The 72,089-nt window shown below is 41.1% G+C and overlaps 1 long non-coding RNA gene across 1 annotated transcript; it reads left to right on the forward strand.

The window, feature by feature from the left end:
• Positions 1–14,511: 14,511 nt before the first annotated feature.
• On the forward strand, positions 14,512–33,063 carry LOC117552086. The gene is made up of 3 exons (XR_004569896.1): positions 14,512–14,553; positions 14,715–14,863; positions 32,713–33,063. It is a non-coding gene; the product is annotated as an uncharacterized LOC117552086 (long non-coding RNA).
• The last annotated feature ends 39,026 nt before the right edge of the window (positions 33,064–72,089 follow it).

Consider the following 72,089-nt stretch of genomic DNA (forward strand, 5'->3'; position numbering starts at 1 on the left):
TGGTGGTCGACCTGGGTGGCAAGGCCGAGCACGTCTCGGTGGACCGGGTGAAGGCTGCTCACCTGGACTTGGACCAGCCTGTGGTGCTGGCTTGTGTGGTGACAAGTTATTGGACATAATTCACCTTGCTTGTTGTGTTGCCACACAGACTCTTTAGTGGGGAACACCTGTAGCTTTAGCTGCCATTCCTGCTAGCTCATCAGGCAGAGCAGTGCATGTGTTAGCCTCTCTGATAGTAATGGATAATAAAGATTGGAACTCCATTCTTAATACACCGCCTCCGACTCTCTTTTCACGGCACTACAACATTCAGTATAAAATCACAGACACACATATACATAGGCTACATCTGATTACAAAGTCTCATCTGTACAGGACGGTAAAATAATAACAGGCATAAATAAATAAATAAATAAATCTATGACAAAGTCTCATCTGTACAGAACAGTATGATAAAATAATCGATGGCAAAAACATGTCACTGTAAATGTCTCCGTTGTGGGACGAATACATACATGATTAATTTAATCATCTATGTAATCTCACTTTTACACACCAAAATAACGTTAACACAGAGTAAACGTTTGCTAATGGAGAGTCTATTTTGTCCCAATAAAAAGTTCATGACTATCGATAAAAAAATATATATCAATAAAGCTATTGTTCATTTTCGCGGTATTCCCCACACATTGCCAGTACACTATTACTGTAATATTTACACTTACCCATGTCCAAATGGATCCTTGTTGTTGTCTTTGTATTCTTCTTCTTCAGAAGAGTCGAAGACTTCAGGTTCTGAGGCTCTATCTTCACTGCTGCTAGCGAAATAAATCTCTAGCGAAGTCGTCGGCAACTGTAACGTTTTTTTTTAGCCATTTTCTCTTTCTCTCTCTCTCTCCTCACAGACGTAAACTGATGGGAGACACGTGGTTTATGTTTTTTTTACTTGGTGGGTAGGTCCTTAGTGATTTCTCGATGTCCATTGGTCATTTCAGACGATGATGGCTGCCGGCCAAGATTTCCTTGACGGACACACGAATCCACCAATCCCACACAGTGTAAAGTCAAGCTGGTTTGAGCGGCCATATTGGCTGCTCTGCCCTGGTTACAGTCTCACAGGAGATACCGCTGGAAAGCTACTCTTCCAGCGATTCTGCGGATATCTGAATCATGTTTCTACTCCTTATAATCGAAAATATATGATTAATTATGTAAAATTATGCGTCCACCGACTCCAGAGGGTTAAACACTAGATAAACAGGCAAAGTATAAAAGAAGACAAATGCAAAGCAAGCTAACAAACAGCAGCAGGTGAACCTTAAAACAATGGTACAATAAGGTTAAAAATTGCCTACCATGAGGCAGAGTCCTGCATCGGGTCGGGTACCCGCAAAAAAGGTGATTCGCGGGTTGTATTTTTTCAAACACTTTTTTCCGGGTTCGGTTCTGGGTAAAACAAAGATGATGCGGGTCGGGTCGCGGGTATTGCATAATAAATATATTAAAATAATGATAATTTAGTTGAATGTTTAAATCCTCAGACCTCTCCCCCGCGGGACCGCGCATAATCATAACCTCTGCAGCGCATCAATCTGCTTCTGAGCGCGCCACATTCAAAATGGCTGAGGTGAAGCTCTCTAGCGGAGAATACAGCATTTTCAATAACACTTCCTCAAGAGCGAAATCCAACGTCTGGGAGGCTTTTGGTTCCTAGATGGAGAAAATAACCAACATCCCACGCTTTTTGAGATAAATATGCAACTGCATGTGTTAATAATTGCACGTTTTCACTGCTCATATATAGGCTATGCGGGTTCGGGTCGGGTTGCGGATCTTGTGCCGACGGGTCGGGTCGGGTTGCGGAACTAATTGGCAATATGTGCGGGTAGCGGGGCGGGTTCGGTATTGCACGTAGCGGGTGCGGGGCGGGAGCGGGTCTTGAAAATCAGACCCGTGCAGGACTCTGCCATGAGGCATACAAACAATTTAGGATCTGGCTCTACACTCTACGATTCATGGGGTTAGTAGATTCCACTTTTAAAAAAAATACTTTTTCAACATAAAACATTTCCTTTGTTTTTCTTTCTCAACATTCAAATGTTCTCCTTTTAAGGATGATTCGGTGGAAAGAATAAAAGAGGTTGCTATCCGGTGCTTGGTGGTGTGTCTTCCTGAAAAGAAGGATCTCTTCAAGGAAAGCTTGGTAAGTAAAGACGATGCTTAAAACTAGGGCCGGGACTTTAACGCGTTAATTAAGATTAATTAATTACACAAAAATTAACGCGTTAAAAAAATTAACGCATTTTAATCGCACTTATTTTTGCACCGCAGAACGTTTCTCACTGGATGAGTTTCAGGCGTACCGATTATACTGGAGCACCAACTAACGTTCATGACTTCAGACAACAACAAACCACAGTGAACAACAGTGGGAAATGTTGTTTTAAAAAACGGACGGATGGAAGCGTCGATAAGAGCACGGTTGTGTGCAAATTATGCAAAAAGGAATTTGCATATCACCGCAGCACATCAAGCCTCAAGTATCACCTCAATGCAAAACATATAGCAGCTAGCGTGGAAGCTAGCGTGGACGTTAGCCTCTTTTATCGCGTTCACACCAAAAAGAGCCGGTACTAAAATTAGTTCACCCCACGAAAGTCCCTGCTAGAGAGCAGGGACTTTCGTACGGCTCTCTTGTGAGAAGAGAGCTATATGTCTGATTGGCTGGGCGGATTGCAAACCACGCCCCGTAAAACTCCCAAAAAGTTTTGTGAAGCCGCCATTGTCGCCATATCCTCGCATTAGCATTATTAGCATTAGCCCAGCGCAGAAACGCAGAGAGACTAACTTATGGCAACACAAAATAAAACATGGGAGCGGTGGAGATGAGGAGGTGTCGGCGTTCTGGCGATTTACTCGGAAGGCTTCAGTAGAAGCTGCTGGGACTCCCAGCAGCTTCTACTGAAGCCAGTCCCCAACTCCGGGGACTTCCGGCCGGGGACTTTGGGCGGCAGTATACGCCGTGAAGTGGTTTGCGGCCTGCCAGTAAACCCAAAGCAGAAGAAGAAGAAGTGACGTCAGCGGCTTCATTTGCCTAATCTACCCCCAGGTTCAAAGAGTTCTCATGAACCTTTGTGGGAAAAGTACTGCGGTGTGAATGCGCCTAATGGTATACTAAAATCCATGTGAAAAAAATTGCTTCTCACTGTTCTCAGGTCAAATATTTATATGTGATTAAAAATGCGATTAATTTCGATTAATTAATTACAAAGCCTCTAATTAATTAGATTAATTTTTTTAATCGAGTCCCGGCCCTACTTAAAACATACTGTAACTTGTGTTAACCTGAAACACAATGCAATGTTTTCTAATCTGATTGCACCAATAATACTGAAATGTATTTTCTGATCTACTTATTCCAGGATGGTGAAGTGGAAGTTAGCAATGAGTTGCTGAAGATTGTCTTGACCAGGGGTGCGGATGCAAGAATAGTGATTGAAGAACAGAAGTCCTTCAAATCTCGGATGCGACAAGAGCCTGTGCCATGCTGATGGGGCTAATACGCACTCAACCTGAAGAGATGTTAAAAACGTTGGAAGCAGGTTCATGCCTTTATTTTAATGTTTGCATTTACTTTTATTTCATATTTGTTATTAAAACAGTCATTGTGTAGCGAACATTTTAAAATAAACTGTTAACAAGTGGAACTTAAATGTGTATGTTATTTTTGACTCAAAGACATTTGTTTCAAATACTCAAACAAATTAAGTTAACAATTTGCATGGACATTTTTGAGTGGTATTGACTTAAATACGTAAATTACAATAGCTTAAATCAAACAAAATGCAACTTAATATCACTCCATCTTTACGATTAAAATTAAGTTGGTTCAACTTAAATTTAGTTTTTAAAGGTGAAAGCAAATTAAGTTTGTAGTACTGAACTAATTGAGATAATCAGATTATAAATGGGTACTCGGATTAATTTAATAATCGATTAAGTTGGACATACTTAAAAAGATCAACGCAAATTGTTACCTCAATTTATTTAATTAGAGCCGGCGTATTTTTTTTTAGAGTGTACTCATCACAAGAAGAGGTTTTGCCACTTATGTGCAGGAAAATAGAAAGCAGGACAAACTGCAAGGAAACAGCAAGTGAGCAACACATGCTAGCAGAAACTGAGACCAATTTATGTATGTTTAAAGATAGACAGCCTACCTGTACCAGCGACCATGACAGCAAAGCCGATAGAACAAGGGCCACCAGGTGATTTTTATACTTTTCTCTAATGAGGGGCGTGGCTGGGGGAGGAGTCAGACCTTGAGCTGCATTCAAGAGCACTACTGTCTACATATGTCAGTGAAGTAAAGTTTGAGATACATTTATTTCCATCATGCATTTAAGATGTCTTGTATCAAACACCTACGTATAGCCATGAAGATACAATTGCAATGCGTTCAGTCAGACTGGATTGCTAAAAATGAGGCAAAAAATAGTAAACATTTTGCCTTGAGGACCAAGACAGAAAAATCTGTAAAGGTGCCTTTTGAGTACATGTTTTAAATTATAACAATTTGGGTCTTAATTTCACAATTTCTAGTGATAACATTGTACTCATCTAAGTAAGTAACATCGATTACCAAAAACGATTAAAAATAAATATGACTCCGACTGTCTAAATCTGATCCGTCCCCTTACTCTGCAAGCATATAGGACTTTGTATACAAAAATGAGTGAATGTTAAGCCCCAGAAATGTCCAAATGAAATCAGGCTTTTTTGACGCCGCTACAGTTGCTGTGAGACCAGACACCAGAGCCAGTATGCTCACAGGTTGGTTATAACTTTCACAATGGCTCCTTTTACCTTTATTACTTTTCTCAGCTTCAACCCTCCTAGGTAAATGTGGTCTCAAAGCAAACAATGCACATACATTTCACAGGAGAGCTCTGCCTGAGAAGACTGAAATAAACTACCAACAGACTCATGTCAGTTTCAGCTGACCTTTGTCCATCAAAATGAGACATGCTATGCAATTATAAAATCGCTGCGTGGTCCAAGGCAGAGTTATGAGGTTTTATGTCAGTTCAATGGCTATACTGCCATATAGAACTTACAGTCAGTATAGGTTGTATATTTATTTATCATTCTCTTTTTTGTTCGCATCTTTGTTTATTTTGAGGTGAGGAGTTTTTATATCTCCCTTGGGTTATTTTGTATTTCTCATGCATAATATGTACTTTTTTCTTTCTGTTTCATCTTTTCCCACATATATAAAAGCTCACCATACTGCACAACTGGTAGTGTTGGTAGTGTTGTAACTAAGGTTGGCCGTGACTCTGAAAAAAGGTAAATTCTCTGAAAACTGGAACTTGGAAAATAAATGTCATTCCTTTTAGAAAAAGCTTAATTGCTATACATGCAACTATGATGTCCTTACTGTTTATATGTTCAGTATGAGTTGGGCTCACAACACAAACTCAACTTTATCTGCATCATGCTGAGTGACAAGCCAAGTTTGTACAGAACCTTGTTCTCAGAGCCAGAAAATAGTACAAGCTCACACAAACATGCACAATCTGCTGCTATTTTAAAATCCTGTCTTCCAAGTTGCAAAGCAGTCTGTGTGCACCCAATGTGTCTCAGTGATTGACATGTGATATGGTGCAAACAACTACAAAATATTTTTTTGATTGTTATTTGATTTTTATTGAGGGATCCTTGCTTCTGTTCATAATCAGAAAGTGTATGCCTGCTTGCTTATATTTATTTAGATGTTCATCTTTCTACAATACATGGACCAAATTAAAGCATGGATATAATTGCTGGAATAAAAACATGTTATTAAAAATAGTATTGACATGGTCAAAAAAAGAATCACTGCATATTCAATTCCAAACAGATACATATGAGTCACACAACATGCTTGCAGTGATTATACATCCATTTACAGTCGTCTGTATGTTCCTCCATCCCCTCTCGCTGCTGTATTCTAATATCTCATGTGTCCACTGTTCCTGTCTCTTCTGCACCAGTCTTGTCAGTGAAAGGTCACTCTGGCCCTCCAAGCAGACTGCACAGTTTCTCCAGGGAAATTAATGGTTTGAGCCTTCAATAGCTGCCTCTCTCTTTCTTTGTAATTTGCCAGCATTGACTTGGAGGATGCACCCTTGGCCATGTATAGGGACTGAAAACAGATGGGCGCTCCTGTTGTGTTGATGTGTTCCCAAATTGGAGGGTGCTTCTTGCATTTTTGACTTCTTTTTAAGAAACTGGACAGGAGCAGTTGGAGCAGATGGAGCTTACCCAAATTCTGTTTTTGTCTGTGTACATATTACAATATTACATTTTGTATGAGAGAGACTGTGTGTGCACCAGCATCAGGGGCAAAGTGATTTCTTTTTGATTCAATTCCATTTCACTGCATCACGCAAAGGTGTCAGTGGGAGGTTTCTGTAGCCATTGCGACAGCCACCCACCCGCTTTCTATCGGTGCGTTATTGATGATGTTCTCATCCTCCCAGACAATCACCAGGGATACATGGACAGACGAGGGAAATATGTCTTCATTCTCTTGTCAGGAATGTTTACGGGCTGTTGATGTTCAAACGCCCAGCACTGCCTCCAGAATGGATGATCAGAAGAGTGGTGCAGAGTAAGAGATGATGTCTGTCCAACCTTCATAGAAGCATACATTTGGTTAATTATGTTGATAAGCATGTGATAGATTGGCACACAAAATGTCAAGATTACACAAAACATTGATCACATGGGATTGTTGACATTAAAGAGCCCCTTTTCATGAAGAACATTTCTTGTTCTTTTGTATTTTAATCTGGCTTTTCAGCAAATTCTTGTCTGCTGTTCATCGTGGTTATCCATTATATCAGGGCTAAATACGGCCTTGACTGTCCAGTTGTTACATTACACCTCAGCGGAAGTCTCCCCGGACCCAATAAATCACACATGCAGATACTAATGGAGGTTTTCAGACCATTTATAAGCCATCCACTGGCAGGAGGAAAAAAGGAAAATGATGGTGTCTGTAGAGAAAGACTTGTTTTCAGACCCAAAAAAAGACATTTGAATACAATTGTGAGCAAAGTGGTCAATTAGGTATTGCTCTTGGAGAACTGGGTTTCTGCCAACAACTACTTTTGGGAACGAATAATTCATTCCTAGAAAGGCTTTTATTTTCCTTGCAGTGCTAAAAGGGAACCATTGCATGGCGTTGTGTAAATATGCTGAGAGAATTTGGTTTGACTGAATATTATCCAAAGCAATACTAATTAGTCAATTTTTATATTCATGTTTCATTTCAGCAAATATTTTATAGCTTATTTAATTGTTGAGTTCAAAGGTCACTTTCACAAGACACTGTGGCCTTTGTTCCATTTAAGACATGCTGCATTATGGTCTGTGATTGTTAAATACAGTTTGCAAAGTTTGAAGAGCTATTTCAGGTGCTCATGGTCAAAGTCCCATTCAGTCTTCCCACCGACAATGTACATTTAGCGTATGTTTAAGTCAGGGTTTTAATTTCTGTGTGGTTTAGATGTTATGAAGACAAGTCAATAAAAAGCTTCAGAACTTTAACATATTGGAGACTACAGTATACAGTATTTTATTTGTTTATAATAAGCCAGTTAAAGGATGAAACATAGAGGAAAAGAAGTAAATAAATAAAGCATGCCTCGGGTCTGAGAGTGACCTTAAACCTTTCAATTACCCACCACAATTCAATATGTCAGTTGTCTACAGTTAAAACAAATTATTTAGGAATTTCATTTTAGTACTTCTAATTCAGTGAACTCCAAAAGCTTGCCTTAGAAGTTGAGGCAGTATCTTGTTCAAGCTCCAGCATTGATAAACATCTCCTCAGATTTGACATGTTGCAAAACCATGCTTTTTGTGGTGTCATGTTATCTTTTTTTCCCACACATGGCTTAAATGGGCCGTTCAATACTTGGGATGTGTGCAGCAAATGCAACTTTGTGTTGGATGGAGGGAGTCTTTGTGGCTGCAGGCAAGATATGATAGATTGGAGACCTAACCGCAAGCCCTCTCAGGTCTCAAGTCCACGACATTTGAAGAAGACACATCACTGATGACTGAGAGGTTATCTAATGCGTGTGAAAGAATCCATGGGGGATTGGGAATGGAAAGGTGAGGAGGTATGGAAGGATTAAGATAAGGAAAGGGAAAGTTCATGTGTCTGTTAGATAGTAGACTGAAAGAAAGCCATAAAGCAAAAAGCAGGGTGAGTGAGTATGTACCACATCGACCGTTTATACAGTAGGAAGTGGCCATATTCACTGTGAAGTTACCATTTTGGAGTCCCAGGTGGGCAATTGGCAGCTGCCATCTTGGTTTTTGGTTGTCACTGTTTTCAGTCTTTTGCAACCAGAAGCAAACGAGGAGGGTAGAGCAAAAATACATCCAAACGCTGAACAAGACATTTTTGGCAAACTTAATATTACAATTAACTTTCAAAACCTGAAAACAACAACAATTAGAAAGAGTTCAAACAAAACACAAACCCTACGAACCTAACCCTAACCCTAATCGGAAGGTAGCCTTGCCCTAAGGCTACACCTCTTTGTCTTCCATTTACTCTAAATGGTACAGTCATTTTCAAAATGAACATTCATGCTGTGTTGAATAGTACTTAATTCAGACCAAATTTTTTTGAGAATTAGAATATTTTTCTCTGTGTGACAAATGTTGCGTTTACACAACATGTACAGTACACTTGAGAGAACATGGAGCCTGTGGGATTACAGTTTGCTGTGCTGTGATTATATGGTGGAGAATTCTGCTAAAGTGTCCCACATCTGGGGTTAGGGATTAGGGATTTGTAAATAGGAAAATGTGAGTGAAAGCTGTTGGTCGGCTGCAAAACAGTGGACAGTGGAGTAGAGCGCTGTGTACATCAGAGCTTTGCACTGGTGTTGATCTGCTCCTAAGGGGATTAAGTACACAAACCTTACCATCCCAACCTGCCACTCTGCACACACCAACATGAACATGAACGCATTTAATGCATAGGTCGTGTTGCATGCACTACTAACTTTTAACCCCTTTCCTGACGAACAGTTCCATGGACCTGGCTGTAATCTCAGTTTCTCTAATCTGCCTCTTTGCAGGTTTTTGAAACTGCTACCAGTTATTACCAATATGCTCCTGTGATCTTGATCTCTTTTTGCAACCAGGAAACTGTTATATCATTAAGTCATGTGGTTCTCTTTCTGTGACTTTTCCCTTCTCTGTATTTTGTGGAATGTATAGGTCTCTCTTACTCACGACAACCTCAAATGGTCTGTCTGTATCATGTCAGTGTTTGTATCATGCACTGAGTGAGAGCCACTAAGCTTATAATCTAACATGCAGCAGCAAATCCTATTTTAGTCATGCCATTGTAAGGGACACAAGTGAATATGCGTTGAAAAGTGACCTCTGTGTTCTGTGTTTTGATAGTCATGGGGCAGCAGTGATCAATAGCAGGCTAATCGTGAGTGTGGTGCCTGTCTTTGGTATTGACTGTGTAATGGAAAAAGTCCAGACAAAAAGAATGCTCTTGACCTCATTTTGGTGCACTGCAGTACATGTTGATAGCTGAAGTTGAAATTGAAAGTTTATATTTAGATACAGAATGTTGTGCAACATCTTTCTACAGGAGAGGACATTTACCTCACCTCTGAAACAAATACAAGTCGATGCTTGTATCAGCATGATCCATTTTCTACAGTATATTGTTTAGGACAAGGAAACAGCACACTGCATTTGTCACTTGTGTATAAAAAGCTATGAGAGCTGAAATCCCCCCTGCTTCTATGTTGGTTTAAACCTGTTACATACTTGTCACCTTGTAAACAACAACTCTAATCTCTTTGAATAGAATTGCCTGACATATTTCCGTTAAAAAAAAGTATTTGCTTTTTTTCTATCTCTGAGTCTTTTGCTGTTGTTGGCAAGAGTGTGAAGCACTGAAGATTGTGCAGACATTTGTTATTCTTTTGTTAAATATAATTTAGTAGAAAAGAGAAGGTGCACTGGCGATCAATATCAGGTCAGCCAATGATGGATGGCGGCGCGATTACTAATTTCACTGTGAGACAAATAACTGTGCGCTGGGCCCTCAGTGCTGAGAAATGGAGAGAGAAAATGGCAGACCACGCTACACGGGGAGCTTTGGCTCCCCAATCCACTTCCCTATTCACACGACCATTCATCTCCATTGCTTCTAGACTCCAGGCTTTCAGTCTCACTCTCTAAAGGATCATAATGACTGCTCGGGTAATCACATAAGGGAACCTTTTGTCTACTATCACTATCCTGACTTTACCACGAATTACGCAGCTCTAACTTTAGTAGCAGTGGGAAATCAGGTCAGCCCAATAGCATTCCATCTTCACTGCGTTATGTGTTATTGATGCACAGTAGTAGGAATGGTTAACATTGAGGTACCCGCATTACTTTTGACACTGAGACAGCTACAGGACCCAAAAGTGGAAACCAATAATCAATTTTAGGTTATTACACTGTTTATACATTTCAAATGTTATTATTTACCTTTTCAATAGAGCTTAAAAGCCAGGGCCACAGTTCCACATTCATCCACTATATTAATGTATCAGAAAATCCTTATACAAGAGACTTTAAGCTACTAAGCCAACCAATTACAAAATGAATCTTAGCCATGAAACATTGGAATTGAAGACTTAGTAAATATTGTTTTTAAAATGAAAGGACTCCTATCCCGTAAACCATATAGTAACTCGACGACTTTTGAAACTTCCCAAAATGTTTAAACAAACTGTTGTTGATTTAAAATGAGAATAGATTTAGACACTGTGTGTCACATCCTGGCCCTGGCTGATCGCCTCACTCCCTCACCTGTGTATTTTCGCTCCCTGTTAATCACCTGCCTGGTCTCAATGAGCCTCAGCTGTCCCTAATGATCACTCCTCACCTGTGTATTTAGTCTGTGCTGTTTCCTTGGTCAGTGCCAGTTCGTCTTGTCTGTATAGCAGAAGGTGCTCCATGTTTCTCTTCTGACGTAAGCTATTGTTCTAGCTGCTTAGCATTTGTACCAACCTAGTTGGTTGTTTTTTTGTTGCTTCTCTAGTAGTTTTCCGCCAACTTAGTTGGTTGTTTTTCGTTACTTCAAGTCAGTACATTTTTTGATCATTGCCTGTTTTATTTTTACCTTTTGGATTAAACGCTTGACTAAAGACCTTATTGCCCGGTGTGTGCTCGGAACAAAGTTTCTCGTCGGCCTTCCCCTGGTCTCCTACGTCCCCTTCCTGTACCTACTCGCCCTTGGTCGGACGTCTCTCTGGACTTTGTAACGGATCTTCCCCTGTCCCAATGTAACACAACCATTTTGACCATTGACGACAGATTCTCAAAGTTGGTGCATTTTGTTCCTCTGCCCAAGTTACCCTCTGCCAAGCAAACGGCGGAGGTTGTCCTGTCCAATGTTTTCCGGTTACATGGCTTCCCTAAAGATGTTGTGTCGGATCGGGGTCCCCAGTTTGTCTCCAAGTTTTGGAAGGAGTTCTGCATTCTCCTGGGTGCCACCGTTAGCCTCTCCTCCGGCCATCACCCTCAGTCCAACGGACAGACCGAGCGGCTCAACCAGGAGTTAGAGACCGGTCTGTGCTGTCTCGTCTCTCAGAACCCCACTACTTGGAGTAAGAATCTTATCTGGGTTGAGTATGCGCACAACACATTGCCTTGCTCTTCTACTGGTCTTTCCCCATTTCAGTGTGCTTATGGCTACCAACCGCCCCTGTTTCCGTCCCTGGAGGGAGAGGTCAGGGTTCCTTCTGCCTTGGCACTGATTCGGAGGTGCCGTCGCATCTGGACTGGGGCTAGACAAGTGCTGCTTAGGACGTCTGCTCGGTACAAGAGGGCAGCAGACCGCCGACGGATCCCTGCTCCCACCTATCGTGTCGGCCAGAGAGTATGGCTCTCCACTCAGGATCTTCCTCTTCGAGTCGAGTCCCGTAAATTGGCGCCTCGCTTTGTTGGTCCCTTCCCTGTGTCAAAGATTATGAATCCTGTTGCTGTGAGACTCAAGCTTCCCAGGTTCATGAGGTCACACCCAACGTTCCATGTGGCTCGGATCAAGCCGGTCAAAGAGAGCCTGATGGATTGGGAGGGCTATGGTCTTGAGGAGAGGGAATGGGTATCTTCAAAGAACATTGTCGACCCAGACCTCATCCGGGATTTCCACAGGCATCATCCAAACGAGCCTGGACCGTCCGGTGCCGGTCGTTGAGGGGGGGGTACTGTGACATCCTGGCCCTGGCTGATCGCCTCACTCCCTCACCTGTGTATTTTTGCTCCCTGTTAATCACCTGCCTGGTCTCAATGAGCCTCAGCTGTCCCTAATGATCACTCCTCACCTGTGTATTTAGTCTGTGCTGTTTCCTTGGTCAGTGCCAGTTCGTCTTGTTTGTATAGCAGAAGGTGCTCCATGTTTCTCTTCTGACGTAAGCTATTGTTCTAGCTGCTTAGCATTTGTACCAACCTAGTTGGTTGTTTTTTTGTTGCTTCTCTAGTAGTTTTCCGCCAACTTAGTTCGTTGTTTTTCGTTACTTCAAGTCAGTACATTTTTTGATCATTGCCTGTTTAATTTTTACCTTTTGGATTAAACGCTTGACTAAAGACCTTATTGCCTGGTTATGCTCTTGAGTCCTATTTTTGCCCGTACTTGTGCTTGATACTGTGAGGCCTATAAACATTTTCAGAAACACATTTAGAACCCTTCAAAAATCAGCCGCCATGTTGGTTCTGTTGAAAATCACAGAGAAGACCATGAAGCAGACACTGTAGCCTATGTAATTCGACAGTTAATCGGTGTGATAAACATTGGATTGCTGGTAATGTGGTAATTTTCCATGACATTGCAAATACAAGTTTTTTGTTTTGTTCTTAACACTGTTAATATTATACAAATGTGTGATTTCTACAGGAGCAGACACCATGGATTTTAAACCCTGACATATTGTGGTAAATTTACCTTGGATAGTCACAAAACGATTATTTATAAATTGAGTTGGTCTCACTGTTAAGTTCTATAAATAATTTCCAAAAGAGGAAGGAGATACATCACAAATACAAACAAAAGGTAATCTTCATTTGCCTTCAAATCAGATTGATGTATTCAGGAGAGGATGAGAGGAAGGGGTGGGGGACAGGATAGGTCAGAGAGAAAGGCATGATGGGACGTGTCCAACTTTCTAGGTCTCTCAACGCTCAGATGAACTCATTAGAAGTTAATTAATCACAGGTATCGATCCGTTGTCACTCTTCCCCGCACAAGGCTCCACTAGATCCCAGGGCTCGGGTTCTGCTCTGCCGATGGAAATGCTGAGGTCTTTTGTCTCTCTGCCTTCTCAACTGGGCTGTGGTATTTATCCTGGCGCCATGATGTGTGTCAGCGTGTAGCATGAGATGGCAGATCCATGGCCTGGGATGTGGGACAACCAATAGGACGGATGTATGATCAGGATGAGACTTTAATTGAGTGTTAATGCAGTATAGATTTCCATACTGTATCACATCGTTTCGCACCAAACAATCTATATTCACCAGTCATCCATGTGGGAGCAACAACATTTTACAGACACAAAAACACCCTTCAGGCAACCATAACCAAACCAATTTTTATTTCAGTTTTTTCTCTGTGATTAATTGCTTTGACAAATGTAGCTTCTGGCTTTTCAGCTTTAATCATGTACACCTTTTTATACTCCTCTTTTCTGTGTAGTTACATACAAATTGACACTGACTGTTGTTCTCCATCCACATTGTCTGTGTTACGTTCCCTATTGGGCTAGGGGAACCAAAGGTAAGCGACACGACCAGAGTGGAATTGGTAACAATTATTTATTAAGTGGTTTATTTATAACAGGAGATAATAAGGGCAGGCAATCAGCCTGAAACAAACCAAAAATGCCAAAACGGCTGGTCTAACCAGCAACAAAAAGAGAACTCCAAACAAGAGTTGTAAAGCTTATTCAGCGTAATAGGTAAAGGAGAAAACAAAACCTCACGTTAAACGTGGTACAAATGAAATGAGGAAGGCTGCACACACACAGCTGTAGCTGGTCATCAGGTGCTAATTACCTGGGTCTAAACTGTTACACTAATCCTAAATGCTGATCAACAGGAGCTAATCTACCTGGGTCTAAGCTAACACAATACCACACACTACTTAGCACTCTGCTAAGCAGTCTAACTAAGTACAGAGGGTTACAGGGTTTACAAACACAACAAATTAGGTAACAAGAGGCTAGAGGCGTCTGTCTATCCACACAGAGCCTCCAGAATGATCTTCGTCCCCGTTCTTTGTACTCCTCCCCCGGATGACGTTCCGGAAGCGGGCGGTGAAGAGTTTATCGCCGGCCACTAGAGGGCAGCGTCACTGCTGTCGCTGTCCGGATATGCCGTGCTCTGACCCGGTAGTGCCGAGCGGCCATTTTAGTTCAAATATTGTTCATTCACTCCGCCTCGAGTTGAGACGTTCATCCACTCATTCATGTAAGATTGTTTCCACTATTGTTTGGTGTGTCTTTACTCTATGTAATTGAATATATGTGTATTGGTCATGACATGCATGTATGTAGTACTTTGTCAGCTTACCTTATCTAGTATCTATCTAGTACTTTGTCAGCTTATCTTGCTGCATTGCTCTGTTTCAGGGTGTCGTCATCCTTGTCATTAAAGTACCGAAACTGACATTGAGGAGTGTGTTTCTTCAGGCGGGAATTGGATGACGTCACTCCAATCACTGTTTCGGACGTTGCGAGGGCGGGACGGCCAACTTCATCAGGAGAACTGCGCAGCTCATGTACATGTACACACACACACACACACACACACACACACACACACACACACACACACACACACACACACACAGAGTTAACAGTCCCAGGAAGGCAGCGGCTGTAACAGTCTGTCATGACTGAGTAGTGTGGAGTCTAAGAAAAATAAGTTTGAGAGTTTGATTGTATGTGCCTTAACCGAGTCAAGTGTATATAATTCACAACATAAGTCAGATAAATAGATCATTACTTTCATTCTCAAGTGAAGTATAACACTTGACCAAACATTTATCTGCTACTTAAAATAAAAAAGAGCTGGAACCGCATCCCCATTGTAGTTATGACTGGTTGTGATTTAATCAGGCTATTCCTGAGCTGGAACAAAAAGGTAAATGTGGGCAGCTTGTGCAGTGTAATTGACCAGAACAGGTGTTATCTATGAAATTACAACAAATGTATCTTCACTAAAATGGATATCAATATAATCACAATAACTTTGAACAATAACCTTAACCTGTTAAGCCCGGCAGCCCCCGGCTTTCTTTTCACGAAATTGTGTCTCAGGGCTTCTTAACATTTAACAACCTATTAATGTGTCATACCCACTTAACGGGAAGAAACTCAGCTAACTGACGATACAAACCATTTTTACCTAAACAAAACACAAGTCTCACAAGAAGTGTCTAAATGAGCCCTGAGCGAACAAATTCTAACGCACTTAGCACAGAACTCACAGTAGAAATACTTTATTACTTATCAGATCTGTTAGCAAGCTGAGATTCCACAGATTCTAGAAATATAAGTATCATCACTGTGCGATCAAAACTCATGGCAGGGGAAGCGAACCCAGACATCACACGACAAAGCTTTACGGAGCAAAAACTGAAAATAGTCTTACCGTTGCTGATTTTCTGATCAAAAGTTGTGTTCAATGGCATTAAATCGATAAAAACGCTGCTGAAGGTTAATCCATAGGTTAATCAAATGTGTCGGTGTCACTTTGAAATTATTACTGATAATCCAACATTCCATTTTTGTCAAAAACTGAGATTTCATATTAGCTTAGAGCTACAACCCAGCTTCCAGCTACCCATTACTCATTCACCAATGGGTAATGTTTAGATGGATTTTAGGAACTCCCCTCTCGATTATATTGGCTCTAACGGTTCAAAAGAGGTGTCAATCATCAAAATTGACGAGGGGGGCCAGAGATATGGAAAATGCACCCAAATGACCCCAGAAGTGGATTTATTTTTCAAAATCTCTCTAAAAAGGTCAAATGTCACTTGTTTTGCATCAATCTTGATACAGGGTACTTATTATATGTTATAGTTTGGATTCCTAAAGCTTTTAGTCCACTATCCCATCATTCAAGGTTAGTTTTCACTATAAGTAATGTTTTTTTTTTTTGGACGGACACTATAATTTACAGTTTTTTTACTATGTTCAATCTGAATTTACTTTTCTATTCTATATTGATTCTGACTTTTCTACATCCAACTCACAGGTTTATCATTGCTTTGAGAGAAAATATTATTAATTTACCCCTTTTAGAAGTGAAATTTCATTTTCGATCCTGAGACCTGAAAAACAGGCTCAGGGGGTTAACAGGTTAAACAATGCAATTAGCCAATGTTTTCATAAACACAGCTGTTTAACTTGTATGTGTTTATGTATCACAGTGTAAGTGACTCAATAAAAACATATCTATGCACAATTTACAAAGGCCTGGCTCAGCAAAAACCTTTTAGATCTTGGTTCATAAGACCCTGTGTTTCTTAAAGGGGACCTATCATGCAAAATGCACTTTGTGATGTCTTTTATACATAAATATCAACCTGATCTCACCAGAATGCGTGACTCCACCACGACTCCTTAACACCGTATTGCGTGGTGGAGTCACGCATTCTGCTACATTTGCGTGTCGGCACCACGCAAAAAACCCCAATGTAAAGTGAATGAGGCTCTTTTGTCGTGGTACACACACGCATTTCTACAACGTCCCACAGTGAGCTTTTATTCTATAAAACGTTTTTAAAATCTACTTTATAGCTTGTAGTAACTCACGGGAGGCTTCTTTTATTTTATTTGTATTCATAATCATTTTTATTTTTCGTCAGAATGTAAAAATTACATTAGTTACGAATTTTTGTTCTCAAAAAACAGTGCATTGTGTGTAATACAACTGTGATTTTTATTAAATTAGTTAGTTTTTAAGGAAGGCCAGAGCTTCAGCTGTGTCAAATAGATTGTTCCCTTTAGTTAACGTTATTTAAAAGATAATGATCATGTCCCCTTTATTGTATTACGAGCGTCCATTCCCATTGGATAACGGAGAATTTTACACCCGGAAGTAAGTATTCTCCTTACTGTCGATTGATTTTACAGTGATATCTGCACTACTCATCAACTCAAAAACACCAAATTATCCTTGTTAATTACACAACATTGATTGGTTTAAATTGTGTACAATGCTTTTGTATTTTTCCCCTTCGATTCGGAGAAACGAATATTTTTTCGGAGTTTTTGGATGGCAGAAGACACTACACTACCCAGAATCCTCAGCTATCGTTTGGGACTACACCATGTGCTTAGCTTGACAAACCCCGTGATCAGTCCTCAAGCTCTGTGATTGGATGTTGGAGTGGCAGTGCGCAAAGTTTACACGGAGCGTCAAAAAGCACCTTGAAATGGAATGAAACCCATCGACGGCACACTATTCAAAACAAGAATCGAACGTGTCCTATCCCCCCCCCCCCTTAGGTCGCAGGTTTCTCCAACAGTGCAACACAATAAAACAGATACACAGAAAAAATTGTGAAATAGTGCAATAAGAGTCTATATACAGATTGGAATCTTTTTTATTTTTTATTTAACCTTTATTTAACCAGATAAAAGCATTGAGATACAATCTCATTTTCAATGCTGACCTGGCCAAGAAGTTAGCAACGTTACACATAACACACACATATAAAAGAGAACATAACTAAGAAAACAAAAGACAAAAAAGCAGTCACTACATTGTGAATATGATATATTAGATCAATAATTTCTAAGTAGCAGCCAGATGAATGTTATGGATGTTGTTTCTAAGTTCAGGTGTTTCATAGTCTTATGGCCTGTGGGATGAAGCTGTCCCTGAGTCTGGTGGTTTTAGTCCGGATGCTGCAGTACCGCCTGCCAGACGGCAGCAGACAGAACAGTTTGTGGCTGGGGTGATGGGGGTCTTTTATAATCCTGAGGGCTTTCTTTAAGGTTAACGTGGTGTTTTTACTCCACTACATTTATTTTAGTTACTTTACAGATTTGGATTAATGATGTGAAATATAAACAACCCTTAAATCAGACTTTAGTTACACCTGAGTAAAATTCAGTTAAGGTGATTGTCAAGTGCCAACAATCAGGAGAGATATTTGATAGTTGGTGCTTGAGAAGACTAAACATTTATCTGCAGATCCGTATAAAGCATATTCATTACTCGTTATTCTCTAATCGTTCATTAAAGACTGTATATAATTGATATTTTGCACATCCCTTTCAAGATTTCAAGATTTTCTAAGGTTTATGGACATATCATATACACAACTACGGTGTAGTTATGCAATGAATGCAAAACTTGGGTCACAGGTTCCTCAACAGTGCATTACAAGACATCTATCAATATGTGTGTACCTCCACCATTAAACTGTCATATTCTGCACATGTATTATTCTATCTAACATCTTATAAGAGTATAATAAAGATGTATAATATCGGTTAAAATAAGTGCTTCAACATAGTTAACATTGCAGGAAAGTTGATTGTCAAGTTCCAAAACAAACCATACAATATATTAGACGTTAAGTACTTTGTCAGGCTTAATATGTATCTGTAGATAGATACCCCCAAAGCTTTTTTCTTATTTAAAAGAAGACCTTAGCCTAAAGTATTCTTTAATGTTTAAATAAAGCCTTATTAGTTAGCACATCCTCCTATCAGGCACTAAACTGTTTTGTTGTAGATATTATTTACAGTATCTTCTTGATATTTTCTATTCTATATTTATATCATTGACCTTCTACTTTCCCACTATTTTGTATGTATTCTTAATATTTAAATGTTTTCATCAAACACATTCAAAAGTACTTTACAAAAATGAAAGACATTAAGAAAAAGGCATTTTAAACAGTTATTAAAAAGCAACATAATCTACCTGCATTGCAATTACTCTAAACGTGTAATAACGTGCTTTAACCAGTAGGTGGTTTGGGTTAAAAAGCTGTCAAGTTTACAGTGTTAACAAAATAAAATATACTGCTGTTTTTGGTTTAGTTGACAACGGATATATTTTGTTATTGTTTTGATATTTGTAACATAAAAGCGATGGAAAAAACCCACAGCAACACAGAAAATATGGTCTTAACATGACCCAGCGGTCTAGTAGTTAATAAAAAACAATAATATCAAAACAAATTATTACTACTAACTTTATTGTGAAATTAAAACAGAACGGTAAAATAATAGTTTCCGGTCTATTTTGAGGCCCGATCTCTGTAGATAAATAAAGAACTACGACAGATGTGTAATATTTAATGCAGCCAAACCATTTATTACAATGCATTCATGTGATGACTTTCAAAGAGTAAAGCAAGCACTGCTGAATAAAGTATGATTTATCTTTTACGAAACGTTTTTTATATGGAATGCAGTTGGAGGTCAACCAATCACAGAGCTTGAGGACTGATCACGGGGTTTGTCAAGCTAAGCACATGGTGTAGTCCCAAACGATAGCTGAGGATTCTGGGTAGTGTAGTGTCTTCTGCCATCCAAAAACTCCGAAAAAATATTCGTTTCTCCGAATCGAAGGGGAAAAATACAAAAGCATTGTACACAATTTAAACCAATCAATGTTGTGTAATTAACAAGGATAATCTGGTGTTTTTGAGTTGATGAGTAGTTCAGATATCACTGTAAAATCAATCGACAGTAAGGAGAATACTTACTTCCGGGTGTACAATTATCCGTTATCCAATGGGAATGGACGCTCGTAATACAATAAAGGGGACATGATCATTATCTTTTAAATAACGTTAACTAAAGGAAACAATCTATTTGACACAGCTGAAGCTCTGGCCTTCCTTAAAAACTAACTAATTTAATAAAAATCACAGTTGTATTACACACAATGCACTGTTTTTTTAGAACAAAAATTCGTAACTAATGTAATTTTTACATTCTGACGAAAAATAAAGATGATTATGAATACAAATAAAATAAAAGAAGCCTCCCGTGAGTTACTACAAGCTATAAAGTAGATTTTAAAAACGTTTTATAGAATAAAATCTCACTGTGGGACGTTGTAGAAATGCGTGTGTGCACCACGACAAAAGAGCCTCATTCACTTTACATTGGGTTTTTTTGCATGGTGCCGACACGCAAATGTAGCAGAATGCGTGACTCCACCACGCAATACGGTGTTAAGGAGTCGTGGTGGAGTCACGCATTCTGGTGAGATCAGGTTGATAAATATGTGTCCCCGTTGTGTCGGGGAACTCACCCAGTGTCAGAAAATAAAACCCTCTCTCTTTTCCTCCGTACCCAAATCTTTTTAAAACGGGTGTACAACGAGCGGATACAGATTTGCTGCCAATCTGACGTCAAATCGGCAGCGGACCCACAGAAAGTTGCTATCAAAAACAATGCCTGACGTGTTTTGGACGTAATCTCGTTTTTGTTTACATTAGCAAGCCTCGCTAACACTCAGAGCTAACCTGTACTGTAGAGCAAATGTGTTTAAAAAGCAGGAAATAAAAAAGGAACTCACCTTGTGATAAACCCGCAAGAGAAAAAGCATTTGAGCTCCATACTGTTTCAGAAATAATCTTTGATGCGGTTTAGAACAGGATGGCGTTTTATCACAGCAGAATTTAACTTTATCTCCGGTAGAATTCTGATCAGGCATTAGCTCCGCCTCCTCTTTTTTTTTTTTTTAAGCTAAGGACCCAAAATCCGGGTTTCTCTAACAGGGCTTCAACCATAGGCTTCAACAGAGGGGTATGAACAGTATGAGGCATGGCTACAATGGGTGAACTGTTTGGTATTTTAAGCAAAAAACTTCACAGACATGTTTTGTATAGATATGGCCCTACAATATATTTGTCCAATATAGCATAATAGGTCCACTTTAAGTAAGAGTTCTGTAGTATAAAGGCAATACTGTAGTTTGAATGGTGTTGGTGTTTTTGGTGGTGTTTAGGTGTTTTATTTACCTTTTGATACCTATTCATGTCGTAGACTGATCATGGTTTAAATTTCCAGATGAAACCTGTTTGTTTTTGTGTGTTTGTTGGGGGGTATTTGTGTCATTGCGTCCGAGTTCCTTTCAAGGACTTGGCCCACAAAGCAAGGTCCCTCAGAGTGACTGATATCCAGCTGAGCCTCAGACTTTTCACAAAATTAGATGGAGGTTATGACTAATATAAGGTGTGTTCTGTCAAAGCTCGCCAAGTTTATCCCCAACATGATGCCCTGCCTATAGCATGAACTCCGCTCTAAACTGGTGTCCTTGATACGTTTTGTTACAATATGAGCTGTGGCAATTCATTTCTAAGCTCAATCATGGAATATTTTACAAATAATATACAAGGTTAATGATAAATATATATATTCACATCATTTTCATTCATCTGATTAAACAACCTACAGGTGCAAACATGAGTATGATTTAGCCCCTGCTGTGTTACTATTTCAAGAGAGTTGTAATCAAGATGTGATGAATAATTACTCATAAATGTTGCATAAATATCAGGATGTACCAGTGATTGATTACTAGCTAAACACAAATACGTATACCTGCTTATTATGACTTGATTGCATGATATTTCCATACTTACAAAGTAGAAAATAAGTTCCTAAAGGCTGGATGTTATATTGCTATACAAATGCAAAAATCCAACCCCAATACTATTCTTCCATGCACGGGTCAGTCTACTTTAGCAGCAGCATGCCAATGGTAACCAAACCGTGATGACATACATTTCCAGCCTCACAGCAGGGGACAGCCACGCCGTAGCCTGTCTCCTCCCCTCAGCTGTGTGCTCAGCTGCTAAGCTAATGTGTGTCCAGAAGAGAAAAAAACTCTGTGTTCAACTCTGAGAACTTTTGTAGCTTCCATCTGAATTAGTATCACTTCTGTTTTGCTTTATTATTCTTCAATTCAAACATGTCTAATCAACTAGATATGGACTTTTTTTGCGTTATTCTTTGGCGGATCATTTTAAAATATTGCTGAGAGGAAAATTACCAACTGAAACTACCAGATTGTCATGAAAAAGGCTCTGACACCTCCAACACATCATTAAGCAATCATACACGAGAGGCCGTTCTTTAACGTCATTATTGGTACGACAGTACTGCGGCAGGACCGAGGCGCTTGCGCCGAGGTCCGTACGCCTGTACTGCAAGCAGTTTGCTTTTCAGGCCAAGGGTATACCATTTTTCTCAGACGCGGAGGGATACTGACTTGTTGTGAAAAGGCACGTTCTATTTGACCGTTCTTTGATCGTGGAATCAAACACGCCTATTGACCAATCAGAGAGCTTGCTCACACCTATGTGTTATAGAATATGGGGTAAACAAAATGTACCTTGCTGTGCAGTGAGATGAGAAAAACACAAGCACGACAGCTCTGCTCTACTTCTGGAGACCCAAAAAACATAAATCTGCCCTATGTCCCTCCACTGGCTCCCTTCTCCTGTCAGACATGTCTGCATGGATCGCACTTGATTTATTAACATAAAGGAGGATTCACTTGACACTGATGTGCTGTCATGTGCAGCTCCTTAGCTAATCAGAGGTGACAGGTGTAAATCAGACTCAGAACATTTTGTTTTGACTGTTTGGTCGCACTGACGTGTTTGTTTTAAATCAAATTGAATATGCTCAAGTTATACCTGAGGCACAGACTTAAAGCCACTGTCTCGTACACGTTTAATCCCTCGAGACATTATTTTTGCTTGGCATACATGAAAGTTTCAGATGTTCACAGTGTAGAAATCAATGATGTAGTTCTGGAAAGTTTTACTCTTTGAATAAAATGCAAATGGCCCCAGAGGTTTGTCGTTAAAGCCTGAGGTAGTTGCAGAAAAAAAACGTAAGATTAAATTTGCAAAGCTGCTGTTGTGCTGACACAACCCAGTCTCACGGCATTTCGTGTTCACCAACACGATTTTTAATCTATTGATTCGTGTTCACCTACACGATTTGCCCCTTTTTTTCGTGTTGCACAGCACGATTTTAAAAGCAATGTATTTCTACTGCCTGCAGCACGTATTTTTCTCCGGTCGGGTCGAGGAAGACCGGAAGCTGTGTGGTTCATAAAAACATGTTCTTACTCAATATCAAGCCACAGTTATTGCTTTTATTTGAAATCGTATAATTTCGGACTTTTGTTGCCGTCTGTGAGGAAAATAAATGGGGCTCAGAGCCTCAGAATACGGAAATCTGTATTTTAAAATATTTTTTTCCTTCTAATTCGATATTCTTTTCAAAATAACACACTGTTATTTACTCACCAATAACACACAATTATCCTTGCTTTTATTTATTGGTTTAATTCCATAATCTCGGGCTTTTTTGGCGTCCGTCAGGAACTGAATTTCAAAATAAAAATAACCGGAAACAGACGTAGGCCTATAAGGGACATTTCGAGCATCATTGCGATTGTCAACATTTCTGAGTTTAGGATGGCCGAAGACACTACACTACCCATAATCCCCAGCTATCGTTTAGGACTACAGTCCCCGTAAGGTTACGCAGAGCGTCAAACAGCTGTGTGAAATGGAACGAAACCACGCCAGACTATCCAAAACTGGAATCGAACGCCCCCCCAGAACTACACATGCTGGCTATTGTGTTTCGCAAAATGTTCTATGGGACGTCTCTACTGAACGTTTTCGTTTTTCCCACAATTAGAAGTTGCCAGTATTAAACACATTGGTGTTATCAAATGTAAAACATATAATTAATAAATGGGTGAAAATCGCTTGTGTCCATAATGCGCAGCATTAATACCCACATGACAGCTCATTGTTACTTTGTAATTCTACTCCACTACAATTCAGAGGTTAACCTGGTATTTTTACTCCACTGCATTTATTTGAGTTACTTTGCAGATTCTGATTAATTATGTGAAATATAAACAACCCTTAAATCAGACTTTAGTTACACCTGAGTAAAATTCAGGTAAGGTCAAGTGCCAACAATCAGGAGAGATATTTGATAGTTGGTGCTTGAGAAGACTAAACATGTATCTGCAATTGACATGAATGGAAACGAGTAATAAAGTATATTCATTACTCGTTATTCTCTACTAATAGTTAATTAAAGACTGTATATTATAGCTATTTTGCACATCCCTTTCAAGATTTTCAAAGGTGTATTGACATATCATATACACAACTACGGTGTAGTTATGCAATGAATGAAACACTTGGGTCACAGGTTCCTCAACAGTGCATTACAAGACATCTATCAATATGTGTGTACCTCCACCATTAAACTGTCATATTCTGCACATTTCTTATTCTATCTACATACATAAGAGTATAATTCATATGTAGAATATCAGTTCAAATAAGTGCTTCAACATAGTTAACATTGCAGGAAAGCAATATATTAGACGTTAAGTACTTTGTCAGGCTTAATATTTATCTGTAGATAGATACCCCCAAAGTTTTTTTCTTATTTAAAAGAAGACCTTAATCTGTTATTTAATGTTTAAATAAAGGTTAATTCGTTTTTCTGTTTTGCACCTCCTCCTATTAATATCTTTGTACATTCTGCACTAAACTGTTTTATTGTAGAGATCACTTATAGTATCTTCTTGATTTTTTATATTCTATATTTATACTTTCCCCCGATGAAAGTATGTACTCTTAATATTTTTTTAATCAAATAAAACACAATAATTCAATAACGTGCTTTAACCACTAGGCGGTGCACACAAGGTACACACAGCCATAATAACTTTGTATTATTAGTGTAGGACACTTTTGTTTTCGTACAACATCTGAAAATGTGTAGTTTTATGCATGCTTTCACATAATTTTACAGCATATTGCTATACTATTTCAGACTCAGTATTTACATTCTTACATTCAAAGAAAATCAGTAATATCTTTAAAAACTACAGTCCTTTTATATCAGCTGTGCACCGTTATGGTGTAAATATAACCTATCTGTGAATTAGATCAAATGTAAAAGTCAGCCGAATTAGTGTTGATACTGCAAGGAGACGTATTGTGTGAAGGGAAATTGAAGATGTTGTTTAATTGTTGAATATATTTATGATCCACGTCAAGTATTCAGTTTCGGCGGCATTTTCTCAGTTTTTCTAAAGGTCTTCTCATCAGGGCTCTATAAATAAAGAACTACGGCAGATCTGTAATATGTAATGCAGCCGAACCGTGTATTACAATGCCGTTATGTGATGACTTTCAAAGAGAAAAGCAAGAGCGCTCGGAATTAAGTATTATTTTATTCTTTTAAAATGTTTTCCGGATTTCATATCATATAAACACCAAATCCCAGCATGCATTGCGGCTAAAACATCCAATAAACGAGCTTAAAACCATAGCTGAGGATCTTGGGTAATCGCTCGAAATGCCTACGTCTGTTTCCGGTTATTTTTATTTTGAAATTCAGTTCCTGACGGACGCCAAAAAAGCCAGAGATTATGGAATTAAACCAATCAATAAAAGCAAGGATAATTGTGTGTTATTGGTGAGTAAATAACAGTGTGTTATTTTGAAAAGAATAACAAATTAGAAGGAAAAAAAGATTTAAAAAATACAGATTTCAGTATCCTGAGGCTCTGAGCCCCATTTATTTTCCTCACAGACGGCAACAAAAGTCCGAAATTATACGATTTCAAATAAAAGCAATAACTGTGGCTTGATATTGAGTAAGAACATGTTTTTATGAACCACACAGCTTCCGGTCTTCCTCGACCCGACCGGAGAAAAAGACGTGCTGCAGGCAGTAGAAATACATTGCTTTTAAAATCATGCTGTGCAACACGAAAAAAAGGGGCAAATCGTGTTGGTGAACACGAATCAATAGATTAAAAATGGTGTTGGTGAACACGAATCAATAGATTAAAAATGGTGTTGGTGAACACGAAATGCCGTGAGACTGGGTTGGCTGACAAGACCGGGGCATGATAGGATTTGCATTTTGTTTCACACAACATAATCCGTTGTTTTTCGATGAAAAAGGAGCTCTCATCCAAACGAATGGTGTCGATATGTGCATTTTCTCGGGGCCAAATCACATGGATTTAATATTTATGTTTGAGTTTGCATGTACAGAAGTCCAATTGTGAAATGTTTTGCTGGATGTACAGTATGTTATGGTTGAATCTGAAGCGACTGAGATTATTATTGTAATTTGAATCCATGTTAAGTGTGACTAGTTCAGAGTTTAAACCAAAACGGAGCCAGATTGTGGCTTCAGAAACTTGATGACCATTAAAAAACTGAATTAATAGTCTAACTGCTAATCACTTAATGGTCAAGAATATCTTAACAAATCCCTGGGCAACGTAAACACACTTATACATGTGATTACAATGGGTGGATATCCAATTTTGGTGTGTGTGTGTGTATGTGTGTGTGAGAGAGAGAGAGAGTGTGTGTGTGTGTGTGTGTATGTGTGGAGTGTGTTTCTGTAGGGGAAATTGCTTTTGTCGGCAGTCTGACCTCTCCTTGGTCCAATTCGCCTCACAGATTTGCCATCCCCATACAGACTACAAATAGTTTGGGGGTTTGTGTTAAACCCTATTGTACTGCACCTAATAGTACATGACACATGCACACACACTTTACAGCATGAATTTATTCATAAATCCGATTTACCATTCAGGAGTGTGTAATGTCTTGTCTTTCTGAGGCTGTAGTGCCGTGTTGTCAGGTGAGGGTCATTGTTCCAATTATAAAACAAATACTTCTGACTGCTTTAGCCACTTCATTTGCTTTACATTCCCACAACGAGGGATGGATTTTTTGTATTTATCTATTTGCTGACGTTCTGTTCCAGCAGGATAAAACGTAGTCTATATCTCAAGAGAGTGCATGTGTGAGTGGATGTAGCTGGAAATAGAACTGTCTGTGTGCTCGGTGCCCTCGGTGCAAGAGCCCATAGTGCTGACTGCTGACATTTTATTTTTTTATTTTTTCATGCCACTGGGATAAAACACCTCTGATATTAGTAGTTACGGGAAACATAAAGGGATCAAACAGATGGTGTGAATCATGAGCATGATTTGAATAAAAGTTCAACATCCCTTTTTAATTCGATTAAGGCACATATAAAATATATTTCCCACCTTTATACCTCTTTCATCTAAATGGATCTGCATGACAGGGCAGTGAACTGCTGTTTATCGTGCTTGTGATACTTTAGATGCTTAGTCATGTGTGCTACAGCAGCTGTACATAATTCACAATTGACACTTATAGTTACTGAGTGCCCTATTTAAACTGACCTAGCTTAGTGTTATACACTAGTGGCCTTTAGATGGTCAAATCATGCTGTAATCACATAGGGTTGCTGTTTATAACTCAGACTACTGTAAACATAAGCCTTGCTTGAATCACACCAACTACAAGCCAGTATCTATTTGAAAGGGTTCTCATGTCCACCACTCTATACTGAGTGACTCCCAGAAGGGAGTGTGAGGGAGGAAGAGTGCTGAAAAAAGACAATGTGTGATACATCCACTTTCCCTAAAAAGAACATTGATAACATGTTTTCAACAGCCTCAGCCTTTACTTGTATTACTCATTTCCTTATGTAAGGATCATCTCTTCTGTGTATACTTGCTTATGTCAGCTATCTGAAGTTGTATAGTAATAATATTGACACTAGCCCACCAGGAAACATTTATTGTTGGCTGTTAAACAGTCTTTATTTCTGACTTCCTTCAAAATCTTTGCATGTTAGTTTGGATTCATTAAAGATTAACATTTGATATGGTTTTGTGTAATTTTGTTTGCAACCATTTTTTGTTATATGATTCAAATAGCTTTGTCACACCATATATTGTCATGTTGTATGAACAACAAACTTATACTAGTGATTTAAACCATACAATTAATTAGGAAATGTTTCTCGAGGTCATAAACCAAGTGAGAATGAGGGTAATTATTTCATAAACTTCTTTAAAATCTGACTATTTGCAACCAAAAGCTTTTAGACAGAACAAAGGTTAAGACATGTAAGGCATCATTAGCTTCACTTTTAAAAACAATTGCCGCTTGGGTAATTCAAACTACTTTCAGTTAACAGTCATGATTTGGGTTTGCTTATTTCTTGGGACATGTTTATCTAAGATCCACACAAGCAATGTAAATGATTACCTTGAGAGAGGATCCGAGTAAAACAGGGTGAAATTGGACTCGTAACGTATGAAGACAAGTAACAGAACAAGTCTCTAGCAAATGGACATCTATATTTAGACTCAATGTCTCTAAACTCAATCATATCTGACATGGATTTGGGATTAAAAGATAAGGATCATTCAGTGGCCTCAAGAAAGCGTTATAAAGTAGCCCTCATATTCTTCAATTTAAGCGTGTCTTTTAGAAATAATAAAGGAAAGACGCCAACATCATAACACATTCACTATAGCCTTTTTTTTAATATAACACAACAAACAGGAAATACAAAAAAAAACAAGCTGGCGTTTCACGTTAGGAACTCATTTCAACACAGCTGATTGCTAAATGTGCCTGCCAGGTCTTCAATACTTGTCAGAGTGACCTATAATCCTCACTACTGAACAGGACGTGATTATATCACACAGGGCCTATTAGGGTAAATAAGGTTTAATGTCAGGGTTATTACTTTAGGGTTAGCAATCATTAAGTGTAAAAAATGCATGTCTTTGCATTCATTGGACGATTAACTTGGGTTCGTGGATATACTGTACAACCCTCCACCCAAATGCCAAAATGCCATCCAATTGGCAGAGGTGGGAGTAAGTCCTACATGTGCAAGTCATGAGCAAGTCTCAAGTCTTGACCTACAAGTATCAAGTAAGTCCCAAGTCACTGTGGTGAGACTCAAGCAAGTCAAGTCAAGTCATTGCTCAGGTCAAGCAAGTCAAGTCAAGTCATACAAAATTCTGATGAATGAGCCCAGTTTCCGCATTTAAATCAGTTAAAAGACAGTGGTTATGAACATGATTCAACCCACACTATAAGATCTTCATTACATACACAGTTAATCATTTGAAATCTAATTTAGACCGATGACAATCATATTAGATTCATATTAACCCTAGAACTGCAGACAATATAGCTAGGACTCAATCAAAAAGTCTGTTAAAAAAGGCAGAATTCCAGGTAAGAAAATCGTATATGGCATTTGCCATTACACATATTTAATTTAAATGTCTGTTAACACTAGAACCGCCAACAGCGTCAGCACCTACATATATATCATTTTCAAATCATTTAATTTGTTCCTCTTCATAATTTTCTTATAAACTAAGTAGGACGATTTAAAGCTCACTTAATTGGGTTCATTTTGAAATTGCTTCAGTTTATCATCATAACAGATCAAAAAGTTCAGATTCATTTTACATAAATCAAAGAATGATGCACTTCTACAAACAAAAACAACATAATTAAAACATTTAAACAAACTACTAAAAGTAGATGAACTACATTATTCAAAAGTTTACAGTAACTTCTGATAATAACACAGGGGAAATAAACGAGGCATCTATTTTCCTCTCTCTCTCTCCCTCTCCTGACAGCCCGTCAGTATCAGGCTTAGTCAAAATGAATCCCTTGGCGGTTCTAGTGTTCATTTACCATTTTGTCTTCTCTTTGCAATGCTTAATCGATTTGAAACCAAGTCTAACGTAGCTTAAACTTAACGTTAGCTTTCTAGCTAACACAACACATGCACGTACCTTTCTCTGTGGCAGTAGCGTGGCGTGGGGAAAAAATGAGGGGAAGCCAATAATACGTCCTTTCTTTTGGGTCGGATGTGTGGTGGTCGGTCAATGTAATAACGTAACCAGATGAGTGATTACAGCACCCGGTATCTTTTTACACACATTTGTATCATACAGATGCAGGATATACACACGCCTGTTATCTAACCGACATATCCGCACGCACCCTCCAGCCAAAACTCTAATAAGCATTAATTCACAAACTAAATCAGGAGACCTTTAACGTTTTACGTTCGATTCGCTCCTTTTTTCCTCGCTGTACACAGCTCCAGTTTGGGCATTGGCCTGTCATCAGATTGTATTTGTTGTTGCTGCTGTAGCGGAAGTTTAGTACAATTATTTTTGATTAAACACTCCAAATCTCCACCCTCCATATTAATTGCACTTGCTTCAATTGCTTGCTACTTTCTAACGGCGGTGAGAGTGGTGCAGTGACGCTATTTGTCTTCTATCGATTAGATTTATGATTCGAAAATTATAAAAGTAGGGTAGACATGTGGATATTATCTGATTTAACAAAACATGCATTTATTTAACAGGTTCGTTATCCACTGACCTTATTTCGAGCTATTTTCCAAAATCCTATGGAGAAATCCCATTGCCTTTTTGTCGAGGGAAACCGAGCGCAGCTTACTTCCGGGTTTTAGGACTGCCACACTAAATTGATGCGATTTGATTGGATTGTGAGGCAAGGGAAGCCAGCCGCCTCTGGCTTCCCTTGGCATGGCCCTGACTAATCACAGGTTGGCAGGGGCATGACGTGAGCCTTGTCTGATTGGTCAATCCCTCCATTTTTTTTCACCAAGGGAAGCCAATTTCTGCTGGCCTACTCTCGCAACAGAGAGTGCAATCTACTGTTTCACCATAACATGTAGAGGGGCGCTGTTTCACTATTTGTAAAATACTCAATGATAATGGGGGAGAGACGGGCCAGCAGCAACACAAGCACAGAAAAATTACCGAAACCAAACAAAGTGTTTTTATTTATTTATTAAAATTATAACTACAATCCGAAAAAACAGGGGAAGCCTGGCTTCCCTTGGCCTCCAGGAGAAAACGCCACTGCTCTGTGGGTTGTTTTGTAGTGACGAATGAAGTTGGATGTTGTGGTGGTCCTGTCACTGATCTTTATGCTGCAGACCCTGCATACCGCTGTTCTCTTCTTATTAGCGTCATCGACAAAATAATCCTTTAATCCAAACTTGACTATTTTTGGAGTAACGCTAGCTGCTGCCATGCTAACTGACACTCCTGCCTACTAGTGGGTTGCCAGGTTTGCGCGCATGGCTCTATAATCACCCAATCACATTTCGAAAAAACTAAACGTAATATCTCAATACAAAAACAACTAACCCTAACGCAAATATTTAATTTTAAAAAGTCAAGTCCTTTCAAGTCATCTGTCTCAAGCTTAAGTCAAGTCTCAAGTCATGAATACCAAGTCAAAGTCAAGTCAAGTCTTTTATCAATGTTAATCAAGCAAGTCTCAAGTCCAAAAATATGTGACTCGAGTCCAACTCGAATCAAGTCATGTGACTCGAGTCCCCACCTCTGCCAATTGGCATCTAAATGCTTCACTTCCCTCTGCTCTATTACCTTGTCAAGTTAGTTTTTAGTCCATTCTCTGCCAACCCTCTTAGGAAATGCACTTCTCTCAAATGACATGTATCGAGTCGACCATGTTATTTTCCTTTACAAACACAATGCTGATTTCACTACATTTCACAAGACCAGGGTCCATTAACCCATTGTGTTATTTTAAATGGGTCATTAGTTTTGTGCTCTAACCTTGAAAGATATGTCATACAGAGTCTTTAAACCCATTACCTCGTTGCCCGGTCACACTTGACTGATTAAGCCTCCTCGGTCTCCTATGCTCATGAAACTCGGGTTGCTTATTCCCAGGTATCCAGGGGTGACTGGCCTCAAGGCAGTGCCATTTCACGGGTCTAAATAGCTAATTAGCTGAGACCTTGGGAACAACATTAAGGCAACCATTAGAAATTAGCCATTGACATTTGGCTGCTGTACTAGTAGACTGCTATTCAGACTGAATGGCCATTTATTTGGAACAATTTGAGATGTGGATGTGGATTCAGAGCTCTGGCAACAGGCTAATAATAAATGGTAGATCAATGTATTTTCATCAATAGAGTTACATCTTTATATTTCCACCTATTTATTATTGTTTTGAAATTGTCTTTGTAATCCACGTTTTGCATAATGGAGGACACTAAGCATCTTGAATGTGCTGTAGTTTAAATCTCTACTGCTCTTGATATAGAGTCCTGTAAAGTGAAGCACGAATAAATTAATCAATACCCAAAATTTGTTTTATATTTACCAACTAAATGTTTTAATTTAAATGTATACTGCTGCATGTCGAACAGATAGATTACATTATTTCTGGATATTATGTTCCCATTTATAATTTTCCACCTTGTTAATAAACTTGAAAATCGACTTTGATTTCAGCTTGAAATAATATAATTTGTACACATATTCTGAAATGCTCAACTGATCACTAATTATTTGTAATGTCTTGTGTTACAATGGGTCAAACCTGAGCAAATATAACACATAGCATAGTTGACATAATGGAATACACTGAACAAAAATATAAACGCAACACTTTTGTTTTTGCTCCCATTTTTTATGAGATGAACTCAAAGATCTAAAACATTTTCTATATACACAAAATAACCATTTATCTCAAATATTGTTCACAAATCTGAAAAAATCTGTGATAGTGAGCATTTCTCCTTTGCAGAGATAATCCATCCCACCTGTGACAGCTGTTGCCTCTCCGGTCCTGTTAATACCGTTTTGCTATCCTGTCATGTAAATAAGCTGTGTGATTGCTTCAAGGTGACTGGCTACCAACTCCGGGTTCCGCCCTGAAGACACTGATTGGAGCACACCGGGCCCGACGCGCTCCAATCCCCGGGCCATCTCAGCGCACACCTGCGAGAGATGACGCTACAATGCCTGGGGACAGCTATCACTCGGGAGGCTCTGTTGCTATCTGACCGCTCTGTCGGTGCACCTAAGTTGTCTTTTGGGCGACACTCAGATCGAACCCCTCCTTTGCTCCCAAGAGCCTAAGGAGTTCGTTCAGGTCAAGGGCTATTCAGTTAGGTGGCTTTAATCTTCCATTGTTAACCAATCAGAAGTGGCCCATGATAGAAGGTGATCCAATCACCTGCCAAGTATTTTTCAAAGTGCCTGCCCTTTCCAAATGGCTTCCAATGGAGCTTTCCTAGATGGTTTGGTGAAACAAATGGTTTGGTGAAACAAACCATCTGAGTCAGGTTAGTAATGCTCCATCACATGTTTTACATCTATTACAGGGTGAATCTTAAACTGAAGCTTGACTTTAAAGCAACCCAACGGAAGTTTCATGTAAGTTTAGTTATTGCACTCGTAGCTCGGGCTGCGCGGGAGCTAGAGACGGGAGCATGTTGATGCGACCTTCCTAGCCGGAGATATGGCCGCATTTTACAATAAACTTCCATTGGGTCGCTTAAAAATAAATATCGCAAATCGAATCGCAATATTTGTCAGAAAAATCGCAATTAGATTTTTTCCCCAAAATCATGCAGCCCTACCCAGTGTGTGCGCTAGCATGTTATGTAGAGCGCACGGCTGCCATTAGGTGCACTGAATAGCTGTTTGTGTGCTTTGGGGATGGTGTGGCTGGAAAAGCTTTCTCCAAGAGGCGCCTGACAGGATGGCTCTGCGAGTGCATTACACATGCCTATGGACGGGTGGGGAGAGACCTCCCCACTGGGCTCCGTGCACACTCTACACGGGCTGTGGCTGTGTCAACAGCCTTATTCAGCGGCCTGAGTATTGAAGATATATGCACGGCGGCGACTTTGTCTACGCCCCTTCATAAAGTTTCCGGGGGTGCTTTTAACCACTCTCTCCATGAGGCAGAAGAGGGCATGGGAATACTCCTGGAGGGATTCTCCAACTAGCTGCTTTCTGGAAAATAAACTCTCCTGTAGAGCAACATAAGATTTAGAACAACCATACATTTCTTGCAGAATAGTTAAGATTCGTTCTGGATTTTCGCGTTCACCTTGTGGCCGGTACCTAATCTCCTCTCTAGCCTCACTTTCCAGATGGTCATAGATAAAGTAAGCCTGATCTAGAGGAGAGAGGTAACGAGCCCGCATGCTGGACCGCACCTCCTCGACTCAATCACTTATCCCTATACCAGAGTTACCTCTAAACACCGGACATTTGCGTTCTCTGGGAAGGTAGAGAACTCGCTCGCTGGTGTGAACCCCCCTTGAGGTGGAGAGTTGTGGTGCTCTGACCTAATTACCCATGAGATACCCCTCTTAGACGAGGTACCAGTCCATCAGCGATATAGGAGAGTACCCCCCTCAGAGTATGAGGCAGTAAAGGCACATATTCGACAGTTGTTAGACAGCCAGGTGATCCGAGAGAGTAGCAGCCCCTACGCCTCTCCAATCGCCATCGTTCGGAAGAAAGATGGCAGTATCCGCCTGTGTGTCGACTACCGGCAGCTGAATAGCAAGACGCGCCGGGATGCCTTCCCATTGCCGAGGATCGAGGAATCGCTTGATGCACTCTCAGGAGCAAAGTGGTTCATGACCTTGGATTTGGCAAGTGGATACCATCAGGTGCCTGTTGCAGAAAAAGACAAACTGAAAACCGCTTTTTGCACACCATTTGGCTTGTTTGAATTCAATAGAATGCCATTTGGCCTTTGTAACGCACCTAGCACCTTTCAGAGACTGATGGAGCGGATGTTCGGGGCCCAGCACTGTCAATCCCTACTGTTGTATTTGGATGATGTTGTCGTCTTCTCTTCCACAGTGGATGAACAGCTGGACCGTTTGGGAGCTGTGTTGAACAAGCTGCAGCAAGAGGGCTTGAAAGTGAAGCTGAGCAAGTGTGCATTCTTCCAAAAAGAGGTAAAGTACCTCGGCCATGTCATCTCTGCTGATGGTGTGTCTACAGATCTACAGACTACCTGCCAAGGCCTTGCAGAAACCTTGTAGCTCAGAGGCCCATAATCTGGTAATCCAAGCTGCCATTTCTGCCCTTCCATCACATTCAGGCACTGAGTTGGCTGCTCTTCAGATGGCTGACCCAGTTATAGGGATGTTTTTACAGTACTGGGAAAGCCACAAGCGCCCAGACAGGGCAGACAGAGCAGCCCTCTCTCCCCAGGTCCTGGAGCTGTGTCGGCAATGGAAAAGGATCACCCATGGATGGACTACTGTATCGCCGTACCCGGAGGCCAGATGGAGGAGAGGACTTCTACCAACTACTCTTTCCAGGATGTCTGAAGAGTGAGGTTCTGCAGCAGCTACACCAGGGTCACGGCCACCAGGGGATGGAGAGGACAACGGATCTTGTACGACAAAGATGTTACTGGCCCCACATGCACAGAGACATCAAAGAGTGGTGCCAGCAGTGTGAGCGCTGTACACTTGCCAAGGTAACTCAACCACACACCAAAGCACCCATGGGCCACCTCCTGGCCTCCAAACCCAATCAGATATTGTCAATTGACTTTACTCTCCTTGAACCCTCGCAAGAGGGCAAATAAAATGTCCTTGTAATGACTGACGTGTTTTCGAAGTTCACCCAGGCTGTAGCAACGAAGGACCAAAGTGCCTCAACAGTAGCACATGTTCTGGTGACAGAGTGGTTTTACAAGTTTGGAATGCCCGCTCGTCTTCACTCTGACCAGGGTAGGAATTTTGAGAGTGCCCTTATTCAACAGCTATGTGAACTCTACGACATTCAGAAAACCCGGACTACACCATACCACCCCCAGGGTAACAGGCAGTGTGAGCGGTTCAACCGGACTCTCCATGATTTACTCCGTACGCTCCCAATTGAAAGGAAGCAGAATTGGTCTAGATCAGAGGTGCCCAGTACGTCGACCGCGGGCTACCGGTCGACCGCGGGGGCAAAGCTGGTAGATCGCGAGTCATTCCTAAAAAAAAAAATCCTGTTCCGTTAAAATACACAAAACAGGTTTTGATCCCTCCTCCCTTGGCCTCCCTGCCACTTAATTCAGGAGTTTACTTGATTGACAGAAAAAGCGACCTATCGCTTTCCAGTCTGTTAACCCAGAATGCAAAGCGATACAAAATCAGTCAAGTGCCGGGAAAACACAAATGAAGTTAAAGAGACAAACAAGAGACAAACAACAAAATGAGTGCGGGACCGAGCAAGAAGCTAAAGACAAACCACTTCCACACAGAATGGGAGGAAGAATATTTGTTTGTGATGTCACATTCAAAGGTTATTTGCTTATTTGTAAAGCAAGCGTCGCTCTGCCAAAGAAAGGTAACGTGGAGAGGCATTATCGGAGTGTTCACAAGGCATATGACAGCGACTTCCCTCCGAGTAGCGAGTTGAGAAAGAGAAAGGTGTATTATTGCTACACAAATATTATCTCGCAATCTTAGTGTCGCCAACTCGTTTCTAACATGCAAAAAGACAAACAAATGTCGGTGTATTTTCGATCTTTCCAATCGAGACGAGATCTCTCTCCCCCGTCTGTGTGCGAGGGGGCGGGGCAGTTTACACACACGCGGCTGCTACAAGCAGCAACACACGGAGGAGATGGCTGAGAGAAGCGCTCCAAGGTGTGGTTAAATGTTACCCGTCTTGAGGTGGACAATGCTCCTTGCCAAGAGTGTTTAGCATGTAAGGGCGGTAACACGAGCAATGTGTCTAAACATTTAGCAAAAGTGCTCCACATCCAGATGGAGGAATGCACCGGGTTCGACTGTCTTTCTAGCAGCTCTGTAGCCCCCCCATCCACGAGTAACGTTTCCACGTCAGGTGTTATGTATGCTAGCAGCAACACACGCAGGTAACTCAATGATTCAAACATGGGTTAATGATTATAGGAAACTGAGTTACTCTTTATTTTGTTAAAGTTTCAGCTATTCTGTTCACAGTTCTGTCATCAGATTATTTAATACGATTTGTTAAAACATTGTTGTTTCTTTTGATGTGAAATATTATTTATTTAATTTAAATAAAAAGCAATGTTAGTTTTGTTCACAATTTGTTAATTTAATAATATATGTATTTTTGAATCAAGTATTCATCTTTATTGTCTTCATTGTTAGTTTCCACATGCCTAAAACAACCTCAAGCTAAATCTAAAAAGTTGATGGCTAAACAAGAGGGTTTGATAAATTGTGCAAGGCATACAGTAATAGTCTGAATAGTCGATTCATTAATCGATAGATTAATCGATTATCAAATTAGTCGTTTGTTGCAGCCCTATTATTCCATGTATAAATACAACGTGTTATTCAGCAACCCTTGCAATTTGGGATTTTATTTTTGGTTGGTAGACCTCGGTGAGCTGGTCATTTCAAAAGTAGCTCACCAGCCCAAAAAGTGTGGGCACCCCTGGTCTAGATACTTGCCTCAGGTTACGTTTGCATACAACACCACCAATCACCAATCTACCGGTGAGTCCCCTTACTACCTTATGTTTGGACAGGAGCCTCATTTACCTGTTGACTTCCTCCTGGGAAGAGTTCCAGAACCTTCCCATGGTAGAGTTGAAACCTGGGTCCAGGAGCATAAAAAACGACTACAGGTGGCCTACGACGGGGCACGTTGGAGAATGGAGAAAGCTGCAAACTCACGCAAGGAACGCCATGACGCTGGAGCTAATGCCAGCGACCTGCAGGAAAAACAGCTGGTCTACGTGAGAGACCACAGCAGAAGAGGAAGAGTCAAAATCCAGGACCGGTGGGGCCCAGTCATCCATGTGGTGATCAAGGCCCCCAGTGCTGGGGGCTCCACATATTCCGTGACCCCCTTGGAAGATCCCCACAAAGTGAAACACCTCCATCGATGTATGATCAAACCTGTACCTCCTAATCTTTGCCCTCAAGGATCTGCAAGAGAGGACCCCAGTAATGCCCCCACTGAGAGTGAGGACCATGTGGCTATAAGCAGGGATACGCTTGAGGAAGAAGCTGGTGATGGTCTCTTTGTGGTGACCAGGTCCTTTGGTGAGGAATCAAGACCGCTCCAGATAACACCAGCCACTTCTAATAGTTCTCCTCTAAACTCATCCCTCGCAGTGGCTTCAGGAAGCGGGACAGAGCCCCCAAGGAGAACAGCTCGGAAAACAGCAGGTCAACACTCGAACCCTCATCGCCTGCCTGAGGTAGCAGAGGTTAGGCTACCTGGGGCTGTAACCTCTCGGGTCCCTGGTTTTAGTAGTATGGTAGCTGCATATTTTAGACCCTGGAACTAATCAGCTGTTATAGTACTGGGTAATATCGGCGGGTCGCCAATACAACAAATTGGGGGCAGATTGTAGCCGGCGCTACTGTTTTCTGGATTAGCTGTCAGATAATTTCTTCACGTGGCTGGGCCGCCACTGGCCCTTTAAGACACCCCCCCCCTTCTTTAGTCAGCTGGCCCTTCCATATAAGGAAAACGCGCAGCTGTACGTAGTTCACAATCTCCCGCCACACTTTAAATGCCCACTCACTCCTCACCCAAATCAGCTGTGACTATTACGAGTGTTCTTGTTCCAGTTATCGTTGTCTGGCTGATAGGCGTGTATTCCCCCTATACGAGGCTTCTTGACAGCCCCAGCAGAGACTGTGTAGAGCAGGGGTCCCCAAACTTTTTCCTGTGAGGGCCACATAACTTTTCCCTTCTCTGATGGGGGCCGGGTCAGTTTGTAACAGAAAAAGTGTGACGATCGCATGGGTGTCTAAACGTAAACATTTATTGTTTTCTAGAAAGCCACACATAACCAAATATTAATAACCCTTTCCGGGATCTTCACAGAAAAAAAGTCAGGAAATAAATAATAACACTATTGTAACGTTCCCAAGATGAGTCGGAGACAGGCTTGTAGTTATTAGGCTTTAATAACTAGTATTTGAAGACAGATGATAACAGGTCAAGTACACTTCGTGGGTTCTACCGCACACTCCACTCATCTAACTTCTACACATACCCATATATATAGCACCGTCTACGTCACAACTCCCCGCCCTCCCCCGTCCGCTCCACCAACCACAGGCCCGCACCTCAGCCACCATCACGGTGCAGCTCTATGATTGGCAGAGAGACGGGGGATGCCTAAGTGACACCCTGAGTAGCCTATCAGGATCGCTACACTACCCCCCAACTACAAAGTTCCTCGCCCACGAGGAACAAATAAAACTCAGCACAAACACTACCCCCATCCTCTCCAGTATTCTGCAGGGACCAACCCACTGACTGTCCAGTTTTGGGCACCGGCCTTTCTTCCGTTGTGGGCTGTAGACCCAGACCAGCTCCCCGGCCCGGAAATGCTGCCCTCTTGTCCTGGTGTCATAGTTCCGCTTCTGTCCACCTCGTCCAGTCTCAGCTCCATCTCCTTCCGTTCGCCTCCGAGTCTGAACCTCACAGAGTCCAGGGTCTGCTCCACCTCTGCCTTCATCGAGGCCTCTCTGTGTTGGGCGTTCTGCTCCATGATACTCCTCTCCGCTATAGCTTGCCTGCTTCTGGGACTCATCCAGCTGAGGTTTACAGGTATCCAACTCTGCTTCTGTCCTTTTCAGGTCTTCTAGAGTTTTCAAAGTCTCCAGTTGGGATTGTCCTAGCTTATTCTGGAGCTTGTTGTAACCTTGCTGCAGCGCCTTAGCGTCTCTACCCATCTCGCTGATCCTCTCCTGGTACTTGATGCAGTCCCTCTGCAGCTGCTTCTCCCTCAGCAGTAGTGCTGGGGGGAAACGATTATTTTGAAAACGATTAATCGGGCGATTATTTGATCGATTAGTCGACTAATCTAACGATTATTTTTCTGTTGTTCAATTCATAAAAAACGTAATGTAAAAAAAACGTAATGTAAAAAAATATTTTTTCACGATACTGTGTCTTAGGGGATCTTAATATTTAAGAACCTATTATTGTGTTATACCAGATTAACGGAAATAATCTCAGCTAACTGACGATACAAACCATGTTTACCAAAACAAAACACAAGTCTCATAAGAAGCATCTAAATGACCCCTGAGCGAAAAATGCTAACGGACATTGGCACATAACTCAAGATAAAAGTACCCTTATTACTTATCGTAGCTGCACATACAAGATATCCGATTAAAGCTGAGACTCCACAGATTATGTAGGTATATAGTATCATCACTGAGTGATCCGGACTCGCGACAGGGGAAGCAAATACAGTCATCACAACACGTACCTTCACAGAGCTTCTAGGGAGATCGTCTCACCGCCGTAGCTGTCAATCTGATCAAAAGACGTGTTCAATGGCATTAAAATGAGAAAAAACGCGGCTGAATCGGTTAATCCATAGGTTTTTAACGTCTATGTATAAAAAAATGATTGAATTTATAATCCATAATTCCATTTTTATGTAAAAATCGGAGAGCAAATGCCAGCTGCTAATGGTAGCCACCACAGCTAGCTGCTGCTTCCGGTCTAGGCTATGCAGCAGTCTCAGTGAGATATAAATATATAAATATCTTTGCGTTTTGGACTAACTTTAAAATATTCCCATGCTTTTGAAGACCTAGGGCGAGATGTTTTCGTTTGGGGGCTTCGTGCGCAATCCTGTGAGGAGGAGGTGGTAGCCGTTTCAGTCTCCATTGTGTTTGAAGTGCGATTGCAAACTGCTTGTTGCTTTGGGTGACCCACGTGTGTGTAGCGACGCGTCGACGCGGAAATATGTCGTCGACGATATTTTGAAGTTGACGCGTCGATACAGCACTACTCAGCAGCTCCTCCTGCTTACCAGACTCTGCTTCTGCTCTCTCTCTCTGTGCTTGCCTCATGTCCTCCTCCAGCCTGGCGGCCCGGTCGCTCTCGCTCTGCGCCTCAGCCTCCAACTCGGCCCGCTCCCTCGCCAACCGCTCCACCTCCCGCTGCAGATCGGCCAAGTGCTCCCGGTTGTCCGCCGCCTCCTGCTGGTAGTCTGCGATGCTGCCATTGAGCTGGGACAGCTGGTTCGTCAGACGCTCCTCCAGGTTGTCCTTCTCGGCTTCCAGGCTCCTGAGCAGCTCTTTGAACTGCGCCTCCCTCTTGGCACCCTCCTCCACCAGGCTCCTTTCTCTCTCTTTGCCCTCTTGGAGGCACTTCTCCAGAGAGGCCACAAGGCTCTCCTTCTCTTTACTCTCCTGGAGATCTCGCTCAAGAGAGGCCAGCTCCGCTTTGAGTCTAGCCTCCTGTTGCTGCCGCAGTTACCTCTCTGCATTGACAGCTGCTTCCATCTCCCTCATTTTCTCCTCTAATAAAACTTGAACACTTTCAGTCATTTCGGTAACCCATACAGGCTTCTCCTCCACTCTGCAGCTCCTCACAGCCGGTGGTACCAGCCTTCTGTTGCTCCTCGCCGCTACACTCCACACAATCTCTCTCTCTACAGCCATCTCCAAGGCCGCCTGCAAGGACTGTGGATGCTGCAGCTGTACCCCAACCCTCAAGTCCGCAGGGAGGAGAGCCCTGATGAATTGATCACGTGCCAGCTCACTCTGCACTCCGGGTGGCATGTGTGCATATGCCCGCCGCGTCAGGCTCTCCACGTCGTTAGCCAACGCACGCAGCGTCTCTCCAGACTTCCTACAGCGGTTACTCAATTCGTTCCGGAGCAGCTCTGGCGGGAAACACTGTCCAAACCGCCTCTTCAAAGCCCCTGCTAACGCTTCATAGCTGTGTCGGTCCTCAAGGCTAAGTAGTAGCAGACATGAAAGAGCCTCTTCTGTGAGGCACAAAGCTAGCTGTAGTGCTTTAGTCTCTACTGACCACCCCCCGGTATGAGCAAGCAGTTCAAATTGGGCATGGAAAGCCTCCCAGTCTGCCTTACCCGAGAATTTGGGTGTTTTCACTGACCCGGCGGCGGCTGTTGCGGGTTGATGGGCGCCGCCATTGTTGTTTACCTCCAGCTTGGAAATGGCGCGAACTGCCGCAGAAGACGGAGACATTCCCGCGTCTCTAGCCATCCTCACCGCCGACTCTCTCAGGCGCTCTCTCACCTCCCGTGCACTCATGAACTCCTCTCTCATGTCCTTCGACCACCCGCATGCTCCATCTTCCTCTTCATCACTACTGTGTTCCTGCTTCACTCCCATCTTGCTGAACTTATTCATCCCCGCTAGCTTACCGGCTAGCTCCGTGACGCAGTTACGACTCTCGTCCGGATAGACGTCCCTTGTTCGAAAAGTTCACTTCTGACACCAATGTAACGTTCCCAAGATGAGTCGGAGACAGGCTTGTAGTTATTAGGCTTTAATAACTAGTATTTGAAGACAGATGATAACAGGTCAAGTACACTTTGTGGGTTCTACCGCACACTCCACTCATCTAACTTCTACACATACCCATATATAGCACCGTCTACGTCACAACTCCCCACCCTCCCCCGTCCGCTCCACCAACCACAGGCCCGCACCTCAGCCACCTGCCTAAGTGACACCCTGAGTAGCCTATCAGGATCGCTACACTATTAATGAAATAAATAACACTATTTATGAAATAAATAATAACCAAATAACCCTCTCTGGGTTCTTCACAGTCCATTGAAAATTACTGTAACTTTCTGTTGTGCCGTGCACAATCTTAACAGGTAAAAGTTTAGCTTAGTTGTCAGAGCAGAATCTCTCAAAATAAACGTGGATTTACGTAAAAAAATATATTTTTTCGGGGTTCGGGTGTTTTGTTTGATTTTAAACAAACAAAGTCTTGGCTTTCAGAATATGAAACTTTTATTTCCAATTTATTTATTTATCACTCGCAATCTGCTCTTCCGCAGCGCCGCCCCCCCCCCCTCACTCCGCTGAAATTATGAATGTAAGAGTATAGTAATCATAGATAACACTGCAGGGTCCGTTACAGTTTGTTTTCATCTGATTTCAATTAAACAAAGTCTTGGCTTTCAGAATATTAAACTTGTTTCGGCAAATTCAGATGATAAATACAACTTTGAAGCTTCGGCATAATTACAAGCGGAGAACGGCAGGCATAACAACAGCCGGTGTTTCCCGTGAGTGTTTTCCCCGGTAAACAAACACAATACACACAAACGCAAAATCACACAAGCACACACACTCACACTCACACGTATACACACACACTCGCGAGCTTCCCCTCCAAACGAAAATATCTTCCCTCGGTAGTATTTTTGATCATTTGCTCCGCTAATAATCAATCAGATCGATGGATTCCAGAGAAGAGACAACTTTGAAGGCCTTTTTCTCAAAATGATGACTCGGTGACAGATTTCGCTTAATATTTGAAGTACAAAAACAATCCTGATATCATTAGAAAGCTAGGAATATCCTCTTTCCAACAGTGTATACAACTCAAAAGGTGTCTTCGGGTCAATGCGACTGATTTCGATAGAGCAGGTCACAACATTTTGACAGGGGCTAGTCTAGGATTCGCGTGGCCAGACTGAAAAAAATAAATAAATAAATAAATAAAAAACATTTTTTTAAAATTAAAAAATCATAATGCGTCTCTGGTATTGTTCAGGGGGCCGGGCCAAATGTGGAGGCGGGCCGTACCCGGCCCGCGGGCCTTAGTTTGGGGACCACTGGTGTAGAGAATCACCGTTGCGGAGGTGTCCAGTGAGGTGATAATCGAGTGAATGCGTTTGCATCAGAGGATTAGTTTGCTACCGTTTTGCCTACCTTCTTTGTTTTGCTTATTGACTAGTTTGTTGTATTGTGTACAAACTAGTGATTTAAAGCTACAGCACCCTCCTTGTAACGACCCACCCTGTCCCACAAGGTCTAATACTGTCTCTGTGCTTATACTTCTTCAGTGACGATCCTCGCCATACTGTGGAGTGGAGCATGTGGTTTGCTGGGCACTTTTTGCATGCAGATATGGGTGATTTGCAGTGAGTGTTGATTGAATACAGCTACACGTGGTGATATTGTGGTTTTGGGGAAATCCTCAGCAGTTGGCCAGAAGAATCACTTTTGAACTATTTAACTATCACTATATGTGTGATATTGTAATTATTCTAGTTATTCTCTCCTTGTCAGAGCCAGCCTTCAATCGTGGGACTTAGGTGTGTCGACTGGGAAAGCTGAATAAGTTGTAATCTGCATTTTATATTACTGAACTTTTACTTGATTATTTATATAATAAACGTTTGTAAACATTTGAACTTGAGGCCGCGTCCCTGTCCATCCTTTTATTCTTATCTGCGTGACTTGTCCTAAGGGCTCGTATTGGGGAACCCTAGTTAGCGTTATGTATCCTAACCCCCTTTTATTATCGCAGCCCCCCCACCCCGGTGGGGCAGGTCACATCTTGGACATGTCTGGCTCCTTCTCGTCATCTGTGCTTGCCGGGGCAACACATGACTGGTGAGAGGGGGGGGGGGGGCTGTGAGTCAGTAGGTATCTGACCCCCCCCCCCCCTGGACATAATACGCTTGTATCTTTTCCCATGCACCTTAGGGACTCAGGAGACATGGTGCACAATCAACCCCATACTGGGCAGGCGGGGGGAGCCCTCCTCACTATCGTTCATGCACACTCTACACGAGGTAAGCGTGTGTGCGTGTGCCTTATCCAAGCTGCGGCCCCGACTTCTCCACGGTTACAACCGAATGGGAGGAAGTGGGGATGCGGTGGATGTTAGCCAAAAGCCGGTCAGGGACAGTGTGATGGGTCGATGTTGTTGGACGACAGGGCGTTTATACATCGCCTGTGTGAGATATAACGGGGGGTTACGTATTGTAACCCTAGTTATATAAGCACAGGCGGAGCCCTCTACCTGGGGGCCCTGTCTTTCCTATGCCGCTCGCTGAAGAGGGTGTAGGATGACGGTCGGAGGGGGTAGCCGCCTTATATACGCCTGCACGCATTCAGGTAGGCTCACACCGATTGGCCGGCTACATTAACATAACTCAGTAGGTGAATGCAAGCATGACATGATAGAGAGTAGTACCCATAGAGTCCAGTAGAGGGCTCCGCCTGTGCTTATATAACTAGGGTTACAATACGTAACCCCCCGTTATGTGGGGGAAAAAATGAAACACTAAAATGTTGTTGTTTGGTCTTAAAGTACAGATTTGAATCCACTGTACGTTTCAGAAAGGTTTTTGGGTGGTAGTAATGGTTACTTTTCTCATTTGAAAAGTGAACAAACCCTCATTTGAGTGAAGTATCTGTTCCATCAAAGGAGATCAAATTGTGTGAAAAAAATTACTGAAAAATATTAGCCTACTGCAGACAAGATGACATATGTAGGTCTTTGAGCAGGGCTCTGATGGTGCTGTGAGTGTACCATGTTTGTGCAGAACTCTTCATATTCTGCTGGAGGGTTAGTTGGTATAAATGTAATGTGGGCAACAGTTACTGTGTCCCATTAGCTTTGATGCAATAATAATGGCTGCAGCTGGGGCTAAGAAGAGCCAACCTGTGTTTGATCATACAGAGCAAATAGAAGGCAGATGAAGAGAAGAGGAATTTAATTTCAAGCTTGATCTCTGAGGATAGGTGTGAACTCTACGCTCAGTCAGTGAGTCAGGAGCAGTGTAAATCTACCTTTCAGCGGAACATCAACATCCTGCCTCTGACCCACATTCTCAGAGATGGACAATAACAGCAGAGAGAATATCGTGGAATTAAGAACAAGCAGGACAATTTTATCAGGACGCCCCGGCTGTGGTTATGCTTACAGTTCCTCTAAATCTCCCGGGACAATCACTCATATTACTTGGGACAGAGGATGATTTTTGTCAGGCTTTTCCTGTCTCAATAATACATCTATTGTTATTTTTGCTATTCTATGAGCAGATAGGTTTATAGCCAGAGTAAGAATATTTCAAGGCTTTCAAAATCTATTTTTTATAAGCTTCATGGCCTTCAGAAAAAATTGCTATATGGGTACCGTTCATTTTTGTAGCACACCAATGTTGAAAACATTCGGGAGCTTCAGGGTAAAATCTAAATTATACATGAACAAAAAAACGTGAATGATAGTACTAAAGTCAGTTGCTGTTACCATGGACCAACTCTGAGCGGGCCATGGGTGATTAATGGAAAAAAAGGAAAATCTTGGTATACTCCAAAAAAACTGCAGTTGCATTTAAGAGCATATGAACAAATATGGGCATTCATGGTTGGGATTTTTTAATTCCAGATATTCCAGAACATTGCTTCCAGTTATAGGATATTATAATGTAGTTGCTCCAAAAGCCAATATTGCAATAACAGTCTGACAAACAATGATCAATAGGGTCCGCAAAGAAAATCAAATTACGCTCATAAAGTCACAATACGGTTTTCTCTAGGCGTGATAGGTTGTCCTGGGGATTCAATGTGGTTAGGTTAATCTGTGTGGCCTATAACAAATAATAGAGGGTACTTAGCCACACTGCCTGAACCATACAAACGGTTTTACAGTGATGTGAGACGATCGAGATTTGTATAATGGCCACAATCATGCTACCAAACGTTAACAAAAAGTGTGATTGTCTTTTATTGTCTTTACTTAATGGTCTCTCATTTCCAACATGAATATTTCTTATTGGTATTTCTGGAAGTATAACAGATTTAGACAAAGTCAAATATTTGTCTGTTCACTGTGGATCCTGTTTAAGATGAGACACAGTGTACAGCATAAGTAAGTGAGGTGGAGTGTAGGTGGTGCATTCAAATGCCAACTTATACAGCCTCATCTGTAAAACACCCAGATGGCATTTACCTGACAGCAGGGCAGTGGACGAGAAAAGAGCTTTCTCTCGATCCCCATCCCTTGTTTTCTACCTCCACCTCCTCGTAGTCTTTGTCTTTCTTTTTCTGTCCGCACCAATTGCCTCCACCTTCATCCTCCCCTGCCTCCCCTTAACTCCTCTCCACCCTTCTACCGCTCCTGATCAGCTGCACCGCAGGCAAGGGCGCTGTCTTGTGCAAGACATGTGCCTGATAAATAAAGATCCAAACATCTGCTACAGAGGGGGCCCTGGAGCTCACGGGGGGCTAAATCACCACCATTGATTGTGCAGCTCCAACGCACTGACAAAAGGCCATGATCACTCATCTTGTTAAAAGCGGATTATCGGCCTGTTTGTATCTTGATACACCCATAAAGATTTTTCTTCCTTCCTTTTCTCTCCCATTTTAACACATTAGCTGTTCTTCTTTGGCCTAATTTCCTGAACGGATAATCCTCCACGTTAGGGTTTTGTCTCCAATGGAACTATGGATTGTAATGCTGTTTAGTATTGTCTTCTACTGAAATGGCTGACTGTGTGGGGATGTGTTGATTCATTAAGTGGCTCCTCTGATTTCTGGATGAAAAATAAGACTTGTCTAGTGGATGTGTTATTTTGCTCTTGGTCTGCTTTTTGTTCTAGCAGCGGTATTATCTATTTTGACCCTGTTGTTGTCATACAAGAGCTTTGTTGGATCCATGATATACATTAATCAAACTGTCCAGACCCCATTGTTCTGTAGGGCTGCACATTTGCAGAGCTCATGTAGATCATCTTTTGAACATCTAAATGGCATTGGGGTGGATTTCACCTGCAACCGTTAACATATTTATTGATACATTACTCTGCAATTCACAAGGACAAAATTAGATATGATGTTGCGCTGGTCATGGTGCAGAATTAACTCATCTTCGTTATCATTTATAAAATAAATTAGACATGACGCTGTTCTATTTAGTCTCAGTAATAAAGAGTTATCTGTGTTATCTGCATGGTGATTTACAACGGTGTCTATGAAAGGGATAAAGCAAATATGTCAATGTGTGTGCATATTGGGGAGTAGTATCTAGAACATATTACACAAAGGTAATTAATGACAAATTAACAAAATATCAAGTAAAACAGAAGCAGGGCGTTTATATATAGTTCGATTATTTGATAAGAGTAAAATGTTGCTCAGAATTACAACCAGTGAAAGTTAAAGGCGCCATATTATGCTCATTTCCTGAGCCTCTCATGTGACATGTTAAAGGTCCCATGTCATGGCCATTTCAGGGGGGGGAGGGGGCACTGTGTTGAAGAGAAACTCCCTCTGGAGGGAACTTTGGGATTTTTAGCCTTTGCAGACCAAAAAGTATACAGGGCCTCTTTAATGTTTGCTTTCACTTTATCTAAAGAAAAATAATTGGGTTTGATATGAAACTTAAACATTAAGGCTTATCTTACGGGCACATCATCTCTCACACACACACACACACACACACACACACACACACACACACACACACACACACACACACACACATTGAAGCGCAAAGGCTGCGCGTATATAATAATAATCCCTAAAAAAAGCACTCGAATAAAAAAAACTATAAAACATGTTTACCCATTCTGATAAGGTTTATTGGATGAAAATTTTATTTCACTTCGCTATGGCAAGCGCATGTCGAAACACTGCACACACATCAGCCATTGGTTATGGTTTTCTCTGGAAGGCAGTTTTGTCAAAGATAATTTACAGCACATGCAGAGCAGATGGAAAGGTTTGATTGTTTAGGAATAGAAGAATATTTGCATAGATCATTTCAAGTGAATATGCCATAGAGGGTTTGAGGAGAATCAGAAAAGCAAACAGTGGCATGGAAGTAAAACATTGCCAATCCAGTATTGTTTCACCCTCCGGTCAACCTGCTGCAGGCTATTGTCGTGTAGTTCAGTCAAGTTCCAGAAGTGTGACTCACCACCAATATTTCAAATGATGTTTATTGAACAAGAGAAATAAAAACATTGTCAGCACCAGAACAAGTGACTTCCATACAACAAATCTAAATAAACCATGAGAAGCTAATTCACATGCAATTCACACAAGTGTGTTTTGGAGAGTACAGTAGTAGTCTAATGGCAGATCAGTGGTAAATGCTTAACTCCCTGCCACAGAGCCCCCCTCCTTGAGCTCTTTGTCCAAGGGTACCACTCAACACAGACAAATACTAAATGAGTAAATGGAGCCCCATTATGTTTGAGTCACTGGTACACAAATCCATTGCGGTGGAGTGGAAGTGACTGCTTCATCTAATTACAACCAATGGAGGTTAATCCCTGCTTTCGAGAAGAAGAAAAAAAGCTCAGTGTACCTACTGCATCTATCATGTCTGAAAATATGTGCCAGTAGAGAGGATATCCAGCCCACCTTTTAACCGCAAACCCTCATCCTGCTGCTTAATCCTAACAACATCCCATTAGAGGCCTTAGGTGCTGTGTCAAAGCAACATCCCTTTCCACTGATTGCAATGAGAGCAAAAGCATTTTGTATTAACTTCTATGTTAAGAGTGTTGTCAGATTTTACTGAAATACTTCAAATTCGTTGTCATGACCCAGTTTGGGATTGAACTGCAATTTGCCTTGAATTGTATGCCTTGATTGTCTTATTCTCCAAAACTCATTGCCTTTGACAAGCCCTTAACTGGGCTATTGAATGTCACTTTAACATCAACTTTATTCATATCAATGACCCCCTGAGAGCAATTAAGAGTGTTTTTGAGACTATTATAATATAATTTAGAAGTCGGAATGAATGCCATCCCCAAGTTTACAAATTGCTGAGGAGTCCCAGCTATAATCGTCTCACGAGGGAGTTTTTGAGTTCTGTGCCTATCAACAATAAGGTGTGTCAAACTGGAAGAGCTCAAAAGGATTGCATGATTGATGTTGTGTTTTCCCTGCAGTACCCTGGGAAATAAAGACCTCTATAGGGGAAACATTTAAATAAATGGCACTGAATCTTGGCTTATGGAGTCAACCAGCCTGGAGTGATGTGAGCCATAGTGACATCACTTAAATGGAGATTCACAGATGCAGATGCTGCTCTGCTGTTAGATGTGATCCTGTGACAAGGTTGGTTTTCCACTTTTTGGCAGTTCAAGAACCCATTACATGTATGAAAATGACTTGTAAAGTACTGAGTGTGGATTCAGTGCTGTGTCTCTTGCTGAAAATGTATTGCTAATGGGATTACAGATGTATCTCGTTGAGGGTGTTTGTTTCAGGGTCGATCTTTTTGTTGTTATTTTTTGCATTCTTACAAGTGGCAATGGGATTTTGAAGGTATTCATTTTAAATGTAACTTCCACTCTTAATATAGATGTATTTGTATACCTATATATGAATGTAATTGGCTGTTAATATCAGCCTGTAGTAGCATAAGGACCCAAGCATGCACACAAACAGTAACACACAAATACAAAACCATAGAGCCACACACCCCTATTTAAAGTGGCCCGATTGTGCTCATGTTCAGGTTCATAGTTGTATGAACCTGAACTCTGCTGTTGCAGAGGCCTGCTTTCACCCCGGGGATACCACGGAGGGACCGGAGCGCTTCCACGCTGCTGTTTTCGCCTGTATTTTGCTGCTGTGCTGATTTTGCTCCAGGAACATCGCGGATACTGTGTGTTGGTCTGGGAAAATGGCCCATATCGGGATTCTGCTGTGCCTGTTAACTGTTTTGGACTATGAGAAGATCTCTAGTCATTCTGAGAAGACTACTGGATTCAGGTCTGTTCTGCCACCCACAGTGGGCATCCCCTGCAAAGGTTCGGATGTGTTGCTCAAACAATTACCGGTTGCCTTGTCACAATCAATCTGCTCGACAAAATATGTTTGTCTTTTTTATTTTCCTGCGATGATGGTTCTTCAGGACTGCTTCTTAAGCTCTAATCACACTCTCGCAGACTTTTCCGGTGTTTCTAAATTAGATGACAATGTATTTGTGTCGTTTAAGAGAAAAAGATGCCTGTTTTTTGTTTTGTTATTACTGTCAGGAAATGTACAACCTAACCCTGGTCCGCCCAGTAGTAGTAGTCAGATCGCTACTCCTGCTGATTTTAAAGCTAGGTCTGGGTTGGGTTTCATCCACTTGAATGTGCGCAGTCTGTTAGGTAAACTAGATTTTGTCCATATCTGGGCAAAATCGACTGACGTTGACGTCATTGTCTTATCAGAAACATGGCTAAACAAATCTATTTTGGCCTCTGACATTGCCTTAAATGGTTTTAATGTGTATCGTACCGACCGGCCTAATAAAGGTGGTGGCGTTGCCATTTATGTTAAGAATAAGTTCAGTGTAACCACATTCAGTGTAACCACATTAACATGTAACCTACTTTTTTACGATGTTGTATTTTAGTGTTGCCTCTGTGTTTAGTGTCCTGTCTGTCTGTAACTTTGTGTGGTAGTGTTACCACTGACAGGTCTCTCTTGAAAATGAGACCTTGTGTCTCAATGAGATCTACACCTGTATAAATAAAGGCTAAATAAAAAATAAAAAAAATTAGTTTCCAAATCGATCAGTAAGCAATTTGAATTTTTAGCCATAAATATAGAAGTGGCAAAGGGTCAACAGGTCATGGTAGTGAGTTGTTACAGACCCCCCTCAGCTGTCAAAGACTCCTTGTCTTCACTAGCAAATCTTTTATCACTACTAGACTACAAGGAAATAGTGCTACTTGGAGATTTTAACTGGGACTGGTTAACTGCAGTGTCAGAGGATTTTAAAAACCTTTGTATCTCTTTGAATATTACTCAGATTGTTGACAGTCCTACTCGCCCAAATATTAAGTCCCCTAATAAATCCTCCCTAATTGATCTAATTTTAACTAATGTTCCCAATAAATATTCATCTGTGGGAGTATTTGCAAATGATCTGAGCGATCACTGTGTTGTAGCCACAATTAGGGACACTAAGGTCCAAAAGGTTAAACCTCGCATTATCATCAAGAGAGACAAAAAACATTTTGTTGAGCAGGGTTTTGTGCATGATCTGTTTGATTTTGATTGGGGTAAAATCGATCTGTGTGCTGATGTGGAAACCGCATGGTCTTATTTTTATCTTGGTTTTATGGAGATCATTGATAGACATGCACCCCTGCGTACATTTAGAGTAAAGGGACGAGACAATCCTTGGTTTTCTGCTGAGCTGTCTAGTCTCCTTCATGAGAGAAACAAGGCCTGGGCAAAGGCTAGGCAATCAGGCTCAGAGGTAGAGTGGCTGCGTTTTAGGCAGCTAAGGAATAGCTTCACTTCAAATGTCAAAAGTGCAAAGTCGAAGTACTATTTGTCAGTTACCACAGAAAACCTAAATAATCCTAGGAAATTTTGGAAAGCAATAAAAACGATATCCACCGGTGAGATCCGTAATGAGCTACCTCCGTGCCTTACCACAGCATCTGGCACTATATCGGACAGGGCCACTATGTTAAATTGCTTTAATGAGCATTTTGTGTCCTGCGGTTCTATGTTTGATTCTGTGACTAACTCTGCTTCTGTGAACACCCCAATCCGTGACTCTGAACAATGTGGTCTGGAAAACCCTTTCAGTTTTACTCCTTTTACTGTCAATGTTGTTCATGAAGCCTTATCTAAGCTAGATCCTAAGAAACCGGCTGGTTGTGGCCCGGACAACGTAGAACCTTTCTTTTTAAAGATAGCTGCAGATTTTATTGCTCTTCCTCTTACTACTCTTTGTAACCTCTCCCTCAGCACAAATGCAATTCCAAAAGTATGGAAGTCAGCTTATGTCTTGCCTTTACTAAAAGGAGGGGAGGCAACTATTTTAAATAACTATAGGCCAATCTCTAAATTGTCAGTTCTGGCGAAGGTGCTCGAACGCGTAGTGAGTGAACAGGTAAAGGAGTTTTTATGTAAAAATGATATCCTGTCTAAACATCAGTCAGGCTTCAGAAAACAACATAGCACCATCACTGCCACAATGAAAGTGGTGAATGACATTACGAGTATTTTAGACAATAAGCAGAGTTGTGCAGCTCTATTTATTGACCTTTCCAAAGCGTTTGATACCGTCGATCATCACATCTTAAAGCAGAGGCTACTCCGTATCGGCATATCCAGCCATGCAATGGGTTGGTTTGTGAACTACCTCTCTGAAAGGTCCCAATGTGTTCACTTTGATGGGCTGTCTTCTGAGTGGTTAAACATTGTTAATGGTGTTCCTCAAGGTTCTGTTTTAGGTCCACTTTTATTCTCCATATATATCAACAGTTTAGGTGAAAATGTGGATGAAGCTACTTTACATTTGTATGCTGATGATACCGTGATGTATTGTGCAGGTCCCTCCATTAAGGAGGCTGGTGTTAAATTACAGGCTGTTTTTAACATTATTCAGACTCAGCTTGCTGAACTTAAGCTTATTTTAAATGTTGATAAAACCAAGGTAATGCTATTTTCAAAAGCTAAAAAGACACCAGAGCCTGTTTTGGATATTGTTACTATGCAAGGACAAGTACTTGAAGTGGTTACCAGTTATAAATACCTAGGTATCTGGCTTGATGATTGTCTTCCTTTTAAACTTCATGTCAATAACCTGCTTAAAAAGCTGAGGGTTAGACTAGGTTTCTTTTTCAGAAACAAGTCCTGTTTCTCTTTTGAAGCCAGGAAAAGGCTAGTCACTGTGACCTTTTTACCTGTGCTGGACTATGGTGATTTGATCTATATGAATGCACCTGCCCATTGCCTGGAAAAGTTAGATGCCGCCTATCACAGTGCCCTGAGATTTGTTACTAACTGTAAAGCACTTACTCATCACTGTACCCTGTATGCCAAGGCAGGTCTGCCTTCACTAACTGTACGGAGGCTCAGTCATTGGTACATGTTCATTTACAAAGCCATGTTGGGTAAACTACCTTTTTATATCTGCTCTCTGATCTCTCGACGAATTGAAAGTACATATTGCCTGAGATCTCATGATGTTGTTTTATTAAATGTGCCAAGTGCTAGGACTGTCTTAGGGAAGAAAGCTTTTAGTTGTGCAGCTCCACTAAATTGGAACAGTCTGCAAACATGTTTAAAACTGAGCACTTTGGTTCCCCTGCATCATTTTAAAACTCAGCTGGGTGACATGCTGTTTGATACTCATGGTACCTGTCACTCTAAATAGAGTTTGTAAACTGTACCCTGTACATTATGGTGTATGTTATCCTTATTATTGTTCTGTTGTTTTTATGTTACATGTGTAACTAATGTCCTGCAGGTCACCCTTGAAAAAGAGATCTTTTGATCTCAAGGGGCTTTCACCTGGTTAAATAAAGGCTACAAAAAAAAAAAAAAAAAAAAAAAATGGTGCCTCTACTGTGACATGTTTACATGCTTTGTAATGGTGTAAAAAAAGGTCTTATATTTTCTCATAGTGCCTGTGCTGCAGCACCTCTTTTCACCCTCTGTCTGAAACCAGAGCCCAGTCTGCTCTGATTGGATAGTTGGTCGGCTCTGTGTTGATTGGTCAGCGCCCCATAGTGTGTGGGAGATAAACTCCTTCTGGAGGGAACTTTGGGATATTAGCCTTTGCAGACCATTTACATGCAAAAAAAACTGAAATATCACCACAGGAAAGGAACAAACCCTAGAAAGCATTAAAAAAGCCTCTTTAAATAGAGTGAGATCTACTTTATATTCACAAATGTGTTTGTACGTTAAACATTAGGTGACAAAATGTGTATGTTTCATGATGACTGAGATGGCATTGGTATAGAAACAGTGGATTATTGCAGACATAGCTATTAGGGAAAGACGTGTTGATAACTCCAGCGGGGAACCACTGTGCAGAGCGGAGCGGAGCTTGTCTGATTTATCCAGAAGACCATATGTAAGGCAGATTAAAGTACCAAACCACCAGATTAAAAGACTGCTATACCAGCTATAGCCAAGGTCTAATTAAGAAAATGTGATGGCTTCTCTTTTAAAGGAAGAGAGTAATATGTTTCAACCCCCCCGACTTTCCATCAGATCTGCACGATACAAAGATAAATGGTTTCAGGGAAGATGTGTGGTGAGAACAGGAACCAGGGATGCTAGCAATAGGGGGGCCTTAAAGTGGTTAAATTAATTGAAGCCCCCCCCCACCTCCCTACAGTGCCATGGTCTATAAGGATTACCTAAAACGGTTTCCTTAAGGGAGTGACATGAGCAGGGCTGCAGTGTGTTTGCTGCTTTTACTAAGCCCATAAAGTGTTCACAGTGGTTGTCAGTGTTGAACACTCACAGGGGTTTTGAAAATCACTTCCTGTTGTACTTAAACACGGTGAGACATATTGAATATGGTTCACAAACTTGAGTGAATTAAGCTGCTGTGTCATTTAGAGGGTTGCTCAAAGCTGCAACACAGTCCTCTGTTCCTGTGCATGAGCGCTGAACCAAGTGGTGAAAATCACAATCGAAATGCGCCTGCGAAATAGAAAAGCAAAACCACTTGAATGTAATGGATTTCTGAAATAAAGGGAGACAATGCATCCTGAATGTTAATTGCACACATCAGGGAAAAAGCAAAAGAAAGAATGTGAAAAACAAAAGGTCTTACGAACTATGGCGGCTACTCATGTGAAATGTAAGTAATGGAAGCATTACAATGTAATTGCTAGGGATCTGTTTTCATGCATCCATAATGGGATCATCTGTAGTTGGTTGACATACGTCACTTTGATGTCAGTATCGCTGTTCTGATTCATATCTTTCCAAAGACAGTATCTCCCATCTATCTAAGCTGCTTTGAAGTGGCACCTCCTGCCCTGCCTCCTCGTTGATACCATCAGACTGAGCTCCTGCTGTTTTCTTTTTTTCCAGCTGTCATGTTCCCTTCGACCCTGCTTTCTATGACTGCCGAGACCACCACTTATAACATGCCCGAGAGTAAATGCAGCATGTAACAGGTCAGTGGGAACAACATGGGATAAACGTGATGGTCGATGACATGTTTCCGACACCCACACACATGTACGATAACAACAATGGGATGTATTTCAGAAGAGAATATTTGTACTGGTGGTGCACGAGCAGTGTTGTGGATGAATGCGCAAAAGGAGCATGGCTTTTGAATGTGCTCGTGCTTTCAGAGAACAGTTGACGTCACTCATGTGACAACGTGGATAGTGCAATAGAAGACAGGATCATCCAATGTCTGTTCCATCCCTGACTCCAACTTGACAAATGAGTGGTGAAATGTTAGAAGTGCCTATGGAGGATCTAGCCCCTTGTCACAGCCTCATTCTCATGCATGCGGGGAGGATGGTTTTCTGAAAAGTTGTGGAAGTGTTTCTACGTTTATTGTTTAACTGTTCTGTGTGCTCGCGTATTGCATGCACAAAACTCTTCATCATGTCTGCAGTTTTTGCGAGTTTTTAAATACTAGCATTGCACCATTATTATTCTATTTTTGTTTTTTTGTTAGTGTAATTATTACTGTGAGCTGTGTCATTTAAATACGTGTGAACTTTACTCTATCTTCGCTCTTGGGAAGTATGAACTTACACAACCCTGTTTACAGGCATTATTATAAGGATGGGCAAAACAAAATATGAATGGTCCAACTCATTCTGGCCAGACTTATTAAATAGTAAACTGACATGCATTGTATTTACCTTTACTACTGACAAATCCCTGGTATTATTAATGCAGCCTACTTACTTGTAGCATCAAGCCATCATAATTGTTATTAATAACTACTGAGCATTTCCTGCTATAACAAGTCAAAATGCCTGCAGTGAAAAGTATTTTGGAGGTGGACTGAAAGTACATTGAATTGAAAAGTGCTTACACTAGAGTTAGGGATCAAAGTTGGTCAATTTGCCGGGCAGCTTGAAAAACATTTCAGAGTATGAGTAGCCTGCATGCCCTCTTGTCCATAGGCTGACCTGCAACATATACAGCAACAGCAGCCCTCTCTGAGACACACTGGGCTGTAAAATGGTTTTGGGGAACTGTTAGGTAAGGTAAATTAAGGTAACATACGAATAAATAAGGTTATATTTCTGTGTGGCTTAAAGAAAGCAATATTTTTTCAGTTGGAAGTGTCAATAAAGAGTTGATATCATGACACTCATGAATGTGAATTATTCACTTTCATTTCAAATTTCTTTCATTTTATGTTTTTTTTTCTTTTCTAAAACCACTACTGATGATTTAGTTTGACCTGATTTATTTTGTTGACTTTAGTAATATAGTAAAGAGAACAATTACCTACAAGATTAACCCTTAGACTCAAAATTCATCCAACAAATGGTTAATGTTGTTCAACAAAAATGGCCTCAGACATCTATCAGTAAATTAAATCCTGTCATTCCCAGAATAAGGAAAGTGAACATACATAAACTAGTTGTGCTCGAGAGCACAATGGAGAAGTTGGTTTTGATATCCAACTGCATAAGACTTACATTTGATTTAATATCCTAGCTTTTAAAGCAAGAAGAAATTGTGAAAGTGTGACACTAGAAAGCAAACATTGCTCTGTGATATTGCGGCTACGACACCAAAGCCTTACATTAACTATTTATGCTACAGTCGAAAGAAACCTTTTTTTCCTACAAACTCCATTATGTATCCACTTTCAAGTTTTTGACATGACATTATTTAATGATTGGTTACCAGAAAACTCCAAAAAAAACACCACCAGATAAATAATAGACCTAAAATTCAAGTTACATTGCCAAAAACTGTATTTAATCAGGGCTGACATGGTCTACAGCAGATTGTTTCCTTTTAAACAACCTGAAGGGCAAACGAGGTGTCTGTTTGTGTAGCGTTTCTTGTCTGGCAGGAAGTGTTGTGTAACACCGATACAAGCGGGTGGTGGTGCCAAGCCGCGAGCACATGGGGATTAGGAGAAACTAACCCTACAGAGATCTAGGTTAATTAAAACTGTTTAGGTGACCTACGCAGCAAGATGCGAAGAGATGCGGGCTCCATCTGTTTAAGAGAAGATAAAGCTGCAGTCCACAGTCAATGACTCGGCTCAATGCATCGACGTAAAGTAAATACAGGCTGGATTGTACTGTGCTGGCAGCAGTTTACCATCATGCAGCTAGGCATTGCTCCTGTAATCACCATGAGATTATGTGGGTTTGTGGGGAGGGAGATTTTCCTTATCCAAAATGAAGGTCTTTTAAAGTGTGTTAAGCCCTTTGAGGGACATTTGTGGTGTTGGGTTATATAAACAAAACTGAATTGACATTAAGAACAGATGTTTCATTTTCTTTTATATTGCAAATGTCGCTCACATGGTGTAGAATAAGCAGCAGTGGTATTTTGGTTCTTTAAAGGATTCTACTTCCGGTGAAATTACAAACTACATAATCCTTTAACCAAATTAAATAAAGGCAGAATGTTCTGACTAATTACATACTTTTTACAATAAAATCATAATTACTGATACATTAGTTGAAATAGCATTTTTACCCTTTAACATACCGCTCATGGGATACATTTTAATGTAGTATCCATCAATCTATCGATTTAGATGTATAGATATACAGGCACAATTCTCATCGTTTTTGGGAATTATGGTGACTTTCAAAAAGAATGCATGTCAAACAAATAATCCTGTACAAAAAGGGAAATATTTACACAAGAACTTTATATAATATTCTTTATTACTTTCAACCAATGCAGATTGAAAGTTATACATGTGTGAGAAAAACATTTCTTCATACTTTTGAAGAAAAGTTCAGAAGTGAAGTATTATTATGGAAGATATTGGGAATGAAATGTGGTTGAGCTTTTATAGGATAAAAACTAGGTTTATATATCTAAATCTGTCTGTTTTGCAACCGTCTGGAATAGAAATATGATAGATCTTGTAATCTTTCCTGGATGTATTTCAATTCTAAAAGCAGGCTCAGGCATATATCTGCTGGATCTCTCTCACCCATAAACACTTTCCCACCTTGCATCATTCTCCCTCTGTCCTTCAGGTTAGCTTGTTTTCCCGCTCCTTCACAAACATCCTCCTGTCTGTCTCCCTGCTCAGTGTTCTCTCACGTTCTCTCTGTCTGTCTCTTTCTGATTCTCTCTCTGATCTCTATCCTCCTGAGCATGTCTTGGAGGCAAATCGGCCACAGCCAGCCAGGCAGCTGTGTGTTGTTGGTATTGTGCCACCGCAGAGATACTTTGGCAAACCCGCTATCTATTTGTTTAGAGGAATTAAAGGATGCACTCTCTCCAGGGACCTCTGGCCTCCGAGTCGCCAGAAGTGGCCCATATCGGAAATTGCACTTGGTAAACACACACGCAACTCGGAAGTAGATAAAGGGAACTGGACTAAGATAGAGGAAGAAACTGATAATCCATCGCCGATCTTTGGGGAAATCGTCACATACACCATCAATTCCCCACCACTGACCACTGCCCTGTGTCACAGGACATGGGTGGGGGTTACAGATTACAGACTTTTGAGGTATTCTCTCGGGTGCCATTACACTTACTACTTCACTGCTTTCATTTCTCCCTCTCTGTGCTCATGGGGGACCACAGGAAAATATTCAATATCCATTCTGCCACGCAGTGTGCACTGCACGTTAACAATCCATTTTCTATTTTCTACAAATGCTTTTAGTTACGGTGCAGTAGGGAAATTGGTTTCCCTTCCAGAAGAAACATTGACTGTATATGCATATGTGTGACATGGCGCGACATAAATATGATTTGTGCAAACTTAAGTGGGTGAAAAAAGCAGTTCTGTACCATGACTGTAGCTAAATGAGAACTAGAAAGTGGCAATCAGATGCCTGATATGCTTTGATGAGGCTATTGGGTTGGAAATGGCCTCGCTGCACTTCCCAGCTTAACTTTTATATGAGCCTTTTGAAACTGTTTGTTTGTTATTTTCTATGTATGGGCTATAGCTTTCTGCATCTGTGATGGTGAGTGCTTGCTCAGTGGGTGGGAAGTACCTAATTTTCCTCTGTCCATTCACCTTGACAATCACAGTCAATGGTCGCGGCATACAGGCATGTTATTTGCTGCTCCCACGCTGTGAGCCGTGTATGCAGAGCCCGCTCAGCTGCTGGTGGGCAACGAGCTGAGAGTAGAGAGGCTGATATCTGCTCGCCTGCCAGTAACTCCTCTGGGAGTTGCATCACTTAGAGGCTAGGGAAGGTCAGATTTATTCTGACAAAAGACTAACAGAAACAAACAGTTAATTAATTAACATGCATATTAACAGTATATTGTCTCTTTATTAGTCATTATAAAATACTTATTAATGCCTTATTCTACATGACCATATTGTACAAGTAATAAGCCATTAGTTGGGAGTTTTTCCTCAATAACCCTCTAATTAGTGCTTATTTATTGCAAGTAAGGAAGTTGTTGTACATGAGCTTTGGTCTTAATATGCTCTGCTCAATATGGGCCTAATAAGGCAGTAGATGCAATACAAGTTATTATCCCATAATAACACAACAAATATGATCTATTCTTTGTAACAAGACATGAAACTATAAGTGTTAATTGTGTCTAAATAACTCAAAATTAGGTATTTATATCTAAGAATATGTTTTGGGGTATTGACAGTTCGGCTACCAATAGCAAGGTGATATTGACCTGTATGTTTCATATTTGCACATTTATATTTTTGTGAAATTTGTACTGAAGGTAGACAGGAAACCGGGTACAGGAAGTAGGAAAAAGTTAACTGAATAGCATGGCAGTAGACTGCTACTATCTTCCCTATGCAACCTGAAGAGTAAAAGGGTCAAGTCCGTCAGAAAGCAATGACTGTATACGTGTAAGTGTAAGCCTTACACTTACACTGTAAGGATTAGTAACATGTATTGTGTTTATGTGATGACATTTGGAGATGTTTAAACTAGGGCTGTCAGTCGATTCAAATATTTAATCGCGATTAATCGCATGATGTCCATTAGGGCTGTGCATCTTCACTGGTCTCACGATTCGATTCGATTACGATTATCCTGTCATCGATTCAATTCGATATCCCGATGCATCACGATTCATACCAATGCGTTGCATCCTCAATTTTCTATATTACTGCACATGGCTTATTTTTCATCAATGCATACATGCAGTAAATACATATGAACTCTCTTTTTATTATTTAGAAAGTGTTTCAGAAATCAATAACATAAATGTCTTGACATTAATTTTATAAACCAAATTAAATGTATTGAATAGGTCGAGCCTCCCTATATCTGTGTGTGAAGTTGTTCCATCCTCAAAAACAAAAAAATAATGCTTATGCAGTCTAGCTGCAGCTTCTAGCAACAGTCTTCTGTTAAAAAAAGGACACTGAATGTCCTGAATGTGGCATCACACACAGGACTTGAGTCTGAACACAGCAGACAACAGGAGTATTTACAACATATAACAACTAAAATACTGCATGTGGGTGCACACTTACATTCTCTGTCTTACTGTTACATAAATCCATTATATCTCAGTGATTAAGTGAATAATAAAGTTTCTATCGGGTCACTATCAGCCTGTCACTCATTATTTTCAGGGAGGGGGCGGGGTTTGGAGGAACGGAGAGGAGACTGTGATCGCGGAAGCTTTTTTCCTCCTGCCTTCACAAACTTTACACACATCGTCTGAAAATTGCTAGAGGACATTCATACTTTGCAATCCAAGACTTAATTAAATCCACCAAAACCTGACATGATTGTAACGCGATTATTTTTGAAAAACATAAATCCCTGTGCCGCAGCGACACGGAGTGATTCAGAGCGGGTCCTTCTGCTGTTGGTTCTGGACTGGTGGTGTTGTGTTGGTGGATAAAGCAGACTGCTCCGTGTTTGGTGTTGCTGTGCCGCTGTCACGTCTGTTCCATGATCTCTGCGTCACCGACCAATTTGATATTAAAGTGACAGAAAAAAAAAAGTTATAGTAAAGCCGCGGCCGGAAAATCAGGAAGCTACGTTACTACGCTATAACCGATTATCTTCCGTCACTGCATCGATACCGAATCGTCTACGTCCGCATCGCAATGCATCGTAGAAACGATTATTTTCAACACCCCTAATGTCCATAGTTAATCACGATTAATCGGAAATTAATCGCACATTTTTGATCTGTTCTAAACATACCTTAGAGGAATATTTTTCAAGTTTTTAATACTCTTATCAACATATGAGTGGACAAATATGCTTTATGCAAATGTTTGTTTATTATCATTGGAACAATGACAAATATTCTCCTGAATATTCTCAATACAACAACCTGGAACCTCTCTCTTACGCTCCCAACCCTGTCTAATTCTTTGCACTGAGCCAGTTGCTCAAATAGACCAGCCTGTTTACAGTTGTCGGCGAAATGCCGCTCCTCTGTCTTCATAACAGTCAAAGCATGAGACTGAAGTTCCCACCAGTGGTGTAGTCTACTTTTTTGTAGTGGGTATACTGTAATAATTGTATTCATCCATCCTAGAGCGACGCATCGCGGAGCGACACCTGTCTCGAAGCAACACCTCATGAACACCATCACACTCACTAATGCATAGTCTTGAGACTGGTTATGTGTTATCAACATGTCAATGTATTATAAGCATTTGTATGTGACTTTTAACTGCCAGTGACATTAACAATAACAAAAATAAAAGAATGAACAATGATGGAAAAAGCCCACTTATCTTCTAGGGTTGAACAATTAATCGACATTTTTATCAAAATCTCAATATGGCCTACTGCAATTTTCAAGTAATATACAATAAATATGGTCATGCTACAGATGTCCTGGCCCACACATCATATTCTACACTTAAAAAAACATCTTTGTTTCGCATAGATCTGCACAAATATCACACAATAATCATTTTAAACATATTTTTCAATGCATTAGATATTTATTCAAACTTGTTCAGCCCTATTATCTTCCATAAATCATTGTCAAACTATGTACTGTATCAGCTTAAATGAACAAGCAAACATCCTTGAAGTGCTACAAGACAAATTAGCTTCAAACAAGAAACAAATTAACAAATAAGCTTCACCTCAATAAATGAGGGTTGAAATAGCACTCAACATGTCCATACTGGGTTCACTGTGTTAGTCCACAAGCCCTGCAGATGTAGCCTCGTCAATGAGAACAGACAACTTGCTTGAAGACGTCACAATACTGTGAACAATTTTTTTCTGCATCTCTTTTGCTATGTGTTATACAATTTTTGTGGAACTATACCTTGAGTGCAGACTAGTGCCCATGTTGGCACCATTTTTTTCCTGAAGCTCAATGAGACTATCATGGTCAGTAAAAGGTTGGTTCATCTTCGCAAGATATTATGCTGTTCTGAATACAGAATCTGTCTCTGCAAACACAGTCTCTGACACAGCTCTCACCAAATTTCCAATTAAATCCTGTCCACCCTTCTCCGTGAGCTCCTGGGCTATTTTGTGTGCTCTGGACATCTCATGTTGTCTAATCTTGTTTCTCAAAGAGGCCAGAGATGTTGATCTGCTTGAATCTGAGGACTGGATCTTAAAGTGCACCCACTCCTCAGAGAGACACTCGTTGTTCTGTGAGGACACCGGTTAATTTTGTAGCGCTGCAAAGAGCACAACCTGGAAATAAACAAAACCATGACTAATTAGCATAATACACGTTTTTACCAATTACATCTGCAGAAAAGAACCAAGAACTCAAAAGTATTTAATAAACTGCTTACAATATTTAGATCATGACTAACAAATGCATGAAAATCAGATAAAAGGATGTTCCACTTTTCAATAGCTAATTATTTGACAACTACTGATAACTAACATATAGTAATGTAATGGTGCAAATGTTTTAAATGCACTTTTAACATGACCATGAATTAACTCATTTGCATAGTCATTGACTTTATGAATTTCTGTTGTTTAGATCAGCTTTCCTTTGCATGTGTGCTGACATTTACCTAACTTTATGTCCCTCCACTCTAACCAAGGATGCCTGTTCTTAAATTCCATCTGACTTTCAGTCCACAAGGCTGTCCAGGAGCTCTCATCTGTGTCCGAAACAAGGAGATAACACACACACACACACACACACACACACACACACACACACACACACACACACACACACACACACACACACACACACACACACACACACACACACACACACACACAGTATCTCGCTCCCTTTCTCTTCCATTGATCCACCACACTAACGTTGATCAAGTTAGCTAGCAAGTTAGCTACAGTACGTTAATGATAACCATGCTAATTTCACTTACCGGGTACATTTGCGGTAGCGCCGGGCTCATTCTCTGTCACCTTTAGGACAGCCGCCTGACCTGGCTCTTCTTCTGTAGTGGTAATAGGGGAAAACTTCGGAAAACATTGAAATATTGTCGTCTGTTTTCGTTTCATGTTTGCTTCCTGTTTAGCGCTCCGCGAACTTGAATGGTGGACGGATCAAATTCTGATAACGTTAGAGAAACGTGGGGTTTGTCAGAGCCGAACAAAGTGTGTTGCTGTTGCTTCGCAACAGGCCACAGGCGACGGAAGCCCCAGACGTCCAAAAGTATTAACACAGAAGAGGCGAAAATGTGAAAGCGCAGTCACAAAATGATGTTGTTACTTATCATCGCTCATTTTTAAGAGGGTATACGGAAATCACTGGCATTTTCTTGTGGGTATACGCCGTATACCAGCGTATCACGTAGACTACACCACTGGTTCCCACCTAGGGTCAAAATAATGCGCTGTGTGCAGTCGACACGTTGGATGTGATCCGAATTATCTCACACAGTCCCCTCGTCCTCCACAATGTTAATTGTCCTGCAAACTGTATCCACCGCCACCCATTTAGCTATCGCTGTTCAAAGCTTGCTGCTCGTAGACGCCGTGTCCAGAGGCCTGTACTACGAAGCAGGATTTTCGCTTAGCCGGCTAACTTCAGGGAAAACTCGGGGTTTCCGGTTCTACGACGCTGGTTCACTTTTTAGTGGGCTAGATCTCCATGGTAATTTATGCTGAGTGGCTAACCTGCTCCGGTATGGAAGCAAACAAGAGACAGAAGTATTTGAATTTTATCAGACACCGGATTTATAGCATTGAAAATATTTACTTTCAAAATCATGTATCTGGATTTTTTTTACTCCGAATTTACCTATGTGAAATAAAAATGTAAAAATTCAAGTTAAACAAATTTGAATGTTCAAATTCAGATCCCAAAAATTCAAGTGAAAAAAATTCGACGTCAAATATTTCGGTGCTTAAAATGTGATGTCAAATATTTCGGTGTATAAAATTCGACGTCAAAAATTGCGATGCAGCATCATCCGGGCTACTCAGACAGGATAAGCAATCGAGCCCGAATGCAATCAAACCGACTTCTGGCCTATCAGAGCCAAGCGGCAAACCCCGGGACAGTGCGGTGAAGCCCAATGCTGCAAACTGTAGGCGATGGATGCAGATGGGAGCAATTCCCGTAGACCCTATGTTAAAATGTCCAACTTAACATCAGAAAATTAACATGTTTCTAGCCTGGATCCACAAAAACATATTCTGTATATAGTTTGATTCCCCCTTCATGACAGCGGGACTGCTGCTCCTAGCTCCTCTGTCTCACTGCTAGCTCCGTTAGCTCCATTGGCTCCGTGATGCTACAGGGGCTCAGCTCATGAGGAGAACACTACTTGAACTCGGCCGTGTTTGTTGTGTTGGTTCCTGGTGGACTATTCGTCATGCAAATATAGGATTTATCTGCGGTTGAAACAGACCGTCTATGAATGCAGTTTCTTCGGCAAGTCAACCCTGCGTACTTTATGTTATGTTACTGGTCTTTTTATTAAGCTAACGTTAATGAATGTTTAGAGTTGGGTTAGCATTTGAGCAATCGTAGCTCCATCTGTGCTAACGATGCTATGCGTAGCATCCAAGAGTGTAAAACATTAAGTGGGATGCTACTGTATACCAAGCCCCCAGGAAGTGCGCCGGAGTCTGATGAGAATATTTGTTGTGGCCAAACAGCGGTACTACACTTCCTTTAGGTTGCTGGGCCCGGAAACACTTTTTCCCATTGACTTACATTGGGAAAGAGTGGTCTGTAACTCGTTGGATAATTTTTTTTTAAATAAATAAACTACCCAGTATGAACACTTGTATAGCCCTTATTAAAAACATTAGTTCCCTCGGCATTATGAACGTGCATCTAACCCACGGGACCGCGCTGCCCGGCACGTTCAAGTTACGTGTTCAGTACTACATGAGTTTCTCTTTACCCATGGATGCACAATAACAACGGACCATATCGCCTTACTGCCATCCCACGGAGCTGTAATAATATATATTGTACATGTTTGCTGTAATTCATCATTTGTAAAATATTATACTACATGGGCTGTATGATGTAAATCTTGTACCGTAAATGTTTTATTAAATAAAGTTAATATTACCGACGTAGATTAACGTTCCTGTAGCTTCTTATTGCACTTGCAATATACCATTAAAAGAGTTGAACGTAGCTGTTTGCTATTAGGCCGACTATATATTAAGTCGTCATATTTATACATATATCAATAAAGATATGTGTCAAAGCTCTAATCAAATTAACAGTTGTATTAATTATAATTGTACATATATATATATATATATATGTATATTGCCTGTGTTGTATATGTATACACACAAATGAACAACCTTGTGTTTGTTCAAAAGTTTTACAAGTTGTATTGTAGTGTTTATTTTAGTGTTGTTTTATTCTTATCCACATTTTGATTTCAGAGCACAGGACAGGAGAATGCGGGGCACAACATCACGCTCAACAGTGAAGCTGGCAATGCTGAACAAAACCAGTTATAATATTTATTCCGCTGAAAAAGTGAAAGCTTTACGAAAATGTAATAAAAAATACATAAGCATTTCAGGTAGAAATTAGCAGTTTATATAGAAATTCACAAATATAAGAAATGAAACCTAAAAGAGATATTAACAAATGTATACCTCTGATGGCTGGCATAGTAGAACTAGGTGAACAAAATAGTGACAGAAAATGTTAATACAATTTATATAGATTAAAAGGTAATATAATATTGATTACAATTATTCTATTAAAAAATCCACCAAACATTATCAACAGGAAAGCCCTCTGAAGGCATGTTATGGTTTGAAAACCGTTTCTGGTCTTCGGTATTTCCAGACAAGTGACTGCTGAAATCAATCTTACTAACTGCTGTCTGTGAAATTCTCGGCGCGAGTTGGCGCACTTTATTTTGCTTACTTTAACATCATTTTTCATGGTGGGGCTAAGCCAGGGGCGGACTGGGGGGAAAAAGGGGCCCGGGGATTAATTGACAGACAGGCCCACTTAATGCGCGGCATTTATCGGCCGGCCGGCGACGAAAGTATGTTACTTAACAAAAAACCCTATGCATTTTATGTTATTTTGGACAATTATTCATATAGTAATCACATTACCTGAGCCCTTGAGTTGCCTAGAGCAAAATAGTTACGGCATATATTTAGTGATTTTAATGTTAACAGATCATTGATGCAATAACATTTTGACCCAATTTGCCTGACTTGACACATGGAATAAAACATGGGCGTAGGAAGCATCTTCAATGTGGGTGAGACAATTTAACAGAGGGTGTGGGCAGGTGGTGGACCTCACCTCCTCTAGGGGGGTCCGGGGGCAAGCTCCCCCGGGAAGATTTGTTTTTAAATGTTGAAGTTAAATGCATCAATCTGGTCCATTTTGAGAGCAAAATTAGGTACTAAATCTATGGCAGTCAGTAGGGGCTTGGACTGTGAGCCGTAGGGTCGCCGGTTCAAGTCCCCGACCAGACCTATTTGGAGTGTGGACTTCTACTTGGAGAGGTCCCAGTTCACCTCCTGCCGTGGTGCCCTTGAGCAAGGCTCCGGACATCCCCCTTCCCCCCTCACTCCCATTGCTCCGCGGGCGCTGTACAATAGCTGCCCACTGCTCCTAGTACTAGACTCCTACTAGGATGGGTTAAAAGCAGAGAACACATTTCACTGTGTGTGCTGTGTGCTCTGCATGTGTGACCATTAAAGAGGGTTTCATCCCTGCCAATTATTCTTCTTCTTTTTCTTCAACACCCATATGAAACAGAACTGTAAACAGATTAACTTTTTTTTTCAACATTTATTTGAACAGCAAGTGGAGGCAAAAGTGACTGCACCCAAAACAATAAACCTGCTAGCTAACTAGCCTAAACTCAGTAACAGAATGTGGGCAACACATTCTTCTCCACAGCCGCGCGACCTCTGAGTCAGACGTCACTTCCCCCTTTTCTATCCTACGGGTATAGCCGTACAGCCACTCCCCCTGAACCCTGTTGTAACAACATAATAAACTTTTTGGGGATGCAGCTTGGGATGTGAGGACATGGCTTAGAATGGGCGTGTCGCCTTCTGTCCTGCCAGTGTTGGCAGGACATTAATTAAAATGTCAAACTCGGACTTCATTTTAAGGACATTTCGGCCAGGGGTGATGAGCTATATTTGTTTAAGCACCGGATTGGCAAAACTGGAGAGTGTGTGCACCAGTCTGCCTTGATCTATGTATTAATGTCTGTGACTCTCACAGTATCTGCTGCCCGCAGCTGTTTTATAGAAGGAAAACCTCCTTCACTTCATGAAATCTCTGCAGCACCAGGAGGCAGCGGGAGGGTTAACTCAGCCTCTGAGAAGACGAGCGCGCAGTGCCTTTCACGCACCGCCTTTCACGCACCGCCTTTCACGCACCGCCTTCACTGTGTTTACCTTCAGAATCATTAGAAAGGCTAAAGAGCGGTGTGGCTGATGTGTTTTAACCACACACACCTGTACACACACACAATTTAAACGCACTTTTGTTTCTCCATGTTACGTTGTTATTGTTTCACTGAGCGGACCCGCACATTTTTTTCAAACGCTCCCCTTTTTGGTCCATCTGCGCGGTTTTGTGCGCTGTGATGATTCGGCTGTATCCTTTAGTAATGAATATTACATGTTGTGAGGAAATCTTTCCATCAATAATTCCAATAAGTAATCCAAAATGTATTCACTTCAGGTTTACGAAAGTAACTGTAATCAGATTACTCGTTTTTCAAATGTAACGCGAGCTGAATACAGTTACTTGATTTTTGTATTCTGACGTAACACCGTTACATGTATTGGGCTGGGCCGGAACACTTACAAATGTGGGCCGGTAGGATTTAGGTAAGCAACAAAAAAAAAGGGAGTGGCCAGAACACTTACAAATGTGGGCCGTTAGGATTTAGGCAAAAAAAAAGATTTTTTTTTTTTTTTTTATAAACTTATTATTTATTTATTTTTGGCCCTCCGGCCCACACACAGCACCGGCCCACCGGGGAAACTCCCGGTATTCCCAATGGCCAGTCCGCCCCTGGGCTAAGCCATTTCTTGGTATGGGTGTAGCCTACCCCAGCCATACCCTGGCGCTGCCACTGGTGGGATGGGGCGGGCCATTCTGCACATGCGTTAAATGCGTTAAATATTTGTAATGCCGCGATAATTTTGACAGCATTAATATATATATATAAATATATTAATGCTGTCAAAATTATCGCGTTAACGGCGGTAATTAACTTTTTTAATTAATTGCGTTAAAATATTTAACGCATTTAACGCATGTGCATAATGGCCCGCCCCATACGTCCCACCAGTGGCAGCGCCAGGGTATGGCTGGGGTAGGCTACACCCATACCAAGAAATGGCTTAGCCCCACAATGAAAAATGATGTTAAAGTAAGCAAAATAAAGTCCGCCAACTCGCGCCGAGAATTGCACAGACAGCAGAAGGTAAGATTGATTTCAGTAGCCACTTGTCTGGAAATACCAAAGACCAGAAATGGTTTTGAAAACTTTTGTCACGTAGTGATCGTCTTCTCAATAGAACATCTTTGATAATGTCTTCTGGCCAATCACAATCATGATAACGGGGCGTGGTGTTGTTGCAGGAAGTCCCGACGGAGAATACTTTTGCTGTAGTACAGGGGTGCACATAACTGGTACGCAGGTTATGTGCGTAATCTGAAATGCGTACCGTCACTTGTGTCACAAAGCGCATTTGCGTACCGACGTACTTGTGAAGCTTTTCCAGAAGGCGGTTAGATCACCGGACTACAGAGTCGGTCTCCGTGTGCACAGACAGGGCTGCTGTTAACGTCGGTCTGTACAACGGAATTGTGCCAAAACTACGCCAACCGGCTGCGGAGGGAGACTCCCCCCCTTCACTGGAAAACTGTGCTAAAACAGCTGATCACAACGTTCACACTGTGGTCACGAAGTACTCCACTAGCCCCCCCCGTCGACTTTCCTGAAATACTCCCCCGCTGATAGAAATCAACACGTAATGAATTAAGACCCTACGGTTTGATGATTGATAGGTGTGTGGGCTGTCTTTAATTTTGACACACAGAAACATGTTATAATAAACATACAGTATACTGTATGTTAAATGGATATATCCGCCTTCTTTCATTTATCTTTTCATTCCCACAACAATAGCCTATACATAAATAAATGGCATATTTTGGACATAGTTCGAATGGTGATTAATCATGATTAATTAATTTATAAACTGTGATTAATCTGATTACAAATTGTAATCGTTTGACAGCCCTAAAATATACACATGGTTGGTATTTAACAAAAAGGGGTGTTGTAGTGTGTGATATTGGTATTTATGGGAACATTTTACACCTTTCCTTCAAGTATTATACGTTTTAGCTACTTGTGGGCTACTTAACATGAATAATCACAGTTACTATCCTTTTACTCCATCACATTTTAAAAAGAAATAAGCTATTGTTATTTTAACTCCACCACAGTAATCCATCATCAGCTTTACTTTTTAAATAAAGATTTAACTCACAATTGATCATAACAGGCTTCAACATATACATTTGTATATAATACCAAGTGGTTTCATGTACAACCCACACAAGTATCATGCTAAATGAAGCTCTGTTGCATGGATATCACTAGATCCTGATGTCAGCATAATATAAAAGTACATAACGATTGATGTGTAACTTAGCATAATTGACTAGCTAGCCGCTAGCCGCTAGTTGCTAACTGCCGCCTCGTTAATATAAATCCAGTACCATGCTGTCATGAACGTGCGGTGCTGTTACGTGTACGCAAATTCACGTGCTTAATGTGAACGAGCCTTTTGGGCAGCGTGGTTAAAGTTGCGCATGCTCTGAGTGCACATACGGGTACTTCTCAGGCATGCCGGGTCATCTGTGACGTTTCGCTCTCTCAAAAGTTGGGCCATTTTGTCATCATTGAGCAACTCTCATAGGAATGAATGAGGCCCCGCCTCCCACGCTGTATCCAGTTCTTATTATACATCCATGCTGTATACCAAAAGGCTTCTGTGCGAGGTTGCTCAAATAAGGTCATCCTTGTACGTTAGATAGTTAGTTTGCTAGTTAGGTTACTGTATGCATTGTTAAGGTTCGTTTAAATTCGCTATGCTCTACTATAGCAGAAAATCGACAATTGACAAAACGTCAACGTATTGTTGAAGAGAGGCTTAGTGTATATTAAATCACCCTCACAATGAAATGTGTGTATCTTTAAAATATGAACGTCACATTTCAAGATGGTCCAGAAATAACGCTCCCTTAGATATTTTAATATGGTTTGTTGAACTGGAGTTATTTATTACAGCTAACCGCCTATCCGACTAACGACCCAAACATTGTTGTTCTCATTCATAACACTCCGTTCGATGTCTCACTATGGGATGCGCCTCATCGCGGAGCAAACAGAAGCATCAATCTCATTACGCCAATCCTGATTGGCTGGTGATCTTGACGTCAGCGTCAGGGAATCACCCCCTATAAGTAGCTTGCGCCACGACGCATGCATCATTCAAACACCTCTTCTCGCTTCAGAGCACATCTCTATAGTAGCCGGACAAGCTTAACGGTCCACAGACTGAACCCAAATATAACCATTTCGGTCGACGGGCGCTCGCCGGCTACTCCTTCTGCTTCGCAAGAAGACGGTAATACTAACGCCAGTTAGTATTAAAATCGACCTCGCCGTTCTTTCCCCGGAAAGTAAGGTAAGGTTTTGATTTTTCTCAAGCTAGCTACGCACCCGTTGCTAGCTAGCTTCCCCTTACTACCGACACCACGGTAGCGAGGACGCTTTTCTTTTTCTCTCTCACGGAGGAGAAAAGGATTAGAAGTATATTGACACACCAGTCAATATTCTTTGAGAACAAAGGACCCACACCGTCCCCTTTTTCTCCGGATTAAGGACGGGTTGGTAACACTTTTTTCTCTCAACGACGTACCTGTTACGAGCGGGTCCTCTCCACGCCACGAGGCGAACAAGATGGACGCATCTCCCCCTCACACCAGAGGAGTCAGGGACTCGAAGGCTCGGTCATGCGGCTGCGGGTTGAAGATAGCAGGCACAGACTCACACCAGGTCTGCCCGTCCTGCCTCGGGCTGAAACACGCCCAGGAGGCTATCGACAACCCCGGCTCGTGCGGGCATTGCGCCCTTTTCATCCGAAAGAGCCTCCACCGACG

The sequence above is a fragment of the Gymnodraco acuticeps genome, unplaced genomic scaffold (genome assembly GCF_902827175.1).
Source record: "Gymnodraco acuticeps unplaced genomic scaffold, fGymAcu1.1, whole genome shotgun sequence".
Classification (NCBI taxonomy): domain Eukaryota; kingdom Metazoa; phylum Chordata; class Actinopteri; order Perciformes; family Bathydraconidae; genus Gymnodraco; species Gymnodraco acuticeps.